The sequence below is a fragment of the Lissotriton helveticus genome, chromosome 3_1 (assembly GCF_964261635.1).
Source record: "Lissotriton helveticus chromosome 3_1, aLisHel1.1, whole genome shotgun sequence".
Taxonomy (NCBI): Eukaryota; Metazoa; Chordata; class Amphibia; order Caudata; family Salamandridae; genus Lissotriton; species Lissotriton helveticus.
This window is the reverse complement of record NC_136061.1, coordinates 2044636113-2044708201: the sequence shown is the minus strand read 5'-3', so window position 1 is coordinate 2044708201 and position 72089 is coordinate 2044636113.

Sequence of the window (72089 nt, the reverse complement as noted above, 5' to 3'; positions counted from 1 at the left end):
TTTGTGTGCCTCCAACGCCGTTTCTCTCCCGCTGCTCCACCCCGCTCCCCGCTCCCTGCCGCTGCTCCCCCTTCGGCCCCACCCCCGTTCCCTCCAGCATCACCGCACCGCTCCCCTCCACACTCGCCACCACACTCCCGCCTCCCAGCTGCTCCTCCCTCCCACTGGATACATAAGGTGGTGTCCGCAAGGCGGGGGGCTGTGACCTGACCTGACCTGGTCAGAGCCGGTCGCTCCACCCGCCGTGTGGCCCAGCCTTAGTATGCCCGGTCTCCGTTTGCTGCCGCAGCTACCCGTTCGTATCTGCCTCACTGTTGTGCCCCTGATCTCGTTGTGCCAGTAATTGTATTTTTCCAGTAATTGTATTGTGCCAGTAATTGTACTTTTCCAGTAATTGTATTGTGCCAGTAATTGTATTTCTCTCGTCCTCTGTTGTGCCCCTGATTGCTTTTGTGTGCCTCCACCGCCGTTTCTCTCCCGCTGCTCCACCCCGCTCCCCGCTCACGGTCGCTGCTCACCCGCGGCCCCACCCCCGTTCCCTCCAGCATCACCGCACCGCTCCCCTCCCCACTCGCAACCCCGCTCCCGCCTCCCAGCTGCTCCTCCCTCGCTCCGCCCCCCCACTCTCCATTTATGGCAGAGTCCGCGCGTACGCGCAGCGTTCACGCGCAGTGAGCGTGCCGATTGTGCGCCGAAGGCACGCCAAAGGCAAGCCCATCTGCGCCCGTCCACGCCTGGACCGCGCCCAGCGCCAGACCCCCTGGCCCTCGCAGATGCCATCCTACCCGCCGGACATACTACGTCGCCACCCTCAACGCACTCAACACTGGCCGGATCCCCGGCTGCCACCGAGCCACCCCAGGACGCACCCACGGACCCTTCACCTGCCAATCCTGCAAGTTCTGCTGCATCCGGACCTGCACCGCACCCGCCAAGCCGAGCACCAGCAGCAACCACCTGAATTGCATTCAGCTCAACACCCACTCCGTCCACAGACACGCCGTGGAACTATGGAACCTGCTCGACACCACATCTCCAGGCGTCGCCTTCCTCACGGAAACTTGGATGAACCACTCCTCAGCGCCCGACATCGCCATCGCCATCCCGGACGGATACAAGATCACCCGGAGGGACCGCGTCAACCAGACAGGAGGAGGCATCGCCATCTTCCACAAGAACACCATCCGCATCACGACCAACTCCGACGACACCCTCACAGCCGCCGAACATCTTCACTTACAGATACACACCGACCCCAAGACCACACTCAGAGGCACCCTCATCTACAGACCCCCAGGACCCCGCACACAATTCAGCGAAGACATCGCAGACTTCATCAGCCCACACGCCCTCCCCTCCGCTGACTACATCCTCCTAGGGGACCTCAACTTCCACCTGGAGAACAACAACAATAACAACACCACCACCCTGCTAGACAACCTCGCCAACCTCGGACTCAAGCAACTGGTGACCACCCCCACCCACTACGCCGGACACACGCTTGACCCAGTCTTCTCCTCCAGCAAGTACGTCTCCTTCAGCCACTCCACCGGACTCCACTGGACTGACCACAGCTGCGTCCACTTCAGCTTCAGAAGGACCACGACTCACCACCACCCGCAACAGGTTCCCCGCAGGAGCTGGAACAAGATCACCACCGACCAGCTCACCACATCACTGAACCAGAACCCTCCCGCCAGATCAACGGACCCCAACCAAGCAGCCAACAACCTCACACAGTGGATAACCAACTGCGCTGATGACCTCGCACCCCTGAAAAACCACCCCAGCAGGCCCGGCAGCAAGAAAACCTCCTGGTTCAACGACGACCTCAAGAACTCCAAGAAGAACTGCCGTACCCTCGAGAAAGCCTGGCGAAAAAACCAGACTACAGACAACATGACCACCCTCAAGCACGTCACCCGCAAACACCACCAGCTGATCCACACCACCAAGAAGACAGCATTCAAGGATCGACTAGACAACAACACACACAACAGCAAGGAACTCTTCAGCATCGTCAAAGAGCTCTCCAACCCCAGCGCCGGAAACAACGACATCACTCCCTCACAAGACCTCTGCGACTCACTCGCCTCGTTCTTCCACAGCAAGATCGCAGACATACACAACAGCTTCGGCGCACAGACCACGCACCCAACCACAGAACCAACGCCCCCCACCACCACCCTCCGCGCCTGGACCCCGGTCAGCACCGAAGACACCATCCACACGATGAACACCATCCACTCCGGTTCGCCAACAGAACCATGCCCCCACCACGTCTTCAACAAGGCCAACTACGTCATCGCACCCCAACTCCGGGACATCATCAACTGCTCCTTCAACACCGCCACCTTCCCGGAGAGCTGGAAGCATGCCGAACTCAGCACCCTCCTGAAGAAACCATCAGCAGACCCCACCGACCTCAAGAACTACCGCCCCATCTCGTTCCTCCCGTTTCCTGCCAAAGTCATTGAGAAGACCGTCAACACACAGCTTGAGCCCCCTCACAGCCATCGCACGCCAACACAACCTCAACATCATCTCCTACGCCAATGACACCCAGCTGATCCTCTCCCTCACCAACGACCCAGCCACTGCCAGAACCAACCTACACGAAGGGATGAAAGACGTAGCCGAGTGGATCATGAACAGCCACCTGAAACTGAACTCAGACAAGACGGAAGTCCTCATCCTTGGATCATCACCCTCTGCCTGAGACGACTCCTGGTGGCCCCCTGCCCTGGGCAGCGCACCCAAACCAACGGACCACGCACGCAACCTGGGCTTCATCCTGGACTCCTCCCTCTCGATGACCAGACAAGTCAGCGTCGTATCATCATCGTGTTTCAACATCTTACGCTTGCTCCGAAAGATCTTCCGATGGATCCCCACCGAAACCAGGAAGACGGTCACCCAGGCACTCGTCACCAGCCGATTGGACTACGGAAACACCTTCTACACCGGTACCACAGCCAAACTGCAGAAAAGAGTCCAACGCATCCAGAACGCCTCCGCATGACTCATCCTGGACATCCCCCGACACAGCCATATCTCCGGACACCTGAAAGACTTGCACTGGCTCCCCGTCAGCAAGAGAATCACGTTCCAACTCCTCACCCACGCACACAAGCCCTCCACGACCTGGGCCCCAGGTACCTCAACAACCGCCTGACCTTCTACACTCCCACCCGCCAGCTACGATCGACCAGCCACGCCCTCGCCGCTGTTCCAGGCATTCGAAGAGCCACCATGGGAGGAAGATCCTTCTCCTACCTGGCAGCCAAGACTTGGAACTCCCTCCCCATCCACCTCCGTCTTACCCAAGACCACCTCTCCTTCAGGAAGCAACTCAAGACCTGGCTGTTCGAGCAGTAGCGGACCCCTCTCCCCCAAGCTCCTTGAGACCCTCCGGGTGAGTAGCGCGCTATACAAATTGCTTCATTGATTGATTGATTGATTGATTGATCAATAGCTTCCAGTTTCACAATCTCCTGATTTTCTAACTTTAACATTTTGTTGTTGAAGATTGAACATTCTTGCAGAGTTGGCATCAAGCATATGACAGATTTGTTTTCAGGAATTTTCTTTAAAATATTCTCTGGGAAAATGTTTTTGTTTGGAAACAAATTTGAAATTAATTGTGCATGTAAAGCTTCTTTGCCATGCTCACTTACTTTTCCAATTCTTACATCTTTTAGAATATTTTTATAATCTTCATCCTTTGCCTGTCGCATATTTTGAAGCAGTTCTGCATATTTGAAATTTAACCATATGTTAACATTTCCAATGCTTCCTAAGCACTTCCTGGTATCTTCATGCGTAAGCATTTTAAACACTGGTTGTCCTTTCACTGGAGTTAGCTGCAGTAGATCTCCAAAAACAATGATGTGTTTGCCTCCAAATAACACATCATACTCTGTTTTAAGAATTTCTTGCATTCTTAAATGCACAAAAGCAAGCATTACATTTGATACCATGCTTACCTCATCAATGATAAGAAGTTTCATTTTCTTTAGGACTCTTGAAACTTCACAACAAGCTTCTGCAGATAGCTTGTGGTATTGTAATTTATTATCATGCTCTACTGGCAGCATCAATAAACGATGTAAAGTAATCCCTTTAATGTTATGTGCTGCCAACCCAGTTGGAGCGGTAACAACACAAGACAGCGATGACTCAGTTCTTTTCTGCAGATAAGTTGCAATTGCTTTAATCAGAAAACTTTTTCCAGTTCCTGCTTCTCCACTCACGTACAGTCGGACAGGTATAAATGATGTACATGAGCACTCTTTTTTCTCATGACATAAACCATGCTCAATCTGTTCTGTGACTTCGTCATATATTTGTCTCTGATCAACGTTTAGTTCTTTTTCCAAATCTTCTAAATTAACTACATCCTCTTGAGCTTGTTCCATGGATCTTTCCACTTCATCCATGGCAGTGGTAGCTTCATTTTGGATAATTGGTCCTCCTAGTGGATCCTGACTCAATGAAGCAGAACTCTGAGTGTCTTGAGAACTGTCTCTAGCAATCTCTGCTGCAATTGTAGCATCTTGCTGAATTTCCTCGTTCAACATTTGCAGATAATTTGAAAAAATAGGACATTCTATGGTATCCTTGGTTGCATTGAACAAATCTTCATAACTGAGAAAATCTCCAAGTAGTTCCTCTTCTGTACGCCATGGCTTAAAGAGTTGCAAGAGAGCTAAATAGTAAAATTCCCTTTTGTCAGCAGATTCACAACTCAATTTTCGATGATTAATCAAATGGCCTTTTCTTTATTTCACCAGACATCCTTCACATCCAATTACAGCATATACACCTTTATTGATATCTTCTGTGATGTTCCTCTTAAAAGTATAGGTTTGCAGAACTTCATAGAGACAAACGTTCTCAAGATGACTACTTCTATTTGGATAGTATGTATCCAACATGTTTGTCTTCAAAATATCTGTACTGTTTGGTTCTTTCTCCGCCAAATACTCTATTTCTCGTACAGATTTCAAAACTCGGTTTTGTGTTGCAGCAAGACCTAGACTCACCCAAATGATTGTTCTAGATTTGGCATATAGACTTGCTGATGATAACCGATCAGAACATTCATATGCTCCAATTTCTCGATGCGACAACATCTTCAGACAGTAACTGTATAATTTCTCACTTAGACTCTTTTCATGTAAAATTTCCTCCCACATTTCCTTCAGTTCCATCTTTTCTGATTTTGTGATGTAAGACGTCACATATCGAGCCACAGCAATAGAGTTGTCAGCAACATATTGAATATCCATGTTAGCATTCCACATGGACAAAATGACTGGGTTGTAGTCATTTATGTATTTCGACTCTTCATTTCTTCTTAGGTTGTATGTATTTTTCGGTGATTTTATTGTCACAGTATGTCGCAGAGAAGACAAATTTATTCACTCTTCCTTTCGATGTTACTGGACGTGGAAATGCAAAACGACATTTTGTGTAGAACTTGTCCTTGGATTTGTATTTTCAACGACAGTATTTTCCACAACGATGGGTTTGAAAGCGTAAAACTTGATGTCTTAAATTGTTTTCTTCTGTAGTTTTCGGAACAGCACATGTAGAATACTGTTCAATGAAACTCATCACTTTCTCATCCGAATCTGTTCCAAATTTAGGTGCATCTTTGATCCATAGCAGCATATGTATGTGAGGAGCACCTCTTGCTTGATACTCCTTTCTCCAAAAGAAATTCAAAACCTCTCCAAGCGGAGGATTTTTTTTGTTTGTGATAAAAGACATCAAAGCTTCAAACCTATGATTGAAATACCTGCATACATTAACTGGATCCAAAGAGCACAGTTCTCCAGGTGTCTTGTATTCAATATTTTCAATATTTTCATTTGCCTCTCGTAGAAATTGAAGTAAGTCTTCCCAAGCACACTCAGCACAGCTAAGAGTGAGGAACCATGTAGGAGTTCCTAAGTTTCTTAGCATACATTTCAATTCCCCATGACGACGGTACCAATACTCGTTAGTACTACGCTGACATGCCATGAGTTTCATTAGCTGAGATTCCAAAACCCTGTCCTGCAGTTTGACTTTATCCATAAAGTCCCTTGCCGAAACATTTTGCAGATGTACTCCACTTTTCAGTATATGGTTCACTGCATAAGAAAGTCCAGACAAGTCACTCTCAAACAGTAGATGAAACAAATATGGAATGCATTGACGAAACCTTGGATCTTCTGCATATAATCTTAAAGTCCAGTATTCAGATGCAGGAATTTGAACAGGTCGGTCGTCATATCGTCCACCTTGACCTGTTGGAAATAACTGTGGAAAACAACAAGCTTCCAAACTTTCTTCCCATACACTAATGGGACTTCCTTTTGCTTCTTTCATTTGAAACAAGTCAATAGCATTCCCCATTACTTCTTTGGAATGCAATGGATGAACACTATAATGTTCATAAATTTCTTCACTTCTAGAGACATCAACTTTTTCAATTTGCCCAGCTGAGAAATCACTGTCCTCTTCTACAGTTGTTTCCTCTTCTCCAACATATACATTTTGTAGTAGTGATTATTTTTTACCAAATACGAAGTTGCCTTTTTGACTTTCCTAACATCCACTAATTCTTGCCAGATTTTTTTTACTCTTTGTTGGAACACCATTAACTAGAATAACCAGAGATACCTCTTCTACTTTTTCTACACCAATTGTATCAATATTTTTCTTAAAATCTAGAGGCAAATAAACAACTCTTCCCTCTGTAAATCTGAAGGAGGCAATTTCCCTGTCTTAGGCTCCATGCGAACAATAGCCGGAAAAGGATGCACACATTGAATCAGAATAGACTCACAGGTATTTAAATCCATCAATTCAGAAGGAATATCTACCAACTCCAGATTATTATGAACAGCTCTAGCAGGCATTCTGTTTTCATTTAATTTATTATAACAATATTTACAAATACGTTGATCAGAACCCAAATCAAAACAATTTTCTACCAACAACTAAGTTGCAAAATCCTTCCACTCATCATTATTTTCCATTTCACTTTTTACATATTAATCAACCAATCTAGTCTGATTCTTATAATGAGTTCATCGACAACTTTCACTTGAATTGACCTTAAACTTTGTAATTTCATGTTCAAATTTTTCTGTACTTGAAATCTGTACATTCTCTTCCACATTACCTTCTATTACTGTATCAGTTTCTGCACTGTCCTCTTTTTCACCAAAGTAACAAAACTCAATTTCTTCACAAATTTTCTTCACATCTAATTCAATTCCATGCAAAAGAACACTGTTTAAGTGTTTTAGCTTAAGTGCTGGACTTTTTGCATAATACAACATTCTCACTAATTTCCTCACTTTATTATGATGCACTGCTAACATCCTAAAATGGTGAAAAACACTCTGACATACTTTTCTTGAAAGACAAGCCAGTGAATGCCCATGCAAACCTGTTTTTTCTCTCACTCTACAAGGATCTAACTCTTGCAAAATCTTCATCTTTTGTTTTAGACTTTTCTTAGTATATGTCCATAAGAAATTGAGAAACAAATCAATTGAATCCTGTCGCACACTACAAATACTACTACAATTCCAAGTATACACTGCAGCCTTAGGAGATCTCCCTAAAACTTCATCAGCTGACACCTCTTCTGCATTACTAGGCACAATTTTTTCTTTTTCAACGGGATAACCGTCCTTCACCTCATATGCTCGACCACTGGTGTCAACTGCATGCACCAAATCATTATCCTGAAAGTAACTTTCTTCATAAAAAAATGCCTCACAACTTGAACTATTCTTCCATTCTCCAGAAAAAAATCACAAAAATTAGTCCAATTGATTACTCTTTTCCACTTACATTTTGATTTGAAAACATTGATTAACTTATCTAGTGCACGAATTCTATTGATTACTAAACCATATAATTCATTTTTCACTTTAAATGCCTGATCCACAATCTTCACTATGCTTTTTATTCTTGTAAAAAGCACTCTTCTTTTGATACATCTTTACATTTTTCAATAAATTTAAAACAATTCTGTTATATAAACATTTGTCTACGAGTGTCAATAAATTGATTTCTTCATCTATTGCTATAGAGAATATCATCTCCTTCTACAGGTCTAACATTTTTTGAGGGGCACAGTTTTTTCTTTGTATTTAGAGAAGTTTTTTTTTCTTTGAAAGAACATCTTTTTTTTTTTACATTTCATTAATTTCCTTAAAAACTCCTTAGTTTGCTTACCAGGAGCATTCTTTTTTTTCACTGAAGATTGTGTTTTGGATGAATCTTCTATTTGTGCTTTCTTGGACCATAAATCATGTTTATATATTTTTTGATGTCTTTCCTTCGTCGGGCATATTCTTTTATCTTTCTATAGATGATTACAATCTGTGGTAAAGAAAAAATGACATATTATAGACCACTACAAACATACTACATAGCAATTATAATAAGTAAACAATATAAACACTAGTTTACAACACAAGTAAGTTTATACCACAGTCACTGTGTCACAGCAACAATGCAGTACAGTTTCATTATTAATCTCACTCTCTGTCTGCACCATCTCACTCTGTGCCTGTGTCTCATCTCACTCTGTGCCTGTGTCTCATCTCACTCTGTGCCTGTGTCTCATCTCAGTCTGTACCTGCCCCATCTCTCTCTTTGTGTGTGTCATTTCTCTCTTTGCTTGTCTCATCTCACTCTATGCCTGTGCCTCATCTTACTCTGTGCCTGTGTCTCATCTCACTCTGAGCCTGTGTCTCATCTAACTCTGTGCCAGTGTATCATCTTACTCTGTGCCTGCCCCATCTCTCTCTTTGTGTATGTCATTTGTCTGTTTGCGTGTGTCTCATCTCACTATGGTAAATGTTTTTTGTTTTTTTTTATGTTTTTTTATTATTATTCACCGTAATAAGCACAGTTTAACTTACATAAGTTACACTTTAACAATTATAATTACAGTATTTTTCCTTAGTGTCTATTATATAAATTCAATCTTTGGAGCGCCTATAATACACCATTCAAATAATAATTTCAACCTTTCATCAAAATTGTTTTAACCCTTTGTTTAGACCAAAAAAAAAAAAACAGCACAATCTTCTATTCATCATTACTTTGCTTCTCCTTCCATTTACTTAAGGGCTCCCAGATCCTTCTTCCCAAGCATCTTCCTCTCTTCCCTTTCTGAACATAGATATTTTTCTCTATATTGTATGCATATAACATATTTGCCAACCAAGTTTGAAATTTTGGGGGATTTTTATCTAACCACGCCCTGGCTATTGTCAATCTGTAAACAGCCATTGCAACAAACAAAAATTCTGCATATTGATCCTGCTCCCCATCAGCCACTCCTAGCATAATCCAAGATGATGTAAGAGAGATCAATATACCCAGAGATCTTGTTAAAAACCCCTCAATCTCTTTAATCAATAATTGTAAGTGGGGACATGTTGCAAAAATATGTATGCTATCTGCCTCCAACGCATCGCATCGAGGGCAGTTGATTCCTGTGCTGCCACCCCATTTTGCTATCCTTGCAGGAGTAAAATAAAGAAAGTATAGTGTTTTATAATGCTGAGACTGCAAAAGGGCTGCGCTTAATATTGTGCGTCCTAAATTTAATGATTCGCAAAACAGTTTGCTTTTAACTCCCAGTTTATCTGCCCATTTTGTGCTAAATTTCTCCAGGTCGTCCGCTTTTCCTTTTAACAAAGTTGCGTAGAAAGACCTAATTGTGCAGTCCCCCATCAACTTAATTTTCTCCATTATTTCTACTTTATTAAAGCCTGCGGGACCTCCCACTTTGTTTTTAAGGAAACTCCTAATCTGCAAGTACTTGAAGAACCCCCTGTTGTCTATACCATATGTAGCTCGCAGATCTGAGAATTGTTTAAAACCATCCTGAGAGAACAAATCTCCTATTTGCGTAATCCCCCTTGCTGCCCACTCTGCCATCGTCTGATCAGCAAATATTTCCACGGGGAGTGATCTATTGTTGATTAAAGACACATATCTATTATACCTCCCCATCTTGACTTTCTTTAGAAATGCATTCCACACGGTTACAGCCGCCAGAACCGTTTTGAACCGGGTTCTCTTAAAGTAACTAAAATCTGTACATTTTAAGAAACAATTATAGGTATTTGCCCCTAGCACAACAGCGTAGACCTCAGTAGACATATTATACACTCTTTTATCTTCATTATTTCCCCCAATTAATACCTGTATATATTGCAAAACAGTTGCCATATATTACAAACGAAAGTCTGGTGCACCCCATCCCCCTTTTTCCCTAGGAAGTGTCATAAATCTATAGGCCCTCCGGGTCTTACCATGCGCCCAGATGAACCTGTTACATATGGCCTCGAGGCCATTGAACCAGCTGGGTTCAAACAAAAGGGGTATAGCCCTAAAAAAGTATAAAAATGTAGGTAAAATCATCATCTTAATGTTGTTTGTACAGCCTACCAATGATAGGTGAAGATTATTCATCTTTTCTAAATCCTTTTTGACTTGAGCTATTAAAGGTGCCATATTGTTTTTAACAATCTTATCTACCTCTGCTGTAATTTGCACCCCTAAATAAGTTGCTGCTCCAACCACTCTGTCATCGTTGCATACTACCCACTGGTTTTTGACTATCTGAGTTTTAGCATTATTCAGGCTATACCCTGAAAATTTCCCAAATCGCACTGCTTCTTCTTCGATTACCCTAATAGCATCTGTAGGTTTTGAAGTCAGGATGGCCACATCGTCTGCATATGCTAACGTTTTAAACCTACATCCATTTAAAACTAGCGGTGGAATCTGGTCATTACTTTCCAACTTACGTATGTAAGGATCGAGGTATAAAGCAAAGAGCAGGGGAGAAGAGGGACACCCCTGCCTTGTTCCTCTATGGATATTAAATGCGGTTGATTGCCCTCTATTAACCCTTATCTTGGCCATCGGATTTATATATAGAGTCTGCAGGGCCTTAATAAATCCTGCCCCTATGCCGTTCCACCTCAAGACTGCCCATAAGTACCTCCAGGAGACCCTATCGAATGCTTTCTCGGCGTCCAGAAACAAAGCTGCCATAGGGTCTCCTAGAGTACTTGCTGCATCAAATGCCGTGATTACTTGTCTGGTGTGTTGAGTTGTTCCTTTACCCGGAATAAACCCATGCTGGGAGGGAGTTACCAATAATTCCACTACCCTAGATAACCTTTTAGCCAGGATTTTAGAGAACACCTTAACATCCGCGTTCATTAGAGTGATGGGGCGGTAGGACCCCGGGACATCTGTAGGTTTACCCTTCTTGGGTATTACAATGATATCTGCACCGCCCCATGATTCTGGGGCGCACTCTCCCTTTTGTGCTAGCAGCATAACATTCAACATTTCTTTTAAGAGAGAAGGTTGAAAAGCTTTGTAGAATTCTACGGGGATCTGGTCCGGACCAGCTGCCTTCCCGGATGGTGAGTCCCTCAAAGCCTCGACCAGTTCATCCAAACAAAATATCTCTTCCAACCCATTCCTGTCCTCCTCTGCTAGCCCTGGGGGTTCTATCTCTCTTAGGTATCTCCATATATCCTCCTCTCTCTCCAGACCATCCTCTGCGTACAGCTCTGTGTAGAACTGTTTAAATACCTCTCTAATCTGTTCAGCTTCCTTTACCCTAACTCCCTGAGAATTTTTGATCTCCTTAATATCAACCATCCCTTCCCTTTGCCTAGCATGCATAGCCAGTATATGGCCAACTCTTTCACTGAGTTCATATACCTTTTCTTTATTTACTAGATACCTCTCTACGGTCTTTTTCGCCATCCCATCCAAAGCTTCGGCTTTAAGAGCTACTATTTTCAATAAGATCTGATCAACTGGAGAACGTGTTTGTATGACTGAAGTAAGTGCTTCCTCTGCTTCCATGATTAGTCTATTAACTTGTTCGACTTTTACCTTCTCCATTTTTTGGTCCTTAATTACAAAACTCAGGGTTTCCCCTCTTACTCCAGCTTTAAAAGCATCCCACACTACCCCTGGTGTTGATGTACCCCTGTTTATCTCCCAGTATTCCTTAATCCAATTACTCATTCTCTCCCTGTAGCTCTGATCCTGGAGCAGCGTTCTGTCAAATGTCCATTGTCTTAGCTCTTTGTTTCTCCTTTGCCCAATCATTACTGTTAAAACTAGCGGGCTATGATCTAAGATGATCTTGGGTTCCCTATCTATTCTTGCTCTATCCATCAGTCCTCTTGTTATTAAGAAGTAATCCAGCCTAACCAATATCTGATGAGGGGCTGAGAAAAAGGTGCTTCCATCTAGGTTTGGATGAGATTTTAACCAGGGATCTTCTAAAGAGTTATGCGTTACCATGTCTGCCAAGGCCCTATGTGTCCTCTTCTTTCTCCCCGAGTATTTTCTACCAGGGTCTAAAAAACTACTGTCTATGTCATGGAGGTTTAGATCACCGCAGAGTATAATAGGCTCCGGCCATTGCGCCAATTCTGTGTCTAAAAATTGGAATATATCCGGGTCATCTCCTGGGAGCCATAAACAGAGACAACCGTAATAGTTTCCCCCTTAAACCTTAGCTCTGCTATAACCCATCTGCCCCACTGGTCCTCCTTCTTTCTCCTAACCAGCGTATCCTGTCTCCTACCTAGAATCGCCACACCTCTTGTCTTTGTGCTTTGGTTAGTTTTTGCTAGCACATTAAAGCCAAGCTGCTCCAACAAGTAAGCCTTAGTGCCTTCAATGTGAGTTTCCTGAAGGCACACTAAGTCGAGATGTAATGATTTTAGCAGGGCAGCCGCTTTAAGCCTTTTGTTTAGCTCATTTAGCCCACAGATGTTTATTGAGGCTATCCTACAAGTCATTATGGTTCATGCTTTTTCCTACCCTCTGTATGTACCTGTGCCAGCTATATTCTGTAAGCTTCATTGTTTCCTTTCCTTCTATATTTTTTACTATATTACTTTGTATCTTGCATGGCATATCATCCTTTATGCCCTTACGTGTACTGTGCTTGCAACCACCTCCTAAGTGTAGTCCTTTCCCCCCCTCCCCCCCTCCACCCCCTTTCCCCCCCTGCCCCCCCCTTTTGAATCCCACCCCCCCCTGCTACGGGCAAATAGGTCAATCCTGACCTATATGTAACCCCTGCAGTCTGTAGTGTCGCTACTCTCTCCCATCCTATTCTATCCTATTCTCCCATCTGTTAGATATTTCTGTGTGCACCTTTTCGGTATTTCCGCTTACGGGGTTTTTGGTGGACTGTTTGATGGAGTTCTTGGTGGAGTTCTTCTTCTACTCTCCTTTCCTTTATCTAACTCTGTGATTTCTGCCAAATATTCCCCCGCTTTTAACTCAGACAGGAACATCCTAGTGTACACCTTCCTGATGACTTTCAGTCTCGCCGGGAACAACAAATAAGCTTCTGCACCTTGCTTCTGAAAGGGTACTATCATCTGCCTTAATTTCCACCTTCTTTCCACGGTAACGTGGCAGAAGTCTGGTCTGGCAAAGAATGTATTTCCATCAGCTGTCTTTCTAGAATCTGGTCTAGCCTTATCAATTATTTCTTGCCTCGCCAAAAAGTTCCCTAGAAAAACCAGCATTGCTCTTGGTAGTGCGTTTTCTTGACCCCCACGGTTTTTCCTTGCAAACAGAGGATATCTGTGGGCTCTTTGCACTTCTAGATCCCAGTGCCATTTTGATTCTGGAAAGGCTTCTTTTAATACTTTAACCACATATCCTCTCGGATCCTGACCCTCCCGCCCTTCCTCAAGTCCCAAAAGTCTTACATTGTTCCGCCTTTGGCGGTTTTCAAAATCCTCTAACTTCCATTGTAAGTCTTCCACTACTTTTCCTTGCTCCATTTTGAAGGTCTGCCATTCTGTTACCTCATCTTCCACTCTGCTAGTTCTTTCTTCAACCTGGGTTACTCTTTCCTCAACCTCTACATACTTTCTGTTTACTTTTCTCAGTGTAGTTTGTAGCTTTTTTGTGTCTCTTTTCGCTCTCCGGCTTTCCGACCTGGCCTCAGACTGCATCTGCTTCAGTGTTCCGAACAACATTTCCAGGGTTATATTTTGAGATTTTGATCTCCCAGCATTATCTCCCTCTCCCTGACCGTTTTCCTGGTAAGTCTCTGATGTAGCAGAATAGTCCCACAACAATTTTTTATTCATGCTGCTTCTAGACCCCCGCCGTCTCTTCTCATTCCAACACTCCTTCTTTTTTGAGTCGCTAAATCCCTGGAATCCTTGCTTGTGTCTGAGCCAGAAGTCTGATCAATGCAACTCCCCTGCTCCTCATTTTCAGGGTCACTAATGTCCGTTGTATCAGACCCCTCGTTAACTGAGAAAAATTCAGGGGAACCTCCCCTAATGTCTCTGTCTTCTCTGTCACTCTTAACATTGTCCCGGTCATGCTCTAGTTCTTGCTGCCCTTCAATACTCTGGGTACTCCCCCAGCTCGGGTCAGAGTGCTGCCAGGTTCTTTTGTTCAACCCTGCTTCCACATTTAACAGTGCATCCAACATTTGCACATTATTATGCTTTTCAAGCTGCTCTAACGCCTTGCGGCCTGTATCAGCATTCTCCATTGCCCCCTCGCTCACCTTCTCGGCTCCGGCGCTCTGAACCACTTGCTGCGTGCTATTTCCTACCGCGTCCGGTGGTTGCCCGGCAACTGGGTCTTCAGCGCTTACGTCCTCGCGGTCTGCTGTCTCCTCGGTGCCCGCGCTCAACCCGGGTGAAAGCCGCGGAACTCCTGCTTCACTCAGTGCTGCCGTTGTGGGTCCGCTCAATGTTCCTGGATGCGAAGGGTCATCCGCAAGCTTCTGGGGCAACGGAGGTGCTTTAGATATGAAAGATTCAGGTAATGTGGATTGCCTCATCTGCTCTTTTGTAACCACCGTTTGTGATCGGTGCTTTTTCCCTTCAGGCTCCTGTGTCAACTCCCTTACAGCTTTGCTCGCTGCTAACCGGGTCTCTGGTTTCGCCTCGAGTTTCTTTTCTTGCCTGTCAGTTTTCCTCTGCAAGGCACCCTTTGCGGAGCGGTTGAGATGCTCGATTTGTTTTTTGGCGGCAGTCACTGGTACTTTTGGGATTGCTCCTGTGCGGTTTTCTTCTCGTGTTGCTGAGCCTTTGATCGGCCCAGTTGCTGATACTTTGTCTTTATTCTTGTCTTTGTCCTGCTTACTTCTTTGCGACATTTTGGGAGACGGATTAGCACTGTTAGCTAGTTTTCTCCAGCAGCTACGTAAGATTTTCTTCGCGGTAGCTGATATTTTCCTCAGATAGCATGTCCTGAGCGCACCTATCGAGATGCCGTGTATAAAACCAGCAAGGTCCCACATCCCCGTATTCACAGGCCCATTATCGTCCTAGGATAGGAGAGAGGAGAAAAAGCGACTGTCCTCTACAGAGCTACGGCGGCCATCTTGCCTCCAACCTCACTATGGTAAATGTTTTATGGTAAAAAGGATGGCTTTAACATTTTTGCCAAGGATCACACTGAGTGTCTGTATGAAATAAGGAATTATATTTTCACATTTTTTTAATAATGTCACCTGTGTCTGTGTCTCATCTCACTCTGTGCCTGTGTCTCATCTCACTCTGTGCCTGTGTCTCATCTCACTCTGTACCTGCCCCATCTCTCTCTTTGTGTGTGTCATTTCTCTCTTTGCGTGTCTCATCTCACTTCATGCCTGTGCCTCATCTCACTCTGTGCCTGTGTATCATCTCACTCTGTGCCTGCCCCATCTCTCTCTTTGTGTATGTCATTTGTCTGTTTGGGTGTGCCTCATCTCACTATGGTAAATATTTTATGGTAAAAAGTATGGCTTTAACATTTTTGACAAGGATCACACTGAGTGTCTGTATGAAATAGGGAATTATATTTTCACATTTGTCAAAAATGTCACCTGTGTCTGCTCACAGTTTGCATCTCTAAGCTTAAAGGGTACTCTGTGCCTGTGTCTCACCTCACTCTGTGCCTGTGTGTCATCTCACTCTGTGCCTGCCCCATCTCTCTCTCTTTGTGTGTGTCATTTGTCTGTTTGCGTGTGTCTCATCTCACTCTGGTAAATATTTTATGATAAAAAGTATGGCTTTAACATTTTTGACAAGGATCACACAGAGTGTCTGTATGAAATAAGGAATTATATTTTCACATTTGTCAATACTGTCACCTGTGTCTGCTCACAGTTTGCATCTCTAAGGTTAAAGGGTACTTTGTGCATGTGTCTCACCTCACTCTGTGCCAGTGTGTCATCTCACTCTGTGCATGCCCCATCTCTCTCTTTCTGTGTGTCATTTCGTAAAATGTATGGCTTTTTTTGAGAAAGATCACACTGAGTGTCTGTATGAAATAAGGAATTATATTTTCACATTTTTCAATAATGTCACCTGTGTCTGCTCACAGTTTGCATCTCACTGAGTGCCTGCCCCATCTCTCTAACTCTCATCTACTAGTACATATCCTAAAGCCTAACTAACTTCAATAATACATGTGATCCCATATTTTTAAACACATCAACTAAGCACATTATTCACCCAGATTCATTTAAAATCAAGCTTGACTTACAGTGTGATCTTAGGCACATGACCAGGATGTTACATGTAATCTACCATGTCTGTCTCTGCATGCAATATGTGTGTCTCTGCTCATACTATTTCACTGTCTCTGCTGGCAAAAAACAGACTATATAGATATAAGCAAGACATAACATTCCTTGTTCATTTCTACGGCATACCCTGCATCTTTATTGCACAGCTTAGAGCCTATTTGTGAAGTAAGAGGCCTAACAGACATGCTGCCTAAGATTCTCTACTACTACATATCCTAAAGCCTAACTGACTTCAAGAATACATCTATTCCCATATTTTTAAACACATCAACTAAGCAAATTATTCATCCAGATTCATTTAAAATCAAGCTTGACTCACAGTGTGATCTTAGGCACATGACCAGGATGTTACATGTAATCTACCATGTCTGTCTCTGCATGCAATATGTGTGTCTCTGCTCATACTATTTCACTGTCTCTACTGGCAAAAAACAGACAACATATATATAAGCAAGACATAACATTCCTATTTCATTTCAACAGCACACCCTGGATCTTTATTGCACAGCTTAGAGCCTATTTGTGAAGTAAGAGGCCTAACAGACATGCTGCATAGGATTCCCTACTACTACATATCGTAAAGCCTAAATGACTTCAAGAATACATGTATTCCCATATTTTTAAACACATCAATGAAGCAAATTATTCATCCAGATTCATTTAAAATCAAGCTTGACTCACAGTGTGATCTTAGGCACATGACCAGGACGTTACATATAATCTACCATGTCTGTCTCTGCATGCAATATGTGTGTCTCTGCTCATACTATTTCACTGTCTCTAATGGCAAAAAAACAGACCACATATATATAAGCAAGACATAACATTCCTTTTTCATTTCAACGACACACCCTGGATCTTTATTGCACAGCTTAGAGCCTATTTGTGAAGTAAGAGGCCTAACAGACATGCTGCCTAAGAGTCCCTACTACTACATATCCTAAAGCCTAACTGACTTCAAGAATACATGTATTCCCATATTTTTAAACACATCAACTAAGCAAATTATGTCAATGTCAATGTCAATGTCAATGTCAATGGTACTTGTATAGCGCGAACAATCATCCTAGATAGGATATCACGCCGCTGTCATGACAGATGTGGGTAGTTGGCAAATAACAGGGTCACAGTTATAGTTTAGTCGATTTAGGGAAAATAAATGTTTTTAATTGCCTTCTGAAGGACAAATAGCAGTCAGTTAATCTGAGCTCCATGGGCAACTCGTTCCAGCTATTTGCCGCAAGGTGGTAAAACGCCCGTCCACCCATCCTAGCTGTTTTCACACGAGTATTTCTAGCTCTTGCTGCTGTGCGGGATTGCAGATTCCTAGAGGGGGCATAAAAACTGATTTTATTTTTTAGAATGTGAGGGCCAGTATTGTGTAAAGCTCTGTGCGTTATGCACAGCAGTTTAAACGTGGCTCTCTGCCTCATTGTTAGCAAATGGAGCTCACGCAGGCAGCTTTTGGCTGGGTCATACTTTTTCTTATTACAAATGGCCTTCGCCCCAGCGTTCTGTACAAGTTGTAGTTTAGAAAAGAGGTAGCCAGCCATTCCCATGAACAGCGAGTTTCCATAATCCAGCCTGCTCATTAGTAGGGATTGGACCAGAATTTTCCTACACTCAAAAGGGATCCATGGGAATACTCGCCGGAGCATCTTGAGTATAGCAAAGCCTTTCCCACAAATTGTTGATACATGGGCTTTCATGCTCAAGGTGTTATCCAAAGTCACGCCTAAATTCTTGGCCGTTGTAGCTGGACTGGGAGCGGTGCCCAGAGTTGTGGGCCACCAGCTGTTGTCCCATAGCTGTGTTTGTCTACCAAACAACAGTACTTCGGATTTATCTGCATTTAACTTAAGGCAGTGATTATGCATCCAGTTGGCTAGTTCAGTTAAACAGTTCAATAGCCTATCCTTAGGGTCATCTTCTTCATCCAATGTGATCATCAGCTGGGTGTCGTCAGCGTAGGAACAGATCTCAACACCCCTCTTTCTCCCTATCTCCGCAAGTGAAGAGACAAACACATTGAAAAGGGTTGGACTCAATGAGGCCCCCTGTGGGACCCCATACTTAATAGTCCGGGGAGGAGAAACAAAATCACCCATCCGTACTGACTGTGTTCTGTCTTGCAGAAAGGACTGTAGCCACCCTAGCGCATTTTCCCGGATACCCTTGGCTGCAAGAATTTCTAAGAGTCGATGGTGTGGAACGGTATCAAATGCCGCCGAGAGATCCAGTAAAATCAGGGCGACTGTTTTTCCCTGATCTACCTTGGTTCTTATATTGTCCATCACTGCCAGGAGTGTTGTGTCGGTACAGTTATTAGCCCGAAACCCTGTTTGGGAAGTATCCAATAAATCATTGGTTTCTAAGAAATTGGATAGCTGCTTGTTGACTAATTTCTCCATCACTTTAGACAGATATGGTAATTGAGATATAGGCCGATAGTTAGCTGGATTGTTGATATCAGACCCTGCTTTTTTTAGTAGGGGCGTGACTATGGCGCTTTTCCAGATCTTCGGGATTACAGCAGAGTTCAATGAGGAATTAAAAACTTTGGTTACAGCCGGGCAAATTATTGGTGTTAATTGTGAGAAAATATGGTTGCGGCATGGGTCCAGTGGGGAGCCTGATTTTACTTCCAACATAGCATTGGCCACCTCCTCCTCTGAGAATGGGCCAAATCTAGGGCAGCTAGCCTGTGCTAGGGGTGGTACAGAGGCATATGGCTGTTTCGATTCAGTGTTGTAGAAGGAGGCATAGATCGTGTCTATTTTTTCACAGAAGTATTCATTAATTTTATTACAGCCCTCCTGTGAGGGAATAAGATCCAGTGAAAGACTGGCAGGGCTGAATAACTCCTTGACTATTTTAAATAGTTCTTTCGATTAATTTTTACTTTCTGTTATCTTTCGTGAGAAATATTCTTTCTTTGCTTTCCTGATAGCTTTGTTGTAAAACGCAAGTTCTTTTTTGTATATGGCTCTCGTTTCTTGGGTTTTAGTAAGTCTCCATTTGTGTTCGCAAGATGTACATCTCCTTTTAAGAGATTTCAGTTCCAGTCCATACCATTTCTCTGAAACTGTGCCCCTACGTTTATGGTTAAAGTGTGGGGCTGAGCAATGTTCCAGTGCGCTCCTGATGTTATTCTGTAGCTGTTCTATTTCATCGTGAATGTTATTCTTCTCTGCTGGTGCATACGTGAAATATTGCTGGAATTTTTCTACCGAAATTTTTCCAATTCCTCGTGGGAGCTGCTGCTGAAACTAAAGGTTTGGAATGTTTTGTGAACATATTGATGGTGAACGCGATCAGAGAATGGTCAGTCCATATCATAGGTCTAATCTCGTCAATGTCGATAGTTCCAATATTGGAAAACAAGAGGTCCAAAATGTGTCCTGCCCTGTGTGTTGGCTGATTAATTCTTTGTGTCAGCTGTAGAATTTCCATGTCCTCCACTAGCTGTTTAGTTGAGGGGTTGTTACTACTATTAAAATGAACATTGAAGTCCCCTATCAGCAGGATATTCTTGTTTTTAAGACAGACCGGCAAAATTTGGGAAAAGAGTTGGGCGCTGAAGTCTAATGTACTGGCAGGGGGATTATACATTATCACTCCTCCAAATAAAATATTGGTGTTTATAGAAACAGAAAAAGCCATTGCTTCATGGCTATTAGCCTGTGTGATCACTTCTTGTCTGCAGGTGAGGGATTCCCTAAATAGCAAAGCTACCCCTCCGCCTCTTTTCTTCGTTCTATTCAAATTAAGTATTTTGTACTCCGCTGGGAGCGCTGTCGCGATATCTGAAGTAGTGTGGGTGTCAAGCCAGGTCTCAGTTATAAAAGCCAGATCAGGTTTGTCGTTGGCCAAAATGTCCCATAGCTCAATCGCGTGTTTGGGTAGAACTAAGCAAATTATTCATCCAGATTCATTTAAAATCAAGCTTGACTCACAGTGTGATCTAAGGCATATGACCAGGATGTTACATGTAATCTACCATGTCTGTCTCTGCATGCAATATGTGTGTCTGTGCTCATACCATCTCACCATCAATCACCATCTTACATTTTATCAAAAAACATGTAGCATAGTAAATCGTTTTACACACAGAGCACAGCCCATTTAAATAATCACTACATTACAAGGCAGAAACCTGGCTCATTTCCAAAATACATTTCCAATATGCACCATATACTTTATGCTAGCATTACATAGAAACATGAGGCACAATGCAAGAATAAACAAGCCCAATATGCTTCTTAATCTTCCCCATAGTGCATACAGCAGTCTATCTACACTAAATGAATCATAACTCACCTTTAAAAATGCTTTAGAAGATTTAGAAAAGTGTCAGTCACACACACCAGATTTTCTTAAGCAGAATCTCTGAAATGCACCTCAAACACTGCAACCAGAAATGGCCCTGATTCCCTGTAATACTTCACACAAGTATCTGAAGTTAACCAATCAAAATTCTTCCCACACTATTTCAAAACCAAACTGACATTTTAATTGGTTCTACATTTCAACACTTTCAAACTCACATAATATTCACCCATCCCCCCAGGGCTCATTCAGCCTGTTACCATGGTAACTCCCACCTAACTCAGCACACAGGTAAAAAGTTCATCATACTATGTTGCAAATGAATCCAGCAAGGGTGTTTGAGCTCTCAATATACTAGCTAATCATGTGCAATGTTTCTTTCAATGACTTTTTTTCAACCATTAGAATTACTTCTTTCAAAAAACAAAAGCAAGCACCCTAATTTTCAGTGGAGAATTAAAATAAACCACCAATCATGTCTTCTTTTTCAAGTGCACTGAATCTCAACCACTTTTTTCATAACTCCTACTTACAAACTGCCATTTCATTTCAACAGCCCATCTGAGTACAACCACATCTACCTTCAAGATGCCAAAAGTCTGGATTGTGGGTCATAGCTTTGTTCACTGGAGTGAAAAGTATGCAGCAAACAGAGGTATTCCCAACCTTGATTTACCAAATGTTGATATTATGTGGATTGGCCAGAGAGGATTGAGATGTCACCAATTGATACCATTGGTAAAATCCTTTATGCATCTACCACACCCTGACCTCATAATTGTGCACTGTGGTGGAAATGACCTGGGCACTTTGACTGGGGTAGGTCTGGAAATGCTTTTAAAGGACATCTTATGCAATTGATGTCAGTTTTTCCAAAAACTGCCTTGGTATATTCTAATATATCTCATAAATCAATTAAGGAGGGGGGGTCACTTGTCCTGCTAACCTTGGTACACAGGTGGGTTGTATGTCCCTTGGTAAAAAACCCTCATGCACGTGATGTGTTGATCGTAATAGCGGTATATCTTGGTTCTCCGCTCATTTTAATCACGTGACTGCATAATCATAGGGTCAGTTGGTATGCAACCTCCACCAGGAGGTACTGTCCCTAGTTAAAAGCAGTAGTGACCAGTGATAAGTGGTGATTGTGAGATTTAAAATAACTCGGACAGCCAGATGGTTAAATTTATTGTCCTGGATTCGAGTTAGGGGTGAAAATATAGCAGATATGCGTGAGGAGAATGATTAGGATTCTCACGTTATCAATTTTCGTGTTCTAAAAGGTCGACATGTGTCAGCCCTCTGTTGCCTATGTAGGTCGGTGGGGCTTTCTTCAGGACCATGTGAGATATGTGTGGTAAAGTGACGTACTAGTCCTCTACTTCATGTGCCTGTGAATATAAATGTTGTAGATAACCAGGGGGAGGGTAATGGGACATTGTGAATTTTACAATTAAAACTCTTACATTTAAAACTCTAAATGCAACATATACAATTGGCAATAATTTATAGATCATTCGCCCTACTGTGGTAGATCAAATATCCTTGTCATTTTTAGGAAGTTATTGGGAAAATTTCCTGCTCATTATCAATCGTTTATTACACCCATATAGCGTTCGTGTTAGAACGGTCGAGTTGTGAGCTCGATTTCCCGATATGCAGTTAAGTTACCTACAGGGTTGTGTTCTCATATAGCGAGGCTTTTGCACTTGCTCACGATATCTATTTTGCTGCGCACTGATTTAGCTAATGTACAACCGCCTGTGGCCTTTGGCAGGATAAGCTCTAATTATATTGAAGTGGACACCCAGTTAACTCATTAAAAAATGCTGTTATATCGCCATTCCGTTAGGGGGAGAGCAGGAGTCCCGTTGCGTTATGTAGGACTCCCCCGACTTAAAGGGTGATAAGTGCGTTCATGGTTGTTTCTCCCAGGTCTAATCACAACTATCGCAGCGGTTTTCCTGATCATGTTTGGCATTTATACAACAGTCTCGTAGGCATACAGCTTTCACCGAGCGTACCATTGTTAACGTTTCTCACATACCTCAACGCGCTGCTTGGTGCGCTCCCACGGGTGCTATTGATTCATGTATGACTAGCTGCGCACAGCAGTGGGAGTTTGCAATACACTATTTCGATAGGTAGCTGTAACACCACATCATTGAGTTATGTCGAACAACACCACCATGGCAGAGAACTTCGGCCTCAGTTACTCCTATTGGACAGTAACCTGACCCAGACCCTGGCCAACACTAACGAATGGGATGAGCTGACCGAATTGAAGAAAGAACAGGTCAGAACAGCAGTTAATGGAATCATCATGACTGAGTACCCGAGGGTTAATGCGGCACCCAGAGGCCTCTGGGTGACCAACACGCCACGCATCTTCCTTAAGGACCTAGCTTTTTGGAAAGACTGGTCCGCGATATCTTGGAAATGCACCAGAGACTATCTAGTCCTCATCATCAAGACAGCCACCAAGCTAACAGACGAACTAACTATCAAAATACAAGTGATTGAATCAAAATTAAACAACATGGTACATATTACTGTCTACAAGAATAAGCTAGACGAAATAAAAAAAGAAATGAGTGACACCCAGGAGTATCTTACACAGACGAAATTACAAAAACTAGCTAAAGAACTGAAGAGATTCTCCATTGAACAAATCCATCCATACAGCAGTAAAGATTACAAGAGCAATGACAATGCCTCTAACTATGGCTCCAATAGTGGCTCATCAGGAGATGGCACTGACTCCAGCGGTGACGAGTACCCCACCTTTGGAAGAAGAGGGAACCAGAACAGAAGGGGCAACCGCAGAGGACGCAACATGTGGCCACCTTATCAGATGGGCCCCCCTGGAATTCCTTTCCAACCATTTAACCCACATTTCCAAGGATGGATGAACCCATATTTCCAAGGGCAACCACCAATGAACCACCAGCAACAACACCAGTCAGGCCAGAATTTCAACCAATGTCTTCCTTTTTTAGGGGGAGGCCATGCACCCCAGAGGCAAAGACGAAGAGGAGTAACATGGTCAGACCAGACACGACAGGTACAAACCAGGAGTGTCGCGAAAGCGAAAGCAGGACCGAGCACAACACCCTCATCGTGAACCTGACCGATACATCACTGTCTCCCAACCAAACAAAAGTCCTAAACAAAGGCTTAGGATACGTACCAACACCGAGTGTAGACATTTTCAAGACCAAATGTGAAATAGCAGAATTCCGCCATAAATTGAAACTAAAAGCCTTTTTTACGAACCACGAAACATCAACCACAGATGGGGACGCATCACTACGTTAAAAATCCAAATTCTGTCCAATGAATTCCCAAGTACCTACTGAAATCTTAACATTTGAACAAGCGGTAATGAAGGAACTGGATGATCTGATTGATCAAACTGCAAAACCCTTTCAGAATATAACCAGAAATGAACAGAAGGCCCTAAACGTACTCAAAAGTGATGGGGAAATCGTAATCAAACCGGCGGACAAAGAAGGCGGTATAGTCCTCCTCACAAAAGAAGGTTACAACAAACAGTGTTTGGACCTTCTGTCAGACCAGAAGTTCTACCAGATCATAACAACTGACCCTACACCAAGATTACGAAGGACGATTGCACTAATGGTAGAGTGGGCCGAAACCAACAACTGGATTTCGAAAAAAGAGGCGGAATTCCTAGAGACCAAAACGCCGAGAACGCCTTATTTCTACTATAAAGGCATACCGTGTTACATAGGAGGTGCATGGAACAATACCAAATATTGACCGAACTCCTCCCCCACGTGATTACTGCAACCTTTGGATATCACACTGTCGTACGGATAATTATCTCCAGCTACCATGAGCCCATGCATCAGTACGTTGTGATTATAATCCATCTCTGACTGGGAGCATCAATTTACCATTACTGTTTATTTTGTAACATAACTCTGCGAAATCTCCCTAAAAGAGAGATGCCCGTAGTCTCTTTTCAGTGTCCATAGGTGGGAAAACAATATCACAAGCCCCGGAAGGTGACACCACTACCGGGAACAGGAACAGCAGAGTCAGCACAAGTAGTGCGGGAGGCCACGAGCTACAGGTAGCATTGAGAGCGGTCCAGTGACGGATAAGTATTACAATCCCCTATTAACTGAGAAATATTTATTCTTAGAAGGCGCCCCCTCCCCCAGACTCCCTGGCACCTGTGGGAGCACACCAAGCAGCGCGCTGAGGTATGTGAGAAACGTTAACAATGGTACGCTCGGTGAATGCTGTATGCCTACGAGACTGTTGTATAAATGCCAAACATGATCAGGAAAACCACTGCGATAGTTGTGATTAGACCTGGGAGAAACAACCATGAACGCACTTACCACCCTTTAAGTCGGGTGAGTCCTGCATAACGCAACAGGAGTCCTGCTCTCCCCCTAACGAATGGCGATATGACAGCATTTTCTAATGAGTTAACTGGGTGTCCACGTCAATATAATTAGAGCTTATCCTGCCAAAGGCCACAGGCGTTTGTACATTAGCTAAATCAGTGCGCAGCAAAATAGATATCGTGAGCAAGCGCAAAAGCCTCTCTATATGAGAACACAACCCTGTAGGTAACTTAACTGCATATCGGGAAATCGAGCTCACAACTCGACCGTTCTAACACGAACGCTATATGGGTGTAATAAACGATTGATAATGAGCAGGAAATTTTCCCAATAACTTCCTAAAAATGACAAGGATATTTGAACTACCACAGTGTTGCTACCGGGTGTATGAGTCTGTGGTGACTGACCGTAGCACGAATGATCTATAAAGTATTGCCAATTGTATATGTTGCATTTAGAGTTTTAAATGTAAGAGTTTTAATTGTAAAATTCACAATGTCCCATAACCCTCCCCCTGGTTATCTACATCATTTATATTCACAGGCACAATTTACCTCCATGAAGTAGAGGACTAGTACGTCACTTTACCACACATATCTCACATGGTCCTGAAGAAAGCCCCACCGACCTACTTAGGCAACAGAGGGCTGACACATGTCGACCTTTTAGAACACGATAATTGATAGCGTGAGAATCCTAATCATTCTCCTCATGCATATCTGCGATATTTCCACCCCTAACTCGAATCCAGGGCAATACATTTAACCATCTGGCTCTCCGAGTTATTTTAAATCTCACAATCACCACTTATCACTGGTCACTACTGCTTTTAACCAGGGAAAGTACCTCCTGGTGGAGGTTGCATACCAACTAACCCTATGATTATGCAGTCACGTGATTAAAATGAGCGGAGAACCAAGATATACTGCTATTACGATCAACATATCACGTGCATGAGGGTTTTTTACCAAGGGACATACAACCCACCTGTGTACCAAGGTTGTGTCATCATTGCAGACTTTTCATGAGGAGATTCCTGATGATGTGATTGAAGAGGAAATTCCTGATGAGGACATGTTACAAGTTCTTTTAAATTATGAAAATTCAGAACAATAAATTAATATTTAGAAATTAAAAATTGTTTGAGATATTATTCATTTTTATTTTTAATTTATGAGGTAGTAGCAAAGTGATTGTAGTATAAAGTGAGACTTATAGTATCGAGTGCAACATTTTTATGTTACTTAGTAAGTTTACTCATATTTACTTCCCTTCTCCCACTATATTTTTTCCAATGTATATTTGATATCTCTTCTTCATCTCTTGCCTCCTTTCTCTCACTGTCTGTCTCTGATGCACCCTATCGCCGCCATTTTGTGTAGTTTCAGAAGAGACTGACATATAATAGTTAAGAACGTGAAAAGGGGGCAGGGTAGAGTGCCCCTGACCCCCCAGGCCTTATCAGGGGGTCCCAAAAGGATCTGTTTCTGCTTTCCTGAGAGACTAAGGTATACCACAATAACTTGCGTAACAACATGCAAGATATCTACAGAGGAAACGTTGTACATTTCTCAGATGAGGGGAACAGAGTCTTTCTGTTGAATTTTAGACTCTGCATCAGAACCTACTTGTAGGGACTTAAATCACCCACATAACACAACAGCTCTTTTTAGAGCTACCCTACCTCTAAGCACTTCAAATTCTTATTTTACACTATTTTCTTTCACAGTTTTTCCCTGTGATACGCTCAGGGTACGCGTACCTGGAAAGGTACACGGCAACGCACCCAGCGCTTACCCCGCGAAAATAAAAAAATAAAAATAGTTTTTTTGCCCTTTAGGGCCCTTCTAGGCCCCCCTCAGAAAACCTAGGGGGTCAGGGGGTATCTACCCTGCCCCCTTTTAATCATTTCCCCCTTTATTTTTTCACCTCTTCTGTCTCGATTCTACCGAGACACAAGATGGTGGACTCTCCGGACTGTTTAGAATGTTGACAGACACCAGAGCGCCAATCAGCTTTCTGCTCGCGCACTTCCGTGGCGCGCCTAGTGCGCTCCCCGGTGCGCGTACCTGTAAGTGCTCGAAGCGCGCATATAGATATATACATTTTTTTTAAGTTACTTTTCGTAAAAACCACTGGAGAAATTTTCACCAAATATTGAAAAGGCACTTCTGCATACCAGTCCCTACAATTTTGCAAAGTTTGGTGTAATTCCATTCAGCGGTTCGGGCTGTAGCCTTGTCTATTCGTCCTATGGAAATTAACATGGGGAAAACATGGTTATGGACCCCCCTTTATTCTCGGCCCCCGCATGACGAATCCCCCCGAAACTTCCAGGGAAGAAGCAGAGCGGAGCTGGCCTAAATTTAGGAAAAGTACACGCAAATTCCTCCAACGGCGCCAAAGTTATTCCCAATAGAATGTTGCGGATTTCCTATGGTAGCTAGGTCCTAACTATAACTACCTACTGGCGACCGCCAGTAGGTAATACACACACATTCCAACTCCTTGATGAGTCATTGAGGTGCTCGCATCAGTCTTTCAGATCAAGTTGTGCAAGGTTTGGATCAAGGCACAGGTTCAAGGTCATTGGCAGCTACCATATGTTCAATAACCTGTTGCCTTAGGCTTTCTGGAAAAATTATTCGTGCCCCTCTTAGTAGGACGCCATCATATGTATTATATCATATGTATAATCATATGTATCATATCATAATTTTAACTTCATTGACCAGCTATGGAGATCATCACAGCTATCGCTAACACCGACTCTAATAATATATTTTTCGGTGATTTTAATTTACACTGGAATGACATCAACGACAAACAGGTCAATGCGTCTAACAGAACTGAACCTATCCCAAGCATGCCTACAACCAACACACTCGAAAGGAGCAACATTGGACTGGATTATCTCTAAAAATGAGAACATCTCAATCCTCGCAATAGAATGATGCGACTGGTCAGATCACCACGCCATAACCTTCCGAATACCCACTTGGGAGAAGATAAAAACCACTCAACCTAGCAAAATCAAAAGATGGATGCGAGATGCCAGAGACTCGAATATGGCTCTACTAATGGAAAGCTGCAAAAAAGACCTATACCTACCTGACAACATGCAGAATGTGAATTATCTAACGAACCACTACACTACCGCAGTAACGAAAATAGTCAATGCCACCATTTCGCTTAAACTGAAAAGAGTTACTGAAAAGATTAAAAACCCATGGTTCAACGGAACACTGAATGAAGACAGGCGAAAACTGAGACGTGCCGAAAGAAAATGGAGACAACACCCTTCATCCCCTGAGCTGAAATCCCTCAGAAAAATTAGAAACGAATACAACAAAAAGAACCTCAACTCCAAAAAGGAATTTATCAGAACAGAACTGGATAACGCTAAAAACAGACCACGGACACTGTTTGAGATTATAAAACAACAATCAAACAAGCTGGCAAAATCTGCCCAAGAAGTCACCAAAACGCAACTAACTTGCGAAGAATTCTCTACCTTTGACACCAACAAAGCCAACAAGCTGGAAAGAGAACTCAGGATCGCAGCATATAACCCTGACTACAATACACCGTCATCACAATAGGCATCGAAATATGCGAATGATGCAACAAAAAACAAGGCAAACTGGGACACCTTCAAATTACTAGACCAGATCGAGATTGCTAAAACGCTAGCTGACACCACACCCAACAATCACTATAACGACCCACTACCATCAAAATGCCTGAACGAAATCAGCCATATCGTGATTCCAATATGGACAGAAATTATAAATGCCTCTCTCTCCCAGGGGGTCCTTCCAGAATGCCTTTAGACAGGGCAAGTAGTCCCGATCATCAAAAAACCTACAGTGGACGTAACAGATCCAAATAACTATCGCCCAGTGACCAACATCCCTCTTCTTGCCAAATTAATAGAGAAATGTGTACAGAAGAAGTTGAGCCTGCACATCGACAATTTCTCACTGTTGGATGACTGCCAATCGGGATTCAGAACAGGTCACAGCACGGAAACAGCAATCCTTCACATTGTCGATGATGCACTGCAGGCACTAGACCACAATCAATCTTGTCTACTCATACTCCTACACCTGTCTTCTGCATTTGATACAGTTAACCATGAAAAATTATTGAACAGACTTCATGACAGGATGGGAATATCGGGTAATGTACTGAAATGGTTCGAATCATTCCTACAGAATAGAACTCAGAGATTCCTAGTAAATCAATCACTTTCACCTTCCTGCCCAAACACAATAGGAGTACCCCAAGGATCTACTTTATCTCCATCACTGTTCAACTTGTACATCGAACCCCTTACAGAAATTCTGCGAAATTCCAAAATATCTTACCACATGGATGTGGACAACACGCAGATATACATCAAGATCGCGTCCCTGGAAGACATCACCTTTATGAATGAGGCCCTCAAAAGGACGCTAAAACGGCTAACTATCAATCATCTCAAGTTAAATGCAAATAAAACAGAATTCTTACTTATCTCGCCACAAAAGAATCAATCAGAAGTGAAGGAATGGTCCAAAATGGTTACAGAGTTAAATTGCACCCCCACACCAGTTGACTCGGCGAAATCACTTGGAATCACACTGGATGAGAACCTAGACATGAAAACCCACATTAAAATAATGGCAAAAAACACCCGTTTTCATCTGAACTACTTAAGAAAAATGAAATCATTTTTAACGGAGACGGATCTAAAACTAGCAGTACAATCACTGGTTATCTCGAGGATCGAATATGGGTGTACAACGCTAGCAGGACTACCAAAAATTTCCACAGCACCACTAAAAGCATGCCTCAATGCAGCGGCAAGACTTATTACAGCAACGAGGAAATTTGACCATATCTCCCCTCACCTGAAAGCTTTCAACTGGCTACCTTACGAAGCGAGAATACAGCTAAAAATGGCATGTATCACCCATAAAGCGATTAATTACAACACACCGAGATACCTCGCCCAGAAAATAGAAATTTCAGGAGGAAACGACCTGCCCGGAGTGCCAAAGATCTGTTGCTGAGACCACCTATCTTCAGGAAGAAAAAAAAATTATGAGAGGGCGTTCTCAGGAGCGGCCCCCATTGCAACATTTAAGAGGGAAACTAAGATCTTTCTTATGAGTAAGTTCCTTCCATAGGCAAGACTATTCACCATCTAAGACTTGGCACTGAGACAATTATTACTAGATAATAACTAGGGAAATATATAGAAATTCACCAACAATATGATGATACCAGCGATCGGCACGATGCCGTTCCTGGGTCTGGAGAAGATAGTGACCTAAAGAAAAGTCACTAAAAACATTCATATTACAGAAAGAACTAATACATCTATATATTATAATTAGTACCTAACAGACTGCAGAGCATTATATATTTGTGTTTAAACATGTACCGGTCCTTATTTCTCCCGATATAGAAATAACCCGAACTAATTTCTTTACAGTCATATTTTATATTATATATGTTGTGTTTTTTAACCTGCTCCATTTGTTGTTAGGAACTCTGATACCCAAGGGTCATGTTCGCGCTATAGAAAATGTTTCAATAAATATATAAATAAATATGTAACAGAAAGTTCTTCCCAAAAATGTATGCATTTCTGGCATTCAATATCATCTGTAAGAAGTCGAGTATGTTTCCTCCATGATTGTGTTGTAATGTGTTCCTTGAGTTTAAGCATGTATTTGTCAGCATTATTAGCGGTCAGAATCTGTGCAATAGAAATGCCAGCAGGCATACTTGACTTTACTATGAAATTGTTGTAGACCTCAGCCACTTTGGATGTTGTGCTATGGTACTGTTGGGGCACTCATGAAAAATAGACTGCTGGGTTTTGATCTTTCCTCAGTTTGAGCACAGTACTGTAATTATACTGCTTTAGATGCAACTCCCACCTCTCAGTTAGAGCGGGCATCTTTGTCAGATTTCCAAATATGGTGAGCAACTCCTGATGTTCTGTGACACGGGTGAAATGCTTTCCATATGGAAACACATTGAAGTGTTCACACGCCCACACTACAGCTAGGCTTTCCTTCTCTGGTTGAGTATAAGCAACATCCATCGAAATAGACTCTGGCTAGCATAGGTCACAATATGTCTCTGACCATTGGGCTGTACATTTTGTTGGGCATTTATTGCTCTCAGCCCCACTGGGCTTGCATCCAACACAATCTTGGTATTCACTTTTGGATCAAAATAAGTCATTCCAGTTGCATTTTTAATTGAGTGTTTTATGTTCTGGAAACTTTAATCACATTGAGAAGACCATTTAAAGAGAGCATCTATCTTTGTTAGTTCTAATAGAAGGGCACTCATAGTGGCAGAATCACAAATATACCTGGAGCAGTAGTTGGCCATCACTAAGAAGGATTGCAGCATGCACACATCTTCTGAAGGGCAAGTAGATGACAATGCTTGCATCTTTTCAATCAGAAGTCATTCCCTTTTTCAGAGAAAATATGCCCAAAGAATACATCTATTTTTATGAAATTCATACTTTTCAGCATTTAGTGTGAAACCTGCATCAGCAAGCAGATAGCATACTTGTGTGAGTGCATTGTCATGTTCCTATTATTTAGCCCCATACACCAGTATATCATCACTGTAGTTAACAGCATGCGTGACATTCTGAATTACTAAACAAATGACATCTTTAAAGATTTTTTCAGCTGACAACACACCAAAATGGAGTCTTTTATATCTGAATAAACCAATATGTGCTGAAAAACTAAAAATGTACCTACTGTTTTCTTCCGGTTCAAGTTGATGATAACCTTTGTTCAGATGAAGGTGGTAGAAGACTTTGGCACCATTCAGTTGGGTGGTCATGTCCTAATGTGTGGACCCTGATGTCCTTCTCTTTGGATTGCTTTGTTGGCCTGTCACATATAAACACAAATGCGCACTGAATCTCCACTCTCCTTTTTTGGTACCACCACAATGGGCTTGATGATGTTGTGCTTTAGCAGTGTTTCTAGTTCTTTGTCAACAGCTTCCTGTAAGTGAGAATCCATTCAATGGTGTCGCTGTGTGTTGGAAAACGAGGCAGCATCTGTGAGGCCTGCACAAATAATATGTCACATTTGTCCTTCACTGGGAACCAAACACCCTACGGCAGCGCCTGACTCTCAGAGGGTAGCATTGCAGAGCAGCCTAAGGCTTAATCAAGGGATGTGGTGTGGGCTAGTAATTGCCATTACATGTGCGCAGTAATAACACTCAATAATTGATTGTCCAGCCTGTACTTTGCCTTATAAAACTAAGAGTACATTTACTAAACACACACACTACTCAATTCTATGCACCAATTTACAAATATACATAAGCTGTTGGTATTACTTTGTGACATTGCATAACATCTCCCCCCTCCTGCAGGGGGGGTGGGATCTAGTAGAACCACTCCCATGTATGCACATCATCTTGCCCCCAATGCAATTAGTTGAACATCACCTGGGGTGATCTCCCTGCACACTGACACCAGCCCAGTGGCGACCCACCCCATTATCTCCTAAAGCATTTAAAATAGGCAACCCTGCCTTGGTGACACACAACCCTCACTGAGTATTTCCTACTGACCATGAAGTATACACCTCTACATCTTAAGGGCTAGCAGTCCGGGTTCTTCACCTGAGCGCAGCAGGAAGAATACATGTTTACGCATCAATTTAGATTGACAGGAATCATCACATTTGTAGAACATTAGAATGCATTGCAATTACAGCCCCTAAAAGCATCACAGATGAAATCACAGGATTACGCCTACACAGTCAGACAAACCAATCAGAAATGTCTGACAACATAACCCCACTTTGCTTATGACATCACCTTACACAGGTACTTCACATTACACATGTGACCTTCAGTCCCTCTAAAAGAAATATCATTAGTAAATGCATTTCTGGTGCAATTACACCTCTTCACCTCCAGGGGATTCCCTTCTCCAGACATCCCCAGCTCAGCCTTTCACTCCTTGGTGCACTTCTCAGTACACCACGAGCCGTAGAATTAAAGTTCCAGCCCAGGAGGTGTTAATGCTTGTACTGAGCCCTTGAGGAGTTATTCTTTTAGGTCCCCTAGAAAGATAGGGAGGGACTTCTCTTTGTGCTGGGGGTGCTTCTCCAGCAGCTCTCCCGGCACCTTTGCACCCATGTGGTGGTCACCCCGTTGTCCTGGGGCCACCACAAGCAGAGAAAAATGCTGATTTCCCCTGCCGGCCGGTCCGGGCCAGTAGGGCATATGGAGTGCTTCTCCGTTTCCATGAATATTATAACAGTGGCTCTCCCACAGCGTTGGGGAGAGCCCCGATGTGTGCCGGGAGAGCCCCGATGTGTGCCTCTGGCCGTGGCATCCCTCGTTGGAGAGTCCGGTCCCACCCGGACCCCGAGGTGAATGAAACAGCTCGGGAGCCCACCCCCGGCCACCTATGCCAACTCTCGGGGCACAAAATATGATGCCACTGTGTGCCTGAAACCACATATCCATTCAATAACTCCAAAAAGCAGAATATTAGTGCCACATGTACTGCCTGAATTGAAATATTTGATAACTGCATAGATGCTACAGAAGAAGCAGATGACTAAAAGATCATCAAATACTTAAATAATCTTGTCGGTGACATAGTAAAATAGGTTATAAAGAAGATATTTCAAGCTGGTGAAATATCATACTGTCAAATCAAGAAGACGTTGTAGGCCAAGTTCAATCGAATGCCGAATGTCAACTATGAAAGGTATACTTTCAACCAAGCAAGACAGCAACCTGGTGAGATGATGGATGCGTTTGTTGAGAGACTTGATATGTGTATAAAGCACTGCAAGTCAATGAATTCAATGACGAAGAAGCCATGCATCTTAGAGTTATTGATATTTGTCTGTCCGACTCATTCCGTCAATGCATGCTGAGAGAAAATCTCAATTTGGAGAAAGTGCTCATGGCTGCAAAAGCGTAGTAGCATGATGATTAACAAGGTGCTTGTATTGAAGCTGAAAAAATCCAAAATAATTCAGCATTGACTTTAAAAAGAAAGCTGAAACACCAGGCAGAGGCCCACTGAGTGCTGTCTCATAAGGAAAAGAAATTGGGTTTCTGCTGTGGATTCTCCTTTCCACATGAAGGTAAATGTCCTGCTATTGTACATAAATGCAAAGGCTGTGGGAAGAAAAACTGTTTCATATTGCATTACAAAGGTAAAGAGAAACCATGTGCGTCACAAAGAGGGAAGAAGATGGACACCAGAAAGTTCCAGAAGCACTCTAGCCACTTCCACAAGGCTCAATAGCAAACATCGACTAAGACAAACAAAGTCGATCATGAGCAAATTCATCCTCCAATAGTTCATTGACGTCATCATTAAGTGATGACGAGGAAAATAGATGTGCGGTGGTGATATTAGTCACAGCTTGACTTGTGCATGTAGGATTGGAAGCTTGAAAGGAAATATACACATCTGAAAAGAATCACATCATGAAGCAACAAAGTTCCTTTGGATATTGTCCTACAAACACGCTCTAGGGGAAAAAGTGTCCTTCAACATTCATTATACACAGTGATGCATCTATAAACATCATGCTAGAAGAAAAGTACAAAGAATTGTCTATGATATCACGTCTCACACTGTCAAGAATAAAGGTGTACACGTGGGCAGCCTCTACACTCTTAAGGAGTAAAAGATCCTTCTGTGGTGACCATGTGGCACAATAAAAAGGACAGTGCAAGCACCGATTCATGTCCTGTGAGGTATTTCATTGAGTGCATGCTTATTAAATTTAGATACTTCTGTTAATATGGGACTCATCTTTATTACCTACAACGTGAATGCCCATTCTGAAAAAAAATTTCATGGACTTGGAAAACTGAAGACAATTGCACAGTGTTAGAAGGTTGTTCTGACACTATTAGCCGCCCGGATTTTTCACTTTTTGAGCATCTAATTGTTGAGCTTTTATTGTGGGAGAGCCTCATAAGTTGGGTCTCACCCATAGTGAACTCAGGATGAAAGAGACTGCATGGGGATATTACTGGTGTCCCCCTGGCTTGACCAGGCCACTGTACAGCAGCTGGAGTAAGGGACACCGGGCTGGTTACATGCAGACACATGGGTACATACGTGTGCACATGTGTAGGGGCAGTGCAGGGGATATTCCCAGTGTGCGCAGTCAATGAGCAGGTTTAGATAGACTGATGTGGCAGGACTTATGCAGAATGGGCTTGTGGCATGGAATAGGCTTTATTCACTGGGAAGAAACATGCCAAGAAAAGTCAGTGTGTTTTACTGTTTTTCACCTAATTATTCCCCTATGGGTATATGGAGCCCATGGGCTAGCTTAACTTTCCTAAGGCCTACTGATTCCGGACACACATTAAAGTCCACTGCAACGGGTGTGAGAAGAAGTATTCTGCAGAGTCCAAAGTCCTATTTGTACTACTTTTGGGTCATCCAAAAATGTCATGTTTCTCTGAGTCAGCCATAACCAGGGCCGGGCTGAGGGCTAACCTCAGCAGGCTGGATTGATAACCTTTCTCTCACAAGCTAAGACCTCCTCTCCAAGGAAGAGAAGATGGGTGGAACTACAGGCTCATCCATCAGCAGCTATCACTGCATGCCAGGCACCAGGCTGTACCAAGGAGAAGGCAGCCCTGAGGGGAAGGGGCTTTTTCAGAGACCATGTACGACACCATCTTGAACAAACCCAGAGGCCTGGACAGGAAGGAGGAAGCCTGGGCAAGGAAGTGATGTGTCGCTGTGTGATAGGGCCAACATAGACTTCCTGCCAGCCCCTCCCCAAACTTAAAAAAGTGTTTGCACAGGAAGAGAAGCTCTCTCTGGGGTGTGGTCTGATGAGGCAGAAAGTGCTAGAGCCTGGCGCAATGGGTAGTTGGAAGGAGAAACCCCCTGACTGCCCCAGGGTCCTGAACCGCACCAGGAGAAGAGTCCAGGACTGGTGCACAGAAGCAGGGGCCTCTGCGTAGGGAGAAGAGAGGCCCAGGAGGAGAGAAGGTGAAAGGCCGGCGTAGGGAGGCATGAAGAAAGCTCCCTGCTGAATCCCCCCTCTCAGAGACCCAGAGGGCAAAGGAGAATGCTTAAGTAAAAAGTAAGGGAGGTCCCCTTTCTAATCCAATCGGGACTAGGAGAAATAGAAGTAAAGAATTTGAGAAGTCCCAAAAAATTCAACTATTAAGATACCCTTTAGTGTATTGCCCTAGTAACTCACAATGCCGATTTAATAGAAAAGTATGCAAAATTACTCAGTTTTGAACGTATAGTGAAAACATCAAAATACCAAAGATCATAAAAAAACATGTGTATTGTATTAAAAAAGCAATTTACTACAAATCAATAGAATCAATGTTATATAACATCAGTACAGTGCCATACAAACAAATTAAAATACAGTTTTTGTTAAAAAAGTGTTGCCGTTGCAATTACAAAGACAAAAATCTCATTAAAATCACAGTTGTTAGGGTTGTCGACGCAGCGTTTCGGTGTGTAACGATACCACCTTCATCAGGACAAACAATTCTGTGAGAAATTATTATCCCTCTCTTGTTAATTGGAGGTAATTAGATCGATGTCCCTCAACTGATAGAGGATCTGGTGTATTATTTCCAGTGTGACATTGTTCTTTCAATATCAGGAACTCAAAGATGAAGAGGATATCGCTGGAGGGGGGCCACCGTATTATTTAAAGAATATCACCTTAAAACAGGGTTATGTGGCCCTCAGTACAGCGTCACTGGATTCTTTTAAATCTGCTACCAGCGCTGGGTATCTTTACACAGTGTCTATTTTCAATTTGACCTTGTGTTTACAAATCGGCCTCCCTGCTCCCCTCGCAGCTCCTCTCGTTCTTGATCCGGAGAATGCTCCCAGTGGCTGGGGAGCACCACCAGGAGCAAGAAGAGGCCCAAAGCAACTAGATCAGTCCCCTGGGGCGGAGATTGGGAACCCAGAAGGTAGGTGACCTTTAACCTTTGGCTGACCGCCGACGAAGCGTGTGGGGCTCTGCCGGCGGTCTAGAAGATGCCCCCGGTGTGGGTCAGGTCCCAGGGGCTGCCCACAGCAAAAGGGAAGCTGGGGTGCGCCGTCCACTCCCTGTGAAAAAGCCCTGCAAGGGGGCCAGGAGCCCTCCCTGGCCCCCGCCGAAGCTGGGAGTCTGTGATGTTCAGCCAGCGTTTGATAATCAGCGTCACTTGGCCCAGTGGCACCTCTGCATTCATCAGCCTGCTCACTGGTGCTCGACGTCGTCGTGCCTGAGCTGAAGTCAGCTGGCACCATCTTCTTTTTTAACATTGAGTAAAGTCATGATTTCTCTTCTTACAGGTGTTCTTCACGGCTCTCAACTGTATGCATTATACTTGGGGTCTCTGCCCTTAGCGCTTTTTCCTGGTTGTCACTTTCCTTAGCATGTCTGCTTTCGATCAACACTGGCTCTGTGTTTGTAAAGCACAAACTACTCACCCTTATGGATCTCAAGGCGCTGGGGGCCATTGTGGAAATTAAGTGAGCTATTGCGCAGAGTCAAATGGTGCTGAGTTGCCACCGGAGACCGGGGATCGAACCGGGAACCCTGTGCTCCGAAGTCAGCTGCCGTGGCTGCTGCACCACACCTCTCCACGCTGTGATGCTGTATCGCTTCTTTCAACATAACCAGTAGATTTTTGGCAGGCTTACTGACTGTGCTCCTCGTTAAGCCCTTCACCTTCTTCGAGGGCTTCTCAAAATCTGGATTTGTACTTTGACTCCACATACACCAACTCTAGATCACTTATTGAGGTGCACGTGGCAAGCACAAGCCGTTTGCTGCAGCACGGCAAACTCTCAGGGAGAGCAGTCTTGTATCATTGAACGGGACATATCTCCTATGTCGTCGCCAGCTGTAGCATCTTCCCCAGCCCAGGAACATGCAATAGACCATGCCATACAGGGAGCTCTGGTTTGCTCGTCTTTATTTTTCAGCATGCAACCATTAACTGAGTGCACTGTGTCACAAAATGTATTAACCACACCCAGCCACTCCCATCAGGTTACAGAAAAAGTAGACCACTTGAGTCCTCATTTGTATAAATTTATGACATGACAACACAAAAAGTGTAAGTTTACCTTTGCACATCAGGTCCTATTTGTGCATTCACTAGAGGAAATGTTAAGAATCAGCATTACTATGAAGTAATCTGATAGGATACAGGGCATGTGGCTGATGGCATCTGCCTAACCAATAACATCGATGATGCTTAGCCAATATTGTATTCTAGAGGCCGCTCCATGAACATGAATGAGAAGTAGGTGTATAATGTATATGCTAGAATCAAGCACTTGGGCCTTGAAAAATATCCAGCATTTCAACTTGCATCGTTATGCCTTTAAGTGCACTGTGTGCTGATCATCCCAGTGCCTGTGCTGTTCAGCTCTGTTTGTAGCCAAAGGTCTAAATGTCCCCCTTATAATAGTGCATGGCTCACACACAGTTAACCTTTACCTTATGTGCTCAAAACAAATAAGTTACTTACCTTAAGAACTGCTTTTTTTTGCTAGGGACTCTATGTAACAGCAGATTCCTCACCTCTGGAGTGATATATGCACCACCCTGGTGCATTGATGTCAGTTTCATTTGTAATTATTTTCATGCCAAAAATGCTGAGTTCGTCGGAATGAAACGTTTGACAAGTGTGCAGAATATATTGGCATTCATTAAGTGAAATGTCCAGTTCTCAAAACAGGGAGGAAGGGAGGCTCTGTGAGGTGTCTGTGGTTAGATTGAGTCTCTTTGACAAAAAGTATTACTGGAGGTCTGATAGAGAATTCTAACGGCAGATTCCTCATTTTAGTATTGATGTCAAACAATATCTCATGGGGGGTGGTCTGTGAATTGGTTCAAGCCCAAATAGTCCTGGAAGACTGAATAGTTAAAATTCCTATCTCTACAGACCTGGCTGTTCACACAGTAGTGCTTTGTGAATGTGTGGAGTGATGCCCACGTGGCAGCTTGGTAGATGGCAGGAATAGGTACGCCATGTGTCAATACACTAGTAGCAGCCAAGCCCTCAGGACGCTGCTTTTTATCTAGTCCATAGCAAATTTTGATGCAGAGTACAATCCATTGAGAGATGGTCTGCTTCTGCATTGCCTTGCCATTTTTGTCTTTGGTGCACCTAATGGAAAGCTGATTATCCACCCCAAGGTATATGGTTTGATCAATGTAGAAAGAGAGAGCTCTCTTTGGGTCCATGTTGTGGAGTCTCTCCCCCTCCATAGAAGGATGAGGTTGGGCAATCAATGTTAATAACATGATTTTGTGGCTGATATGAAATGGAGTGACCACCTTTGGCAGAAAGGAAGTACATGTCCGAACAATCAGTTTGTCTACGTAAAACTGGTATACATAAGGTGAACCAACAGATCTTGAATCTCGCCAACCCTCCTGGCTAACGTAATTGCTACTAAGAAGACTGTCTTGAGTCTCAGCTGCCTCAGAAGTCCTAGGGTAAGGTTTCAAAGGGCAAATGCATGTGGTATGTCAAAACTGAATTGAGATCACATTTGTGCATAAGGGGTGGGAGTCAATAAAACCCCTGCAAAAACATGTCACAGCTGATGACTTGATCAAAGCAACCTCAGAAAATCCAAAGTAGCCAAAAGGTAACCCTTAACAGTGTGCAGGGGACGTCATGTCTGGCTGAGGATAACACAAACAGCAGCACCTCAGACAAAAATGCAGGAGGGGGCAAACCTGCTGTGAGGAGCACTAAGCCACAAACCTGACCCATCAGTAGTCTTTATAGTATTAGTTGTAGAATGATTGGCTGCCAGGATTACATCACAGACCTTGGGGAAAAAGATACACAAATTCTTTACAGTTGTTGCTCCATTTCCAGGCATGAAGGCGTGAAGATAGAGAGTGTGCGGGTTTGGGTGCAGAACCCTGTTCTGTTGCCACAAGAGATCCATCCAAAGGGGCAGCCCAATTGGAAGATGGAAGCTCATGCTCAGGAGTTCAGGATAGTATAGTGTCCAGGCCCAATCCGGAGCCACTAGGATGATTTGGACACAGTTGGTCCTGATCTTCTTCAGAACCTGAAACTGGAGCAATATTGGCATAAAGGTGTAAGGAGTTCTAGGTTCCAGTGTAAGCGGAATGGGACTCCAAGCAAGAGTGACTTTGGAAACTCCCACGTGCAGAAATGCTGACATCGTATGTTCTCCCTGGTAGTGAACATATTGGGCCAAAGTTCTCAACGTTTTCAGAAGAGGCCTTGTGCCACCTCTAGGTGTAAGTGCTTTTTGTGATCTGCAAGTTATCGACAGCTGAGTTTGTCTGCACTGGAGCTCAGAGATGCTGTTAAATATTGGAGGGATTTGTTAGCATGAGCTGAAAGCCATTTTGTATTTGTGGCAGCCATCTTGTTTGCCCTTTGCTGCCATGTGCTCGCCATGTGCTCTGTCCTCCCTCAGTGTTGACTGCTCTTGTAATCTGCCTAGAAACAAACTATATTTAGCATCTTCCACCTTCGCACATGCCCAGAAGGACCTAGCTAGTAGAATGCACCAGCTTCTCTAGTATAACTGTCAGGCTATTTTTGCTGCTGTATGGAGAAGTAACTCTCCTCCCACTTTGTTGAGCAAGCAGATCTTGTATGCCCATCTTAGTCATTTTTGCATGTTTACATGAGCCAGGACTGCCCCTTGGTCTTATGATGACTATGTAACCCTAAGCATATATAAGGCCTCTGTTTTCTGTACTCCTCAGACTGCCTCATTCAGTTGCTAAGGCTTATGTGTGATGTAGTCTCACTCATTTGAGATCAATAAAGATGTTACTTTTATATTTCAGCTTCTGTGCCAATTTCTTCTTTGTTGATTTCAAAGGACCAAGTATCAGTGGGACCCTTGAGAAGGTTTCTATTTTCTACAAATGGCACTCCAACGTGGACCTTATCAGAGAAGTGGCTATGTAAGGGAGTGATCTTGTCAGGAGACAAAAATCTACTGAGGAGGACAGGACAGGATTCTACTAAGGAGGTACTCTGTGCACAGAGATTCTGGGGATTCTCTGTCTCTGCAGCCCAGTATATTTCTGGTCTCCCTGATTTTGATCCTCCATATGATGTCACTCCTGACTGAGAACCTTTTTGCCGTGAGTATTCTAAAAAGACCGTTGGGTAATTCAGAACTTGGCAGTTAGAATTTGGACAACCATTTGTTTGCTTAGAGTCGTTCTACGGCACTTGCTGTTGGTTTGATGCCTTGGATTGGTAAGGGAGTTTAGTAACGCTTACTGTGGCTTTGGAATTTTGGAATTTGTGTTGGCCAACTTTGGATTTTATGTAGGCATGTAATGAGGAGATTTTTCCCTGTTTGACTTTGTTTGAACGGCACAACGTACAAAGAGTACCTTAAGCGCTACTTTGGGTATAATATTTTCATATTCTGCAATATTTTTAGCATGCCTGTTTCAAGCTCACATCGAAGAATGTGTTGCTTTTTGGAGGTACCATAGTGAGATGTGAATTAAATTAGCCGGCTCCCTTGAGGGAATAGCTAGATAGGTTTAGGTATAAAAACATATTTCTTCCTTGGTGATTCTGTAGCCCATGGAATTCAAATATGGACATAATTCTGTGCACGTTTATAAAAGGAGATATGCAGAGAAATTGTTGGGTTTTCCGCCAGACAAAGCTAGTGAATTGAGTGTATTTTGGCTTCTAGGAAATAAAACAGTTTGTTGGGCTTTTTTTTGCAGTCTTTTGGAATACTATTGAGAAGCTCTTCTTGTAAATATGACTTACAACTAGTATTTACAAATGTTTTGGTTTAAGTACAGTCTGTGGGCTTTCCTTTGTTTCTGTCCTAAGTGTTGATCTGTGGGTTAAATATGTGTTTAAATGTCTATGTGGTTTGTGGGTTTTCACATTAGTGATACTTCTGTAAGTAAATAGCGATAGCGCTATTTGTGAAATAATGGCTCTTGAGCGCGCAGTGTTGTGTGACCCCTTCTGTGTTTGTCTGGAATGAGCTCAATGTGTGTTTGTGTTTTCTTGCTGTCATCAGTCTGTTATGCAAAATGTCATTTAATTAATATTAAATAAAAATGTAATAAAAATCCAGAAATTAACCATATGATATGCTAAATAATTATATGTTACTATTTAAAATATAGAGTGAGCAACTATACACATGTACAAACTGCTAATGCTTAAAAGATGAAATTAGAATTCATATTCAATAGGAATAAAATAGGCCTCAAAAACGAAATTGTGTGTTTTGTAATAAATAAACAATTATACAGCATTTTCCTTAGATACATTGTATTAGATATTAACAGGCTAACACGTCATCTGAATAAATTGGATTTTGCTGAACTAAACACATATTATAGAATATGCATTGAGATGCCTCAGTTTTAAATAGACTGCCACCGTGCTGACGTATTACAAAAATAATCAATGGAGCTATACCTACCAATAGCCCCCACGTATCGTCTTACCAAATAATCAATCAGTTGGCAGTGAAGAAAAGTCAATCGTTTATTAGACAACCAATACTCTATAGAGGATCCCCTCCGACGTCACCTAGCCTGTCCGTGGAGAAGACTGTTGATTCACACTCAATACATGGCATATAAAAACTTTCATTGCGTTACATGAGATCACCGTAGATGGAAAATTACTGGTAGGCACAGTAGTATAAAGGAAAGACCATATATGGCACACAAAGCTCATTTAGGAGTCTGTTTCTGCGATTATTGGGGAGGGTCAGGAGGGGTGACTCCCTTTCGTCTCGGTGCCTAGGAGCACGAGTACGGCGCCTCCACGAATGCGCTTATCACCTCTGAAACCAGATGCGACCTAGGGTTTCAGAACAAGAAATACAGTATGAATAATACAGTATAGTATGAATTCAGCTGTCTGTGTAACTCAACCAATAGAGCCTACTCCACTGCTGGGGGGTGGCACGTGACCACCGTTCGAATCTAATACATGTACGGACAAAATGGAGTCTGTTTGGTTCTCAGTCTGCGTACGAGAGAAATATGATGCAAGAGACGAAAAAGAAGTTCCTGCATTAACACAACTAATTAACATATTTTATAATATGCATGTGAATTTAGATACATTGTGCTAACACAAAAAGATTATTATTAATGCAGAAGATCGATTTTATCCCTCAGAACCACCCTTTTAGCATGATGTAGCTAATCAAGAAAATTAGTCCTCAAAAATACCCTCGTCAATCTGCATTATCTCTTGTATTTCTTGTTGGACCATTTGGGCTTTTACTTTAGTCGGGGAGGGCTCTGTAACAGAGGCAGTTAATTTGGATGCACAGTAAGAACAACAGGCAGGTCCACAGTGTATGCAGAAACAACAGGTAAAGATAACACCTGCTATACCAGCTAACACCATTAGGTTCTTCCAACCCCACGCAGACAATAAACCCCCAAACCATCCAGAAAGGGACCAGGTACCTGTGTCGGAATGAATTTCACAAGCTAAATGATGCAATTTTTGAATAGCCAAATGGACAGAGGGATGAAGTCAGGGATATACATGCAACAGGAGCTGCCGATCACGTGGCAAGCTCCTCCTCGATCTGCTAAGATAACATCTAGCACCATACGATTTTGAAGAGAAACAAGTCTCGTAGCCTGAAGCTCCACTGTCAGATTAGTTAATATAGCAGCTGTGGTATTTATAACTCTCTCTCAACTACCCTGGCTAGGCGCCTTACTTCTTTACTAGTGATGATGGGCCCCCAAATAGGAAATACTCCCTTGAAAATGTCAATAAAGTGCTATTCAGGAGTATCAGTCTGATCTATCTCGGATGTATCCAATTCCCGTGTATATCGTATTACAGGCAAACTTTGTCCGTCTAACCTATGATCTTTATGATAATTTTGGGGTGCTATATAGACGGGTAGATACAGAAAAGACAAGTAACAGCAACCTGTCCATCCCCGGGGAAGCCATGTGTAGGCATTCTCGCCACACACGAAATAAACATTTGTAGGTGTTAACAGCGGAGGACTACTAAAGGTGCGTAGTCGATATGTATAATTACAACGGCTGTCTCCTACTGAAATGTGTCCAGTTCCTTGTACACAAAAGGCGGAGGTGCTATTCAATATAGGCACCGGGATAGCTTTGTCATCAGTAACATTCCGATCCTGAAATTGCTGAAAATACTGAGTAAAATTGAATTCTGAAAAGTCAAGGATTTCACTCTTCAACCATGTTACATTCTCGTATTCTGTGTATGGATTCATGCAGGCATTTGCGTCTAGTGATCCTTCTCCATCATTCCCTTGTGCATCAAAACCCTGGTGTACCTCTATATAGGCCAGGATCATTTCATAATCACGCTCAGAGTATCGAGAAGACTCTACCGTGTAATGGAGGTATATTATTGACAGCAATTTACACCAAGCCTCACAACTTCCCAAATAAGATAAAGACAGTGAAATAAAGAGATCCTGTCTATGCATCACTGAGGGCAACAAACCACAGACCCAACAATTTGTTGTATTGGTAGCACTATGCGTTTGATGCAACATTTCTACGAATACATTTTTAACATAAGTCTGGCGATGCCTTCCTTATGAGGGGCTAACGTAAGAAAATAATGTTCCGTCGGCGGAGTAGAAGTCCCCAACACAGTATGCATAGGATGGTGAAATTCTAAATATAAAAACACACTTATTATTATAATAAAAAATGCTGCAATGGTGATTACAAAAGCAACTTTCACACGTGTTGTCCAAGAAGAAAACATAGGTACATAAGTAGGCATATATCGAGGAGCGAAGGGGCATTCCTCCTCAGGAATAAAATTACCAAAGGGATACATTTTTAACTAAATGGTTCAAACTATACTAAGGGACGCAGTCCAACCTGCCAGAGGGTGCTTCTTACCTGTGTCCGTCTAGAGCCTCACAGGCAGGCTTCTACCATTCATCAAAGAGAAAGCAGATCCGTGCAATAACGTTGTATATACAGTTGCAACCTGGGCCCTTTCTTCGGCTGCTTTGTCTTTCTTTCTGAACAGAGCAATACAGTGTTCCAGCTCTCAACATGTTCGGTCCAGTGTCTCGCTCAGTACCCCCGCACTAATCTAGCAATGCCCTAGTACTCAAGTCTCTCCCTATCTCCTGTCGTGTTCATCGGGGGTACAGCGTTGTTTTCTGGGCCGCAGATTGTGGCAGAAATGACCAGGTAACTCCTGGTCAACAAACAAAGCAGATGAAGTGGCATCCGTGATGCCTGATTTATCCTGAACTCCTTGTGAAACAACAGGGGCAACCGATTCAGGGGCCACTTTCACTGTTGACGATGAGACCCCTTTCGTGCCCGATGCTCCTTCCTTTTGCCTTGTCTCAATTTCTTGGGCATCAGAGAAAGGAACAACACAAGGAGCCCTCTCACTGTCCTGGGTCAAAATTCCTTCTGGATTTGGTTGATCAAAAGGAAGCGGGAAAGGTACTTTCTTCAGATGGGAAACATGGATCCAATGTTTACGACCATTCACCTTCACCGCTGTCCACATAGCCAGGAGAATTTGAATTGGAGCGGTCCACCTGGGTTCCAGACTAGATTTCCGCTGATAATTTCTCACCAACACACATTGGCCAGGCTCCAAGCAATGTCCCTGACCCTCCCACAGGGGCTGCAGCGTGTCTGACACTTGTTGATGGATAGAACGAAGATCTTTAGTCAAAGTGTACAAATAATCTGTCATTATTGGGTATTCAATTTCCCAAAAGTTGGACCGCCCCAAACATTAGCTGCCAACCCAAAAATGACCTCATAGGGTGACAATCCTGACCGGGAATGGGGGGTGACCCGCAAAGACATTAAAGCTAAAGGCAAAGCGTCGGGCCACTTTAACTCGGTGTTTTCCTGAATTTTTGCCATTTTCAGTTTCAAACTTCCATTGTATTTCTCAACCAACCCTGCAGACTGGGGATGCCGAGCAGTATGAAATTTCTGTTTGATGTGTAATCCATTGCAGATATGTTTGATAAGATCTGCATTAAAGTGTTTCCCGTTATCTGACCAGATCACTCTAGGTAATCCGTATCTTGGGAAAAACTCCTTAATCAAGGCTTTGGCTGTTGCCAGGGCAGTGTTTTCCTTAGTGGGGTAGGCTTCAACCCATTTACTAAAAGCACAGTCCACCACCAAAACGTATTTCAAATAATTCACCCTTTCAAGCTGTATGTAGTCCATCTGAAGTACTTCAAAAGGTAAGGACGGGGGTGCAAAATTTCCACCCAGGACAGATTCCTGCCCTCCTGGGTTATGTCGTAAGCAAATCATGCAATGTTGAACTAAATGAAGTGTAGTCTTAGCAATATTAGGGTTATTCCAAACTGGGTCCAACAAAGCGCAAATACCCTTTGCTCCAACATGCGCTGTTCCATGAGCGATAGTTACGACAGCATTAACAAATGCATTGGGGAGCATCCACCTTTGTTTCTCACTTAAGTCAATCCAACAACCATTGTCATTGAACCTCCCCACCTTCCACTGACAAATAGTGCCCACTAAAATTAATAAACACCCCTTCAAATCTAGTAAAGAAATCTGATACACTCTCATCCTTCTTTTGTTTACAGGCAGTTAGTTTATCCCAATCCACCTTCCGGGGTGAAATTAAAGAATGCGTATTTGTGATAATCCGACCCGGCAAAGCTAACATTTCCAGTCTTGGTTAATCTCCGGGTTTTCGGTCCTTGTCCCAGTCTTTAATTTGGTCCCAAGTTCCTCCCAACTCGTTAACATGAGGATGATCATGCACCTGTTGCCATACTTCGACAGGTACCAGTAACCCAAAAAATAATTCAATAGCAACTAAGTTCATCACGGGCGACGAAGCGGCCTCAGTGAGTTCCTTATAATAAGCAGTGGGATTTTTCCAAGGGTCAGGCAACTGGGACTTCAGGGAGAGAACCTCACTTCTTTTTGAAGGGGTATAAATCCATTGTTCTTGGAATTGGGCTTCAACGCGAGCTTGAATAAACTTGATTACCATTGTCTCTGACCTCAGGGATTTCGGGGTGATAGATCGGGTGCACTTCCCTCATGGGATGTTGAGTATCCCAAATCGGGCATTTAGTAAACAACCTTTACCGATACTTCATTATAGTCCTCAGATTCCCATATACATCTTCTAATCCTAATTCAAATTTGTGTGCCCGATACACAATGTCATATAGGACCTGTGGGGCTCTTCCATCCACGAAACATTACTCCCTTAGGGAAATTAAATGGTTGGCCATATTCTCTAAAGCATATTGCAGCATAACTGGTTCATAATCCTGCATGGCCACCCATATATCTGTAATTGTGTAGATGGCATTCCGCACCCATAGGGTTGCTTGGTCTATCACCATCTGTCTTTCCTTTGAGCCCACCGTATTGCAGGTATACAGCCATCTGGCATCCAAAGTCCCGGAGGCATGGGAAGGGGTTGAATCAATCATTGTGGGTGTCGAGGTGGCTGACAAGGAAGGCCTGGCCGAGGCCGGTGAAGCTAACGTTACAGGGGACATACTGGGAGGAGACGGGCCACTGGTCAATAATGTAGCCGTGGCTAGTACTTGGGAGGCAGGGGTGAACGTTGGCCCCATAGGCGTAGAGGCCGCAGCAACGGCCGGGGCCGTGGCTTGCGGGATGGACGGGTCAGGGGCATGTACGAGTGGTATCGCAGGGTGCACTCGTTGCGGAGCATAAGGAGGCGGGGGACGCACATCTAATAAGTCCTCGATTTCATCCTCTGGCTCAGTCCAAGCTGTTTGTAACTTTTATTCACCTGTAACCTAAACTGCCTATCTATGCATTCAACATTTTTCTCAGTGTGTTCCCTATCATATGCTACAGCCTTCTGGGTTATAGTCTGCCCATTTTTTACTTTAAGACATTTCTCTTCCCTTATACGACGGCGTTTTGCCTCTTTCTGCCACAGCTGTAAAGAATAAAACATTGCCTGCCGGTTTCTTTTGGTGAACAATCGATCCTGTAAATACTGTATCTTTTTCTCTTCAAATGATCCTGTTAAAGGCCATTGTAATTCCACATTATCCAGTGGCAAAGTGGCAAAGTGAGCAAGGGACTCACGTCTGAGCATACCCTGCCACACTTATGGCGGCCAAAGCTCCGTCCATCATCCCCTTTTGTATTGCTTTGCTAATATATGGGGCATCCCAAGACTAGGAAGCATTCTAACACTATCCTCTCTGTTGATAGACTGTTTCTGTGCCTTGTCTAAAGACCTTTTGTTCTGTCCAACAATAGATATTTGCTGCCATGTCTGAACTGGGGTGGCTGAGTGAACTAAAGAATGGTGATGGATTAAATCCAGATCAGTTGACAGAGGGTGAGTGTTTGATTTGCTCAAACGCTCCGTCCATCATCCCCTTTTGTATCGCTTTGTTCGCCCTAAGTTGGCAGGGTATGCTCAGACGTGAGTCCCTTGTTCACTTGGCCACTGGATTCAAGATAGCCTGGCTGATGAGGATTATGAATCCGAAACCGGTCCCAGGATGCTTGTTTCCGGTCCAGGGAAGACATGGCTTGGCAGTTCGGACTGGACTGTTCCCATGAGGCACAGGGACAGACTGATTTGCATATGGCCATGTCTGAACTGGGGTGGCTGAGTGAAATAAAGAATGGTGATGGATTAAACCCAGATCAGTTGACTGGGGTGAGTGTTTGATTTGCTTAAACGCTCCGTCCATCATCCCCTTTTGTATCGCTTTGCTAATATATGGGGCATCCCAAGACTAGGAAGCATTCTAACACTATCCTCTCTGTTGATAGACTGTTTCTGTGCCTTGTCTAAAGACCTTTTGTTCTGTCCACCAATAGATATTTGCTGCCTTACAACCATTGCCATAGGGGCCGGGACATCAGTTTCAGTCTGGGAAGTCAGCGTCAGCACCAGTCCAGCTTGAAGTCAAAGTGAAGGTAATCAGCACAGGCATTGCTGGCAACGAGGACTTCAGTGAAGGCGGAAGCCCTGTGATCAAGTGTGTACCCCTGCCACTGTCTTGGGCGAAAGACGGGGTCACAAATCAGAAAGGAGAAATCGTGGATCATGCCCAGCTGAGAGTCACTGACCTACCAGAATGGCGAGGAGGCTTTGCTTGAGGTGACCCCTTTTGAAATAAGGGTTGCTTCAGTGATCCTAGCATCAGGCCTCTGAATCCTGGTCCTAAAGTGAATGCAAGTTTGCTCCTTTGTTTGTTGGTCAAGAGATACCTGGGTACACTGGATGTAATGTGTGGCCCTAACGAATGAGCCGTGCGCTAGCAGAGCAATACAGGAGTTAGGGAAGGACTTGAGATTAGGGTACAGGTGCCCTGTCTCTGGTGCCTGTTAGATTGAAGTGAAGAAAACTGGTGCACTGTCTGAGACACTGGACAGGATTGTTAAGAGCATTTGCCTGGTGGGTGACTGCCCTATCCTGAAAGAAGAGACTTTTTCCTTGAAACTGGGCTGTGATTCTTGAGTTGCGAGTTGTGCAACTCCACCGTGGAAACAACAAGAGCCTCCCTGTGAGGCTCAAACGGACACAGGGAGAAGTCTCCCCTCTGGTTGGTTGTACAGTGTCTTCAATTTCCCCAAGGACTTTTTTTTTCTTGTCAATAATGTACCGCTTTAGTTGTCCCATTTTTGAGGAGGAGCAGCCCTTTGCAGCTCTTCGCCCTAAATCCTATGGCCCTGTGTGGTCCTCCTGGTCCCAGATATGATTGCTGTTCTAGCCCTTATAAAAGGAAAATGTAAAAGTCAATTGGAAAATGTTTTTATTAGATATGTGTTGAAAAGCATAGGAGCCCTGAAAATGTTTACTAGATGGTTTTAGGATTTGCTTTTGCTTAGGACTAGAAAAATGATAATTCTGTTTGTGATAGTGGTCATTACTTTCTCCTGCTATCTGTATGCTAATTATAACCCTATGCTTTGTTCCCTCTGTGTTCCTGCTTATACCTTACATGTACCCTCTTAATGAAATGTTTAGAATGGAAAATGCCTACCTAGCAATGAATTAGGATATTGATACATTTATGAAAATTAATGTGCAACTATTTTCTATGTTCCTACTGGATCATAGGAATGTCTTTAGCTCATGCTAAAAGGGTCATCTGTTAAATATTATAGGGATTTGTTAGCATGAGCTGAAAGCCATTTTGTATTTTCGGCAGCCATCTTGTTTGCCATGTGCTTGAACTTGAACTTGTAGCCGCCACTGTGAACCCAAATGCTGAATGCCTGAAGTAGGTTTGTCCTTCTGGAATATTGGAGAATTTGGGCTGTCCCAAAACTAAATAGGATTTAGTCATTTAAAAAAAAATGCTGGTACCTGTGAGCAGGACAAAGCTAAAATCCACTTCAACGCTCTGGAATATCTGATTCAATACTTTTTCTCATAGGATCCTCTAAAGCTCAGGAGCTCCGGAGTAAACATTTTCAAATGTTTCCAAACTTTTGTCTGGTGACCAGACAACCACCAGAGTATGGATGCAAGGACCTCAGGGGAAGTCACTCAAAGACTCTTACAGTGTCAGGCAGAGGCCAAGAACAAAGTCCACTCTAGGATCAGTTTATTTTGGTCAAGGGGGATCTTCAAGGGAAAAAGGCCTCATGCAGCATGTTGTTTCCCTTTAGCTATAGAGGACATCAGCCAACTGACCCTTGGAGTCTACTTATTTTTCCTGGATACAAGAGGGATCAGGTTTGATCATTCTGCTCCACCCAGGTTACAGGCAGCAGTTGCAGTCCTCTTCTAATCTTCCACAGATTCCGAAAGTGTTCAAAACAAGGTTTATTGGGGTACAGCCTTAATGGTTGGCACTAGCTAGTGAATGGATGTGGCTATTGCCTGTTCCCTAACCAATGGTATAAACGATCCCAGGGATAAACCTACCCAACGTTTCAGCAGTTCCTGTCTTCTCTAGTGCAAAATAACCTACAGTGTCCCTCACTCTCAAAATTCATGATGGAGAAGCCATTTCTCCCTTGAGCAAAGCCTGTGCGACTACCCAGGCGTCTGACTAGAGTAATGAGTAGTCACCTCCTCAGTGGTCACTCGAAACTCGTTTTCTATGCATCTTTTCTCCCACTGGTTTTGGCACCAGCCTGGCCAGAGGGGAAAAGACTGGGAGTGTCAAGTTATCACATACAATTTACTTGTGACAGGGCAGGTCTCTCTGAAATGAGGTTACTAGGCCCACCCCAACCGGTAATCCTACCACGGGAAAAAAACACCTCTTCACTGCTAGCCATTGTTCCTGCTGTGGCACCAGTTATCATACCTCTTTAACAACTCATTCATAACAAGTATAGGCTGGGCAGTGGCTGGAGAGCTAATGCAAATTTGCGTCCAGCAGCTTCAGATAAGGGAAAGGTAACTCTCTAAGTTACATTTCTAATATAATTATAAAACATCCAACTTCACCAATAGATTGGATTGGTATTATTATAAAATAAGTCTTTTGATGGCGTCCGTAGCTGGTACTGGTCAAATGTTATAGACTAAAAGGTATATTCTATACTTTGATTTTTCATATGTGCCAATTATAGTCTGACCAGTGACAATGTTGTTCTGGACCTAATCACAGGAGGAATATGCCATTTCCCATGGGACACATGCTCTTCTTTTATATATTTTGCACTATTCTTTGTGGGCATCAACGTGTGCTTAGGGGTGATGTATTTAAAATCAAATTTTCTAGCCTGTCAAAAGGGTGATTTTGAAATGTATGGGCAGCAGGATTCAAACTGCTGCTCTCAGACTACACATGGTAGGCCTTAAGCCATGTTTTTAGGCCTGCTCTATGGATGGCACAGTTGGTCCTGTAGTCCACCGGTCGTATCTAACTTCAGGGCTCTGGGTACATTTTCTATACCATATTCTCGGGACTTATATTCAAATTTAATAAGTCAGTAATTGGCAAGTCTATTTATCAATTTTTAAAGTGGGAACACATGAACTTTATTGAGGTTTAGCAGGGGTAACAGTGCCCAGACATTTAAGTCCAGCAAATATAAGGTCCAGAAAGGGTGAGAAATATAGGGTGATAATAATAATAATAATAATAATAATCCACATTTGTATAGCGCACAATCACCCGTTAGGGTCTCTAGGCGCTGGGGGCCGTCGGGAAGATTAGGCAAGCTATTGCCCAGAGTCACATGGTGCTGAGCTAACCTGCCGCCGGAGCCGGGGATCGAACCCTGATCCCCAGATTCCAGCGTCAGTCGCCCTGGCCGCGGCACCACACCTCTCCCACAGAAAAGGCATATTTCCTACAATTTTAATCTTTAGGGAAGAGTACTTGTAGTTGGGAGTTGTTCAACAAGCCTAATCAATGCCTCAGCTGTGCAAAGTTCAAAATGCCCGTTGTCTAGGGGTCAGAAATAAAAAACATTTTGGGCGAGCTCTATAAACATGTATTTGCAATATGAATATAGGTCGCAATTATGGAATCGCAATTGCCAATCATATAGGAATCGCAAAAAAAATGTGCAATTCCTACACATTCCTTAATTGTGTTTCGCAGATTTTGAGGCCCATAGGAATGAATGGGAATTGCATGCACAAATTGTGAGTACCCAATTGGTACTCGCAAATTGTGCATGCAAATTCAAGGGTGCAGGGGTGCCAAAAGGACACCCTGTTGCACCCTTGAAATTTCCATTTTACCACATGTTGTGAACACACATGCCCTAAGGAATGTGTGTGTGTAACATGAGACTTTGAAAATGCACTTTAGTGCATTTTTAAAAGAATTCGCAAATCACCATCAACTTGAGATTCCTATTTGCGAAATCACAAATATTCTTTGGTTAATGCATTGCATTTAAGGAATCTCAATTTGTGATTCCTTAAGTGCAATAGCAATTTAAGTATTGCAAATTTTGCAATTCTTCAATTGAGATTTTTTAATTTGGGATGATACATCTCAAATGCAAAAATACCGGTTGCAAAGCGGCAGATTCTGCAAATCTTCCCGTTTGCGACCTTTTTTTTGTTGATGCATTTGGCCCATAGTTTGTAGAAACTGATAACGGTAAACTGAAATACAATTATTAGCTAAATGGCGATACTGGTAGAATATTGGGTATAGAAATCTTACAGAATGATGCATGAACATACTCTTAATTCTGTGATCCTTCTTGGGACCCAATTATGATACTGTATTCTGTGCTGCACCAGCACAGAAGGGATCCGTGTGTTTATTCAGATTTTACTGACAGCAGAGCTTGGAAGCACAGGGGAGCAAATGCCTCTTTATTTCCAAGCTCCGCTGTGAGAAAACAACTGCATTTTCTTGGAGATCGTTTGAGTTAATATATGAGCCTAGGACAGTGCGTCTTAACGCATGGGCATGTTGGGCAGTTGCCCGGTGCCCCGCGAGCATAAGGGACCCATGCAGCCCAGAATGTAACACTATTTTTCCCTTAAACATTTTTATTTCTGTAAGTGGTTGTGTATGCAGGGCCGAGTGACTGGTTTGCCCGGAAGCCTTTAATTCTGCTAAGAGGGCCCTGGCCTAGGACGTCAAAAAGAAAATGCCATAGCAAGAAAATTACATCGTGATAAGACCCCAGATACACGTGTGAAGTCACAACATGATTAATTGGGGAATATATGTAAGTGTTTTACACATCTCCACTTTTCTTTCATTATTAAAATCAAAATAGCAATGTGACCTTATTAATGAAAAATGAAAAAAATGCATTTGAAAACAGGTCCAAAGTGATTCCCAAATATGAGTTTTGTAAATTTTCATAATATCAACTGTTATTATTGTTTGGGACATCCACTGATGTTCACCATTATATTATTACCTTTTGTATTCAGCAACGCTGCTGTGGACTCAAATTCACAAACCACATTCAATAATCAGTCAAGGCGATTTTCTGTGATGTTCCCATTTTTTATATTTATCCTCTTCCTGTGTCACAGTCTGTGTCATTTGCGTTTACGTTTTTTTAAAGAACGCCTTAGAAACAATTTTTTAAAGCATGGATTAGGACGGACCAGTACATCAAGTATTAGCTGTTCGTCCTTTGCCTTCCTGCAGAGTAGTTTTGTCTTAAATTGTATTTTCTCAGTTGATTCTGGTAGGCAGGTGCACTGTCCATTGTGGGCGTTCATAACGATATTGCAGATTTGTTATGATTTCTCTGAGCCTCTTGGAAATTATTTGGTTTTCATTCCAATCTGAGTTACAAGCATACTGAAAGTTTCATAAAAGATGCTAACCAGCACATGCTGCAGCTGTTCAATTTTGGAATCTGCGATTTCGCTTTTCAAGCAAATGAACATGTTTACAGTTATGTCTGTAATGTACGGATTGTGCATCCTCTCATAAAGTTTGAAAGCTTTTGATTGCATTGAAGTACCTACAGCTGTAACGAGTGGATTCTAAAACCTTACTATTTTGGGGGTTCTTTATTACTACGAAGAGAAACAGATATTCCGATTTAGTTACTTCAATATAAGAGTGATGTGCGTCCTGAATATCAAACCCACAAATCGGGGCGAGAATATGGATGACAAAAATCTCGAAAAAAATATATAATTTAGACAGGTAAGTCTAGATTTTTGATAACTAACTCCACTTATTTCTCCTATGTGGTACACATATCTTCAAGAAACGTAGATATGGAGCTAGTAATAAGGACACTACATTCCCTATTGCATCTCACAATTGTACTGCCAGCGATTTCATGGTATTTAATATTTATATAGTGTTCTGAGAGGTAGAATCAGGGAACGGTGCCTGAGACAATGTGAGGCAAAATGGATTTGCTGTCTGAGATCAGTGGAGTTCTGGTTAAACAAGGAAAATGAGTATTATAATTCCTCGTAGTCCACCCCTGGAAATTAAAAGTATAGGTTTCCATATTGGCCCCGTCAAGATAGTCAACCGACTTATGCTCGATATGATTATTGAAAGACTGAGACAACATCTATGAGTTTTGTTTTTCAGAACTTATATGGAGCTTCATATTAAATAAAATTGAAAAGGCTCCTTGGGTCTTTCGGATTTCATATTGAGATTCCAAACGAGGAGGTGCTAAATATTTATAATTGACAACTGTTGGTTTGTTCGTAATGACTTAACTTAAAATGCTGGTAAGATGTACATCATTGGTCATAATAGATGTATTGGATGAAAGGTGTCGAGTTGGTGCCTTTAACAGTTGACATCCGTTGGATGATATGCTTTGATAATCAGGTGCAGATATTGGCTAATAAAAGAGTAACTTCAGTGATCATAAATAAAACTTTTAGGTCTTATATTTTTTTAAAGCTGACCTATACAGTTCTTTTTTGTGTTAGGGTGGTTACAGTAATATTTTTATTTTATTTCGATGAGTATGTAATGGGTGGCATAGGATTTATAATCACCCCCTAAGGGATGGTTGGAATAATTCAAATTTTGTGATTTTGAGTGATGGTGGGCACACACACTGAAATTGACCCATTGTTTATGATTGAGTTAGAGTTTTAACAAGGACGTGCAATTTAAAGATCGTTGGCACTTTTCTAGGTTTGGTGATCACATTAGTCTGTGTTATAGGTATATTTCCTTCATTGGACAATGTATATGTTAGGTGGCATAATACAACCAATTCCAATTCCAAAAATTCTTTATTTTGGCCACATGGGCCATAAAAGATGCAGTAAAATACAATACATATATTTAAAACACAGTATTTACATATAAAAGATTCTCCTGGACCTGCATGGGGTAAGGAATACAAAATAATACAAGATCAATACAACATAATACAACCTGTTTGTGGTGGTATAGAGAACTTCAAAATATCGTAGGGTATCACGCTAAAATTATAGTCGTTTCTTTGATTCCTTAAAATAACTTATTTTGATGTAATAGTTTCTCACGTGATGTATCTTCAAGATGGCTGACACGTTCTGAGTTTTCTGCATTTACATTTGGGCTTTCAAAATGGCCGATGAATTCATACATACGAGTTTTGAAGTCTATGGTCCAGCGTTTAGACCAATATAGAAGGTAATACTTCCTTTGTGTAGATTACACTCGAGCAACACTTCTAGGATTGTGTTTTTACATACAGAAAACAATTTCAACATGGAGCTCTTTTGAAACGAACTATGTTGATGAAATAACAGGTCAGTTTAGCTTCCTACACAGGTATTACATTGGTTAATATAATGTTTACAAGAGTTAGTATTCTTAGATTGAGACCTGAATTATACTTTATGGGGAGGAATTGACCCACATGTGCATGTTCCGTTTCCTTTTGATTGCGATTTTTGTCATGATGTATTGTGACTGAACAAGGTTTTTGCTCTAACGATTACAACATTGAAAGTTGGATCTTAAGGGCCAGACTTGCAAAGGCTGTGGGTCGTCCTTGGGACCCACAGGGGGCGTGCAAGCATGATGCAAAACCTAAGTGAGATTTATGAAGCCATGCAAGGCCCTGCATGACTTGATAAATCTAGACTAATACAAGGCAGCGTAAATCGTTGCTGTGTTTTGCTCTGCAACGGGTAGCCAGTCCATGGCTAAAGCGCTGGTATTGCCACTTATTCATCCATGGGTTTTGGCACATTCCCAGATTTACTATTGGTAGTAGACCAGGCAATTCCTCAAAATGCTTTGCCTCCCCAGATGAGGCATAACGAGGAGAAATATCTTGATTTCTCTTTGTTTATTCTCTTTCTAATTGTGCTGCATTTTGCAGCAATAGTAGACAGAAGAAAATGCCTCTCATGCAGGCACCTTTGCAAAATGGCGCAAGAGTGCATGCATTGCCTCTAGGCAGCCAAAAGTGTGCTGGAGCAAGGAAAAGATATGAATGTCAGTATAATTTTAAATACAGTGCATTCCGTTCCTTTCACTCAGCACAGTAAGGAGGCTTGCTGTGTTGCACTGTGTGAAAGATTGATAAATATGCCCCTCAGTGTTTGTAAAACGTTTTAGTTTTCAATAATATATTTTAATCTGAACATTCTTGACATTGTGTTATGTGTTGAGTTTGGGGTTATTTAAAAGAAATCGAATATGGTGTTTAGTGCCATTGAGTTTGTCTAGAATGCTCCATGCTGGTATGAGTTGGTTCATGTAGGTTAATCACATACATGTTGTAGATCAATTGTGAGGCATTGGTTTCTAACAACAGTTAACTAAACTGGGCTGCTTTATTGCTACAAGATCATTGGAATATTGGGATTTAATGTATGTCTTGTAATTTTGGGGTACGTCTTTTTGATTTTAGAGACTCTGCTTTTGGATATCGATATCAAAAGGTGTTGATGTACCAGTTTTCCATAAGATGGGGACATTAGTTGTCCTAAAGTCAGACAGGTATGAGAAGTTGGAGAATAAATACATTTTTCACAACATGTAGTGTATACTTGTGAAATGCCATTCAGAATATTTGAAATCATGAGAACTTATCGATTTTGAAGTGTTTCATCTAGTTAACACATGCTATTCACAGGTTATAGTGGCCTTCTTATAATGTACCTGCAGTTGCAAGGGAATGGATATCAGAGGCAATCGTTCAGATACAAAATGTATTGTGGGTCTTTGGTCAAGAGTGAATACGTCCATGTAAAATGTAAATAATGGTGCATAATATTTTAATGAAATATTAAATTCTAGTCTTGACAGAAATACATTTCTTGTTTGACATAGAATATCATGAATGTTTAGATTTGTATTAACCATTCCTTGCTTACAAATTAATAATTAATATTTTCAAATGGTTTGTGTCATATATTTGGGTATTTCACCTTAGTGGTGATATACCTTTCGATGATGATATTTTTACAGCTGTGTCACGAGGCACTTTTAATAATCAAATTATCTTTAAACTGTGTTTGTTTGTTTTTTTGCATTATAGCAGCCCTGAAAAGGTCCCTTTTGCTTTCTGAGATGAAACATATTGGCTGTACTTCTCATTTTGTTGTGAAATTAAATAAAGGATACTTGTAGAAACGTATTTAATGCTTCGGATATGTGAGACTTGGGTTTGTGTTTTTGAATATGTACGGCTGAACCTTATTATTTTATAAGTAAGTTTCTGGTGTTCCCTTTCCATTTGTTTCATTTGATGTATCTCATTTGTCCTTTCTGTTTTTGGTAGGGTGAACTGGGGAAAGTAGAGCACCCACTTCTGTGGAATGACTTAGTGTGGGCGATGCATAGCATAATCATCCAAATTAATAGCTTTAGTAAATCTGTAATTTCACATATGCACTTACCTTTTGATATTTTGTTCCTCAGTATGCTGTGCTCGACATACTTGTATGTCAATATTATGGCTGTACACAAATATAATAGTGAAACTCACCTATTTATGTTACCAAATGTGCTGTTGCGTTTGTCTAAATGTCTATAGTGTGAATATGTCCACAATATCCATAAGCAAGTAATCTATATATATAAAAACGAATGTATGTTTGTCTGTCGGTCTGTCTGTCTGTCTGTTTGTACTTTATGCATTACCACACCATGAAACTTTGGGAAGTTGTTGAGTACACTCCCGCAAAGGTTTCTGGCATAACATTGTTTTAAATATCGGCCCCCCAGAGCCCTCCTAATCTTTCGAATACTGATGTATGCACCAGACGGAAAAACAACAAATCGTGTATCCACAAAATAAATAGAATTAAAACACCATTCATCTGATCGCCATGAAACTTTGGGAAGTTGTTGAGTACACTCCCGCGAAGGTTTCTGGCATAAAAATGTTTTAAATATCGGCCCCCCAGGGTCCTCATAATCTTTTGAATACTGATGTACACACCAGGCGGAAAAACAAAAAATCGTGTATCCACAAGCACTCGAATAAATAAATAGAATTAAAACAACACTTTGAAATGTTTTCCATATTAAAATGAATAAGTTTCAAGAAAAATGACACAATGTAAATTGAATGTTAGCATAACGAGTTTCCTTGAATTTCCTTTCTTCGGAGATCGCAGCAAGGCATGACGGGTAAGCTAGTTAGAATATATAGTGAACTAGACTTCGGTGGGTGACTTGCAAACAGTTTCAAGAAATATATACATTAGATTTCTTTATGTTATATCTTGGTGAGGTTAGGGTCACAATCAAATAAAAGAAAGGAAATTCATAACTGAAGATTTTTTTAGCCAAACAATGGCAAATAAATTGGAGCTGCCACAATACTGTCTATGCTCAGCCACCACCCATGCAGTCTCGAAAGAGAAATTCATGTTGTTCAGAGGTTTGGCATCCCAGCATCAGAACAGTAAAGGACGATTCATGGCATGGCATAGTTGAAGTGAGGATGATTATTTTAAAGAGACAGAGAGTTTGTTGCAATAATCAGCTTATGGTTGTTATTTGGACATTTTTTTCATCCACTATCGCTGGCGGAAATAGAACCTGAGTTAATGCATGAGGAGAAATACATTACAGATTAATGTCCTAGTTGATGGAGGTGAACCAAAACAGTAAATGTAACAAACAACAATGTAAGGGAAGTAATGCTTGAGTTACCCTCAGGCACTGGTGATCGCTCAGGGCCACAGTCCAGTCCATTGGGCTTTGCTCACAGGTCCTGTTTAGACAGAGACCAGTAACATCCAATTCAGCCTTGGTGCTGCTTCAACGTAAGCAATCCAGTCCGAACTGCCATGACTCGTCACCACCAGACAAAAAAACAAGCAACACCAGACTGCTGTTGTCCTACTAAGATCTCATCAGTGAGGTGTGGTTTAGTGCTGTGCACATCAAACATACCCATCACTTTCTTTTTGTTGCTAATGGTATATATAGCAGTCTCTATGTGATGAATGATGGTGGCTAACTGAAGAGCTGTTTTTACCTGCTCCTTCTTTGTGGTCAGGATTTCCTGCGCTCTCAGACTTGGGATTGAGACTTGCTCATCCAAAGGGCCCAAAAGTTTCTGCTTCATTTGAGTAATCCTTTACAATCAGCTGATAAATACTCTTTGCCTATCTTGACATATAGTAGTAATTTTATTTACCGGCACAAGGTCTAGTCCATTGCTAAATTGCCCACACCAGTTATTGTGTGCCAGGACCAGGAGACACTAGCCTGAATTGTACCAGGATTTTGCAGGAGCGAAGCTGAGACCACAAATCTCCCTGAAGACTAGCATTATCCACACTGCCCAGACAACTGTGTGCAGGGAGCAGTCCCCAAGGGAGAGGGGTCCAGGAAAGAGAAAAAGAACAGAATCGTCCGACGTCTTCTACTAATTGGGTGGGTGTTGTCTATCTTCCTTAGTCACCGATCTCCAAGTTCACAACTTTAGTGAACCTGAGGATCCCTTCTGTTAAAAGTAAAGGTTATATTCCCTCATGATTACCTCAGGTTCCACCCGATCCTCATTTCCCAGGTGTACACCTTGTCTCTACGAGGGACGGAGTTTTTGGGCTCCTAATAACCTCTTCTGTAGAGGTGTGTCAGTATGTATTCCCTTAAGACACAAAGAGTCAGTTAGCCTCAAGGTTAGTTATACAAAACCATACAAGTGGGTGATCCCTTTTGAATAAGTTACCTCTTTTGTGAGCATGTCACTATGTTTTGTCAGTAACTAATGTTTAGAGGTATGCCTTGCCTTCAGGGTGCACGTAGTTCTTCTCTTCTATTTTAATTGCTGTAGCCTTTTCATTGTGAATGTCTTTGGCTGCTACTCTGACCTGAATACCTAAGAAATATCTCAGTACACCATCATCCAACAAGCCTTTTTTCAGTTGCTGCGCTCTCTTTCCTGGCTAGCACAAGCGCATACCAATTCACCTTAGCGTGCAGATAATGACTCTCGATACTGTTTTCCTTACAGATGATCACCCTGACCAGAAAACATCAACTCTAGATGTGAGGACAGAAGGTAAATGGGACAACAGATTCCGGTCCACAGGATCAGGTAACTGGTGTCAAGTGTTGAGAATACAAACAGGACCTCTGGACTAACAGACTCTCTTCTTGGGAACTCTGAAAGGTAAGCCGATGGCACATGCATGGGCGTGTACAAGACCCGCACTTAATTGTAGCCACTCCCCAAGGCCAGGTGACTAGGCAGAGTTTCAAGGGGCTGTAGGGAGAAGAACATTAAAAAGTAAATGGCTGCAGGAAGAAGGCCAAAATGAAAAGGGCAATGGCAGTGTGGGGCTATGGAGTTCTGTATATGACGACCATGAATATGGGGAGGTGAGAGGGTCAAGCTGACAGGAGGAAGAGGGTGGACTAGATCTGGGATGATATGAGATGTAACCATGCAGCACAAACACAAACAACCCCAGAGGCCAACTGACAGGATGGGGCTTGGCATAGTGTCTGGCATTAAGCTGATGGACCGGAAGAGGGGTGTGGACATGGACAGCAGGTTTACAGGGCTGATTTTCAGGAGGATAAACCTTCCAGTCCAAGAGGTAGTGGAGCAGAGGTGTCTTGATCAATGGTTGATGTAGGATGGTCCTTGAATATGTAGAGCTTTGTATGCATGTCTGAAGATATTGAACTGCGATCTTCTCTAGATGGGGAGCCAGTAGAGGTTTCTGCGGTGGGGGTGATGTGGGGCACCTTTTGGGGAGGTCAAGGATGAGTCTGGTTTCAGTGTTCAGTATGGTCTGTAGTCAAGGTAGTTGGAGATGAGGGCATGTGTGATGGTCTTTCTGGTGTTGATTGGGATCTATCCGAAGATTCTGCAGAGCATGCAGAGGGTATGGAAGCAGGAAAAGATGACAGCTTTGAGTTCTTGTTTCATGGTTTATTGGCTGTTGAGGATGATGTCAAGGTTGCATGCATGGTCTGTTGATGTGGGTGTGAGTTCTGCTGGCCACCAGTTGTGGTCACTTGTGACTGTACTCTTCTTCAAGATCAGTACTTCTATTTTTTCAGAGCTGAGTTTGAGGCAGTTGTCTCTTATCCATTTGGCTATATTGCAGAATTTGGTTTTGGCATTGGAGGGATCCTTGGTAAACAAAAGGATTAGAGTGTCGTCTGTGTAGGAGAATATTTTGAGACCCTGGGATTTGTTATTTACAAGGCAGATCATGCAGTTGTTGAACAGGATAGGGACCTGGGACGATCCTTAGGTTAGGACACATATGATGTCCTGGGGTGCAGAGGTGAAGGGAGGCAGTCAGATGCTCTAAGTGCATCCTGTAAGGAAAGAGGCAGTCCATTCGAGGGCATTTTGCTGTATGCCAGTGTTGTAGTGTCTGTCAATGAGGGTGTGATGGGAGACAGTGTTGTATGCAGCAAATAGGTCACAGAGGACCAGTGATACAGTTTTTCTGCAGACAAGGAGGGCTCTGATGTTGTCTGTGGCAGCAATCTTCCTAGTCTTGTTGCCGTCGTTGGCATGGAATCCTGATTGTGAGGCGTTGAGTTGAAGGTTTTATTTCAGATATTATTTGGTGACTGATTTGTTGATGACTTTCTGAAGTACTTTGGCTGAGTAGGGGAGCAGAGAGATTGGGCAGTAATTTTTTAGGTTTCTGGGGTCAGCAGAGGGTTTCTTTAGGATGGGACTGGACTCTGCATGTTTCCATCTGTCTAGGAAGGTTGCTGTGGAGATGGAGGTGTTGAGAATGCTGGTGAGTTCTGTGCTGATTGGGTTGGTTCCGAGGTTGAAGAGATGGTGGGGGCAGGAGTAGGTGGCTGCCCTGGAGTGGATGGATGACATGATGACTGTGGTGGTCTGGGTGGGGAGCAGGGACAAGGTGATGATCGTTCGGCTGGTGTTTGCTGGTTGATTGAGGTTTTCAAGACTTGGAGTGGTGGGTCAAGGGTCAAAGTTGTTGCAGATAGTGGCAATCTTGATGTGGAAGTAGTCCGAGATAGTATTGCAGACTTCTTGGGAGTGTTGGATGGTGTTCTCCATGGCTGTCAGATTGTTTGGTTACTTGATACATTAGTGGTCTGCTAACCTAAGGCTTTGGACCCAATCACTAGTGAGGATATTTATTGTGAAACAGAGGAGTTGTTGTAGAGACTGTAATGAGAATTGGGTACAGAATGAGCCTGGTGCACATACCAGAAGCCTGTACACATCCGACATGTAATTCTATAAAATAAGGAAGCTATTGATCTGGGAAAAGGATTCAATGTCCATCACAGTTGATCTGTACGTCATAAGATAAGTAGATTTACTCCAATTTTCATCCAAGTTATAAAGCCGTCTGACTTTATATAATCACATATAATCACAGAATCCAAGTGTGGATTTTATTAAGCTGTACGAATACAGCCGACACGTGTTTTGGGACACAGTCGCTTTCCAGGGCTGTTTAAAGACAAAAAACATTACTCAATATAATCACAATTATAGTAATTTTAGACATAACTGTACAAAATTTACAAAATTGACAGTACCTAGAAGAATTTCAAAAGCTTATCCAAATTCCATTTTTGAATTACACATTCCAAAAGTTAAACATGATACATTAAACATTTAATAAAGCATTTACAGAGATCTTCATCATTGATAACATTTCTTCTTTTACAGCTATTTTCATTGAATATTAGAGCTGAACACTTTACATTTCTTTCCTGCAAACGTATTCCCTTCAAATGATGTAACTTGATCCGCTTACAAATAGTGTGAAACAATCCATTTCTTATCGAATGGTATAACTTGATTGTTAAAAAGCCCATTTACATACCAGGTAAGCATGTTTTGAAACTCTATTATGCTGCAACATCAGTGTCCAAAGAATAATGTGGACATTTTTATAAAACTGAAGAGAATGAAGGGGATTTCCTTTGTACTATTTTATCTCTCCTCAATCTCCATCATATTCTTCCAAAATGAAGACATTTAACATTAATTCTAAAACTGAAAATAATAAAAAAAATCCAGGAGAATACCCACTTACCTGCTTAAATACAGATATATTGCTTAAGCAAATGATCCCCATCCTAATTCTAACCCTGTTAGGAGAGTCATTCTATGAAAAATTCTCTTAACACATATCCTCCTCTAATTATTGTCACATTAAGAATAGTATATTATATTCAACTTAACAAATGATTGCAAACAATGGTACCCTTTAATCCTCATGGAACACTGAAATATGATTGTGTTTAAAAACATGCAGTGTACATATCACAGGAACAGATAAAAAACCCATAAGGGAATCTGAAAATAAGAAAATCCTATTCTCATACAATACTCAATGTTCACCAATACATCTCTTTTTTTCACAAAATCCTTTTTTGAAGGTAATCTCAATCCTGATTCAAGAACTACTAGTCTGCCACACTATAGTAAATACATTCCATGCATTATCTTTCACATTTGATAATTAGCCAGTTGGAAAATGAAAAAGTTATCACATTGAGCGTAGCACTATCCTTAACCTGCCTGTTAATGATACAAATCTCTCGTCCAGTACCTGAAAAGAACCGGACCATTATCACATGTTGCACTTTCACATACATCATAAATCTCAGATCTTCAAAACGGAGTCAATTCACCCTAAACAATTTAATTTAAACTCCATAATATCAATACAAATCCTAAACATAGAAACACTCTAAACTAGGCCATTCTTTACAAAGATCCGTCGTGCCCAGGTTTTCTTGCCATATGTCATTCGGAACACCAATAAAGACCTGATCTCACAGCATACCTCCAAACAGAGTCCCTTTCCATGAAGCTTTGTATACCCAATTTGAATCTCCCACCCAGTCACATCATTGTGTTTGTACTTGGAGCATATCATTGTCATGAGGTTCCACTTCAAAATGCACATTATGAAAACCAGAATCAGTTTACTTAATAAAACATTCCATCTTGATATTATCTCTAGCTAGTAAAAAATGACTGAGCAGCTAATTCTGACTAAATAAAAATGAAGGGGGGCGATTACGATTGCAGTCAATTCACCACCGGCAGCCTGCCGGTGGCAGAACCACCGCAATCGTGCGGCCAAATCCTGGCCGTCAGATTGCGTGGATGACGAACTTTCCGTCCACCATGGGTCTGACAGCAGCAATCGTCGGACCTCTTTGCATCAATAGAATGGTGGCAGTGCCTATTAGGCACCATCCGCCATATTATGATGCTGCATCACCGCAAGCATTTCCATGGCGGTAAAATCGCCATATAAGGGCTGTTGGGGATGTACCTTGGCAGCCAGTTGCAGGCCCGCCTTGGGCTGGGGGAATTTGGCTTTGCACTGGTGGGGGCACCTATGGTACCCTCCTACATTTCCCCGCACCATGTGGCAGGCACCACATGGTGCCTGCCACGTAGTGCAGAGAAATAAATATAGTGTGTTTTGAACATAGCGGCGGGTGCTGCAGCCAGCAGCACCCACCACAATGTTAAAGACAACCAATGCAACTGCCACGGTGACGGTTGCATCATAATATCATATGCAGGACCGCCGCCTTACAGGCGGGCGGTTCCATTCCCCGCAACGAAGGCGGATGGACTATAGTATGTCCGCCATCATAATCACCCCCAATGATACAAATGCTAACTAAAAAACCTGAATCGCGCAACAAGATGAAATAAAACATCAAAAATATTAACCAGGATGCAAATTCAGGATAAGAAAACCAAATCTCTTTGTGCACTTAAACCATCAAAAGTCCCTCCATTCTATTCCTAATCCAATTATCAGCACTTATGAGACCTTACTCTTATTCAGTGAACAAATACGATAAAATAATAAACCCTAAAGAACTAATAAATGAAAATTGATGCTTTTAAACAATGCTGTCTAGCCTTCACAATATGATTCTTCTTTCAATTCTCTACTTATACAAAGCATAAAATAAGATAAACTCCAAATACACAATACCTTTGAAAAACTAAATAATAAAATAATCACTTCCAGGTTTTCTTGCCATATGTCATTCGGAACACCAATAAAGACCTGATCTCACAGCATACCTCCAAACAGAGTCCCTTTCCATGAAGCTTTGTATACCCAATTTGAATTTTCCACCCAGTCACATCATTGTGTTTGTACTTGGAGCATATCATTGTCATGAGGTTCCACTTCAAAATGCACATTATGAAAACCAGAATCAGTTTACTTAATAAAACATTCCATCTTGATATTATCTCTAGCTAGTAAAAAATGACTGAGCAGCTAATTCTGACTAAATAAAAATGAAGGGGGGCGATTACGATTGCAGTCAATTCACCACCGGCAGCCTGCCGGTGGCAGAACCACCGCAATCGTGCGGCCAAATCCCGGCCGTCAGATTGCGTGGATGACGAACTTTCCGTCCACCATGGGTCTGACAGCAGCAATCGTCGGACCTCTTTGCATCAATAGAATGGTGGCAGTGCCTATTAGGCACCATCCGCCATATTATGATGCTGCATCACCGCAAGCATTTCCATGGCGGTAAAATCGCCATATAAGGGCTGTTGGGGATGTACCTTGGCAGCCAGTTGCAGGCCCGCCTTGGGCTGGGGGAATTTGGCTTTGCACTGGTGGGGGCACCTATGGTACCCTCCTACATTTCCCCGCACCATGTGGCAGGCACCACATGGTGCCTGCCACGTAGTGCAGAGAAATAAATATAGTGTGTTTTGAACATAGCGGCGGGTGCTGCAGCCAGCAGCACCCACCACAATGTTAAAGACAACCAATGCAACTGCCACGGTGACGGTTGCATCATAATATCATATGCAGGACCGCCGCCTTACAGGCGGGCGGTTCCATTCCCCGCAACGAAGGCGGATGGACTATAGTATGTCCGCCATCATAATCACCCCCAATGATACAAATGCTAACTAAAAAACCTGAATCGCGCAACAAGATGAAATAAAACATCAAAAATATTAACCAGGATGCAAATTCAGGATAAGAAAACCAAATCTCTTTGTGCACTTAAACCATCAAAAGTCCCTCCATTCTATTCCTAATCCAATTATCATCACTTATGAGATCTTACTCTTATTCAGTGAACAAATACGATAAAATAATAAACCCTAAAGAACTAATAAATGAAAATTGATGCTTTTAAACAATGCTGTCTAGCCTTCACAATATGATTCTTCTTTCAATTCTCTACTTATACAAAGCATAAAATAAGATAAACTCCAAATACACAATACCTTTGAAAAACTAAATAATAAAATAATCACTTCCAGGTTTTCTTGCCATATGTCATTCGGAACACCAATAAAGACCTGATCTCACAGCATACCTCCAAACAGAGTCCCTTTCCATGAAGCTTTGTATACCCAATTTGAATCTCCCACCCAGTCACATCATTGTGTTTGTACTTGGAGCATATCATTGTCATGAGGTTCCACTTCAAAATGCACATTATGAAAACCAGAATCAGTTTACTTAATAAAACATTCCATCTTGATATTATCTCTAGCTAGTAAAAAATGACTGAGCAGCTAATTCTGACTAAATAAAAATGAAGGGGGGCGATTACGTTTGCAGTCAATTCACCACCGGCAGCCTGCCGGTGGCAGAACCACCGCAATCGTGCGGCCAAATCCCGGCCGTCAGATTGCGTGGATGACGAACTTTCCGTCCACCATGGGTCTGACAGCAGCAATCGTCGGACCTCTTTGCATCAATAGAATGGTGGCAGTGCCTATTAGGCACCATCCGCCATATTATGATGCTGCATCACCGCAAGCATTTCCATGGCGGTAAAATCGCCATATAAGGGCTGTTGGGGATGTACCTTGGCAGCCAGTTGCAGGCCCGCCTTGGGCTGGGGGAATTTGGCTTTGCACTGGTGGGGGCACCTATGGTACGCTCCTACATTTCCCCGCACCATGTGGCAGGCACCACATGGTGCCTGCCACGTAGTGCAGAGAAATAAATATAGTGTGTTTTGAACATAGCGGCGGGTGCTGCAGCCAGCAGCACCCACCACAATGTTAAAGGCAACCAATGCAACTGCCACGGTGACGGTTGCATCGTAATATCATATGCAGGACCGCCGCCTTACAGGCGGGCGGTTCCATTCCCCGCAACGAAGGCGGATGGACTGTAGCATGTCCGCCATCATAATCACCCCCAATGATACAAATGCTAACTAAAAAACCTGAATCGCGCAACAAGATGAAATAAAACATCAAAAATATTAACCAGGATGCAAATTCAGGATAAGAAAACCAAATCTCTTTGTGCACTTAAACCATCAAAAGTCCCTCCATTCTATTCCTAATGCAATTATCAGCACTTATGAGATCTTACTCTTATTCAGTGAACAAATACGATAAAATAATAAACCCTAAAGAACTAATAAATGAAAATTGATGCTTTTAAACAATGCTGTCTAGCCTTCACAATATGATTCTTCTTTCAATTCTCTACTTATACAAAGCATAAAATAAGATAAACTCCAAATACACAATAACTTTGAAAAACTAAATAATAAAATAATCACTTCCAGAATTGGGATATGAATTCCCATTTCTGTCTACAACCACACCACCACTCTACTTATATGCTAAGTTCTACACAAGATATGCATATAAACCCAAGAAGGCTATCTAAATTATCCACATACAAGCGCAACATTGTAGTGTTAATGCGTCTTGTACACCTCTAATGATCTACACTTCAATTCATAACTTGTAAAAATATACCTATCATCAAGCCTAAAAATCCTAATTATGTTCCCAAAAAGAAATCAAATACCTGTATATACCAAAAGTTTCAAAGTATTGAATACATTAAAAAAAAAAGTTTTCTGAAGCTGGGATTCAAACTCTTGTTTTTATCCTATAACCATATCAGTATTCCACTGATATGCTATAAATGTCTTACTTATTTAAAGAAGTAAATGGAATTCTATTAACTTAAGAACAATACTTTCTTACTTGGTCACAAATGTATCTATATTACATATACCCCAACCTCACCATAAAACCTTATTTGCATATGTACCTGTCTACATTAAAGTATAACATTATCTTATCAAATTATGCAGCACATAGTTGCAGCATTTGCAATTGCCACATGTACAGCATCCTCTTGGAAGGGTAGGTAATAACTTATTCATCTTACTTCCTGTGTCTCTCTCTTCCTTATATGAAATGGTGTTACTGGGAATAAGTATTGTCCTAAGAATAGTATCCTTCCTATATGTAATGACCGGTTTCTTTGGTAAAAATGCAGCAATGTCGAATTCCAAGGAAATAAATTTCCAGTGCTTTGCAAGACTCTTATAGATCAAATTACTGACCGTACTATACGTGGTAACAGATCTCATCACCTCTTGAGCTTACCTAGATTACATCTTCTGTTCTTTGAGTAGATCACTCCTACAAATTCGACTCACTCGACTCTTGGCCAAATCAAGAATTCTTTCTTTTTACAGCATTTTACAAAATGTTCAGTGATCATTGCTGCTTGTGTCTCACATTCTGTGTCTAATGAACAGTTTTTCCTAGTTCTCAAATCTTCCCAAAGGGTATGTTATATATCTCTTTCTTCAAATAACCTGAGTAAGCATGTAATATCATATTTGTGGAAGTAGGCTTCCTATACAGTCTCAAAGCAGATTTGTCATTACTAACTTGCAATTCAAAGTCTAAAAAGCTGATCTAGGTTCTGCTATATTCTAAACTTAAAGTGACATTGAATTTTTTTGTAATCAGATATTTTTGATACATTTTAAGTTCCTCCACCAAAGATTTCAAAATGATAAAACTGTCATCGATCTAGCATCTCCAGTACACTAATTTGTCACAATCTTCCCATACCCCTAACCAGGCATGTTCTCTCTCATACAGACCCACAGACAGGTTTGCATAAGAGGGAGAAAACCTGGAACCCATGGCTCTATTTTTGTTGGAAAGTTCCCTTTTGCTAAAGAAAAATATTGTTAGTCTGCACAAATTCAGATAAATCAATGATCATCCCTGAGTGTTGTCAATAACTAGCTGAATTGGTATAAAGAAAAGTCTTATTAGTTTCAATTCCTATGGAATGTTCTATGATTGTATACAGACTTTTGACATCCATGGTCAAAAGTACATATTTTGGTTCCCATAAGATGTCTGCCATTTCCCTACAGAAATCCTTGATATATCTGAAGGGAAGGCATTTGGAGGAAAGAATCTTAAGTGTTAAACTGCAATATTCAATGACAAGTGGTGTATAAGAAGAATTTTTAATCAATGATGAAGATCTCTGTAAATGTTTTATAAATGTTTCATGTTTAAGTTTTGCAATATCTAATTTAAAAACGGGATGTGGATGTGCTTTTGAAAATCAGTTAAGTACTATCAATTTGGAGTATTGTGTACTATTATGTATAACATTACTATTATTGTGATTATAATGAGTATTATTTTTTGTCTTCTAAACAGCCTTAAAGAAGTGACAGTGTAGTAAAACATGTGCTGGCTGTAATATTACATCCTAATAAATTCCACACTTGGATTATGTGATTATATGTGTTCATAGAGATAGGTAGCGTTATAATTTGGTTGGAAACTGGAATCAATCTCCTTATCTTATGAACTATGGATCAACTGTGATGGACATTAAATCCTTTTCCCAGGTCGATTGGTTTATTATTGTTCCAGGGACTGATTTACCATCTCCACCTGTACATCTGTCTGAGGATAGTAGGCCAAGGAGAAATGAAGGTCAATCATTAAAGATGCACACAAGTCACAGGAAAAATTTACGATAAGTTGGGGGTTATGATCTGAGATTTTGATTGAAGGAATTCCATGTAAACCAATCACTTGTGGCAGAAACAAATTGACTAGTTTCATGGCAGTGAGTAGTTTCTGTAGAGGTATGAAGTGACGTTGTTTAATTAACACATCCACATTTACAACAATAGTGATATAATCTTTCATAGTAGGCATGTTGTTATATCCTATGTTCCTTCTTTGCTAATGCTTTTCCTATGTTTTGCATCCTAGCATCTAGTTGCTAGGTTATAGTAGAATGTTCTGCTCCTGATCTTCAGTTGAAGACTGGAGTTTGTTGGATGTGCACTCTGATGGATCTAATGCTGTACTTGAAACTCTTAATTAAACTTAATCCTTAAGTTTACCTTCTTCTCCTGTGGTTCCTTGGATACAACACATGTCGGAGATGAAATCCATAATGAGCGTGTGCCAAGGAACTGGTGGAATAGGTCATGGGTGGAACAAGCCAGTACGTGTTCGTGCACTACTCTTGTTTTGCTCACAGATTGTGCATTGTTGCACAAAGGTTGTGATGTCTTTGGAGATCTCCTCCTACCAGTACCAGCACATACAATTCTGTCTAGTTTCTTGCTCCCCAGGATATCCTGCTAAGGGGGTGGCATGATTCCAGTGTATAACTTATTTTTGCAAATCTGGAGTAAGGGATACAAAATTGCCCAGAATGATAGAATCCTTCCTGCCGGATGGTGTTGCAAGGCTTTCTTAACCGATCTATTTTCTCAAACTACAGATACAGTATTAGCTCCTACTATTCTCTCAGGACATAGAATATTGAGGTAAGCACTCATGTAACAGTCTGCAGGACCAGAGGCATGGATACGAGACAAGGCCTTGCTTGGTATGTTATCACAAAATCAAACTCAATATTGAACAGGAGTAATCAAATCTGATGGGGGAGGGGTCAAAGTTTGGCAGTGCAAAACTGCTGATATTTGTGATCTGAGTATATTGATATGGTGTGGCAAGCCCCTAATAAGTTATGTCTCCATTCCTGGATGACCATTTGATAGCTAGAAGTTGATGCTCTGCAACTGT